At 43.7% G+C, this 66,826-nt stretch overlaps 2 protein-coding genes across 2 annotated transcripts; both read left to right on the top strand.

The window, feature by feature from the left end:
• Positions 1 to 6,327: 6,327 nt before the first annotated feature.
• LOC128401979 (vomeronasal type-2 receptor 26-like) lies at positions 6,328 to 14,086 on the top strand. The gene is made up of 5 exons (XM_053365661.1): positions 6,328 to 6,545; positions 7,014 to 7,305; positions 10,517 to 10,744; positions 11,342 to 11,468; positions 13,188 to 14,086. The coding sequence occupies exons 1-5, from the start codon at positions 6,328 to 6,330 to the stop codon at positions 14,084 to 14,086; spliced, it is 1,764 nt and encodes a 587-aa protein (XP_053221636.1).
• A 13,289-nt stretch (positions 14,087 to 27,375) lies between these two features.
• Positions 27,376 to 35,252, top strand: LOC128401978 (vomeronasal type-2 receptor 26-like). The gene is made up of 6 exons (XM_053365660.1): positions 27,376 to 27,518; positions 28,660 to 28,951; positions 30,636 to 31,502; positions 32,507 to 32,734; positions 33,631 to 33,757; positions 34,351 to 35,252. The coding sequence occupies exons 1-6, from the start codon at positions 27,376 to 27,378 to the stop codon at positions 35,250 to 35,252; spliced, it is 2,559 nt and encodes an 852-aa protein (XP_053221635.1).
• Positions 35,253 to 66,826: the final 31,574 nt, after the last annotated feature.

The raw sequence follows: 66,826 nt of genomic DNA, 5'->3' as shown, positions 1-66,826 counted from the left end.
TTGGAGGAGGAAAATTGAGTCTTATAGAGCAAAAAATACGGTATATCCCGCCCTCCCCAGCCGAAGCCGGGCTCAGGGCGGCTAACAACACTCAAGTAGTGCAACATTATAAAAACATTATAAAAACATTATAAAAATTAATTAAAATCAAAATTGATGGCAACCATAAACTAAAGTTTTGTAAAGATTGCCAAAGGAGGGAGTCAGGCTGCGCCCTGACCAAAGGCCTGGTGGAACAGCTCTGTCTTGCAGGCCCTGCGGAAAGATGTCAAGTCCTGCAGGGCCCTAGTCTCTTGTGACAGAGTGTTCCACCAGGTTGGAGCCGCAGCCAAAAAAGCCCTGGCTCTAGTTGAGGCCAGCCTAACCTCTCTGTGGCCTGGGACCTTCAAGATGTTTTTATTTGAAGACCGTAAGTTCCTCTGTGGGGCATACCAGGAGAGGCGGTCCTGTAGGTACAAGGGTCCTAGGCCGTATAGGGCTTTGAAGGTTAAAACCAGCACCTTAAACCTGATCCTGTACTCCACCGGAAGCCAGTGCAGCTGGTATAGCACCGGATGAATGTGATCTCGCAGCGAAGACCCCGTAAGGAGTCTCACTGCGGCATTCTGCACCCGCTGGAGTTTCTGGGTCAGTCTCAAGGGCAGCCCCACGTACAGCGAGTTACAATAATCCAGTCTGGAGGTGACCGTCGCGTGGATCACAGTGGCTAGGTCAGGGCGAGAGAGGTAAGGAGCCAACTGCTTAGCTTGGCGGAGATGAAAAAATGCCGCCTTTGTTATAGCTGCAATCTGCGCCTCCATGGAGAGGGAGGTATCAAAGATTACACCCAAACTCTTAACGGACGGTGCTGGCACTAATTGCACCCCCGCGAGAGATGGGAGTTGCCCCCTCAATCCCCTATCGTCCCGTCCCAGCCAAAGGACATCTGTCTTCGAAGGATTTAACTTCAACTGCCTCCCACGTAACCATCCAGCCACAGCTTCCAAGCATCTGATCAGTGTGTCTGGGGCCGAGTCAGGATGGCCATCCATCAACAGATAGAGTTGGGTGTCATCAGCATACTGATGGCAGCCCATCCCAAAACTCCGGACAAGCTGGGCGAGGGGGCGCATAAAGATGTTTAAAAGCATCGGGGAGAGAATCGCACCCTGAGGCACTCCACACACCAAGGAGTGGCGCGATGACAATTCCCCCCCAAGCACCACCCTCTGGAGAGAAACAAGCACAGCCATTGAAGGACTGTGCCCTGGATCCCCACGTCGGCAAGGCGGTGGTCCACGAGTTCGTGATCGACCATGTCGAAAGCTGCTGACAGATCTAGAAGAATCAGCAGCCCGACCCGCCTCAATCCAGCTGTCTACGAAGATCATCTGTTAGGGCAACCAGAGCCGTCTCGGTCCCATGACCCGCGCGGAAGCCGGACTGGAATGGATCCAGAGCCGATGTTTCCTCCAGAAACCTACAAAGCTGTTCAGCAACCGCTCTCTCAATCACCTTACCCAGGAATGGAAGATTCGAAACCGGGCGGTAATTGGATAGATCTAAGGGATCTAATGATGTTTTCTTTAAGAGTGGGCGCACCACTGCCTCCTTCAGTTCCCCTGGGAATGTCCCGGTGCCAAGGGACAAATTGATGATATCCCCCAGGGGGGCCCGCACCTCGTCTGGACACGCTCTAATCAGCCAGGACGGGCACGGGTCGAGAGGACAAGTGGTGGGCTTTCCAGCTCAGAGGAGTCTGTCCACATCGGCTGGGGATATCCGGTCAAAGTGGTCCAATACTGGACCCGAGGACAGTCGAGGGGCCTCCAGTTCCTTTATTGTATCCAAATTGGCAGGGAGGTCGTGGCGGAACAACAGGACCTTCTCCGCAAAAAAGTTCGCAAATGCTTCACAGCTGTGTGTCAAATTGTTATTTAAATTTGGCTGTCCTTCGAGGGACGTTAAAGACCAAATTATACTAAATAATTGCGCCGGGCGAGAGCTAGCGGATGCAATGGAGGCCGAGAAGTAGGACTTCTTAGCGGCCTTCACTGCCATCTCGTAGGTTTTCATAAAAACCCTATAAGATGTTCTTGAAGCTCCGTCACGGGCACCCCGCCATACTTGCTCTAGCCATCTGAGGTCCCGCTTCATTTTCCGGAGCTCCTCGGTAAACCAGGGAGCCCGGTTTCTGTGGGGTCGCAGCAGGCGCTTAGGTGCGATCTCATTGATGGCTGCCAGGAGATGGGTATTCCATCCCTCAACAAGCTCAGTCAATGAGTCACCAGGGGGAGCAAGGTCCCGCAAGGCTTGACGGAATCTATCAGGGTCCATCACCTCTGTGGGTGAGCCCAAATCGGCTCGCCACCTAAGCAGGGTGGGGGTGGAAAGTCAATCCTGGCTTTCAGGGCGTAGTGATCAGACCATGGCACCTTCATCGAAGGAGACATGATCACATCTATACCTACACCAAAGATCAAATCCAGCGTGTGGCCTGTTTGATGTGTGTGGCCCGAAACAAACTGGGAGAGCCCTAGTGTCGCCATGGAAGACACCAGGTCCAGAGCCTGTGAGGAGGGAGTGGCATCAGCATGGATGTTGAAGTCCCCCAATACCAATAGGTTAGGGAGCTCCAAGGCCCAGCCGGCCACCGCCTCCAGCAGGCCTGACAGGGTGGCTGCTGTTGCGCTAGGTGGCCGGTACACCAGCCAGACAGCCAAGCTCACCTCAGAGCCCCACACTAGGCCAACACATTCAATGCTGGGGATCGATGGCGATGGTAGAACCCTGAAAGAACAATCTTCCCGGATTAGAGACTAGGGCCCTGCGGGACCTGACATCTTTCTGCAGGGCCTGCAAGACAGAGTTGTTCCACCAGGCCTTTGGTCAGGGCGCAGCCTGACTCCCTCCTCCAGCAACCTGCACAGAATTTTGCTTAATCGGTTGCCATCAACTTGATTTTAATTAATTTTTATAATGAAATATTTTTAGAATGTTTGATTATTTGACTGTTTGATTATTTGATTGTTGTTAGCCGCCCTGAGCCCAGCTTCGGCTGGGGAGGGCGGGATATAAATAAATTTTATTATTATTATTATTATTATTATTATTATTATTATTATTATTATTAAAAATGCCACTCCTCCCCCCCGGCCCACAGTCCGCGACTGGTGGAGGACGGAGAAACCCAGGGGTGCCATCTCTCGTAAGGTAACAGTATCCCCTTCGGGCACCCAGGTCTCTGTCACACAAGCCAGGTCAACCCCCTGCGAGATGAAGAAATCTCGCAGGGTGGCGGTTTTGTTGCCTATAGACCTGGCATTGCACATCACCAGTGGCGGAGGTGAGTAATCCTCTCGGGATGGGGCGCAGATTGGAAGGGGTACGAGCATATCCATATCTCAATCCCCTTCGCCTATGACATCTGCCCCCACCGCCATACCTCCCTCGCCCCTCCACAGTAGGAATCCCAAGCCTCATACTCGCCTCCATTTACAAAATATAAAAGCAAACAAACAAACAAACAAAAAACAATTACACCAAAACAAAACCAATCCCCACATAAGTATTTGCTTATGCAGTATTATCAACATGAATGTCATGACATAAGAACATAAAACTGTCAAATGGTTAGAATTATGTGTTGAGGAGAGTATGCAAGGGCCAGTTGGGTCCATGGGCATTTGTCACACCCGAGTCACTTGTTCCATGTTTCCTCCACATATTCTGGGTTGGATACCTGTAAGAGGGAGCCTTCTCTACTTCTGTCACATTTTAGTACAGCTTAGAGCACTTCATTCAGACCCTAAAATCTGGAGGGAGACACAGGTGGCCCAGAAGATCGAAATGCAGAGGATGGAGCCACCAGCTCCCCCCGTCAGATCACTCCAGTTGTGTGAGGAATGAGCACCTGAAATAAGCTAGCCTAGTCGTAAGCATGAAAAAGGTGTAGAACTTGGGGATTCTAGCCTAGTTCAGAAGGAAGCCTTGAAGAAAATGTTCATGGTTTGAAGAAATATTTCTGGAAGCCAATCCTTTGCTGAAGTCATCTCCTTCTCTGCCTCCTCTTCCCAAGGTTGCAGCTCAGCTGCTACTTCTGCACTGAACTGATCAAGGAACAAGAAAGGAAGGTGACATTCCCTCTTGCTCTCAAAATGAAACATGAGGGGCTGAGATCTCCAACTTTTCCATCTCCAGTATGCTTCCCTGCAATCTCTTAACCTCTGCAGGCCGAGGAGCCACTGAGATATAAATGAGTGACACTGTTCTATAATATGACCCACTTTGGTCAAAGTGTAAATAGTTGATAAATGTCCTGCTTGCAATAAATTCAAATTAAGAGAACAAATATGGATTGTGTTTGCCTTTGCTGCTCTCGCCAGGCATATTAGTTTCTCAGCCAATGCTATTGACCATACTCTGTTATACCAAGAATCACTGTTTGGCCCATCACTGGTTTTCCAACATGTGGCTATCTCCATACAAGCAGCAGTCAATAGAAAGGCTAAGAGGTCATCTTTAGGGAAATCATCAGCAGACAGGATCCGAAGCCCAAGTAGTGCTAGTGCAGGGGATATTTCAATTGTTTTGTTGTATATCAAGCTTATTTCTTTGACAACAGCATTCCAGAAGCGTTTGATGATGCCACAACACCACCACATATGGAAATATGAACCTTTGACTACGCTTCCCCTCCAATAATTGGGATTGACATCCTTACATATTCAGGATAGCCTCACCGGTGTATAATGCTATCTATGCAGAAGTTTTAATGAGGCTTCCCTTATTTTTACAAATCTAGGTCCATTTCCATGGCATTTTTGTGTACAACATTCTAGTGTTCCTAGAGCTTTATAAATTGAGGAAGCTATGCCCTTAGAGAGTGGAGAGAAGTTAACAAAGATGTGCTCTATTGCAGTTAGTTTCCTGTTTGCTTGAGTAGTATGGCAGTTATGAATTCTGCTTTTTGTAGGGGGATACGGTTTGCATGAAGACAGGAGTGCCTGGCGTGCTCTGGTCCATAGGGTAACGAAGAGTCGGACATGACTAAACGACTAAACAACAACACTGTTTGCATAGAAATCTTTTAATCTATAAAGACACACTTGTTCCCAACCATTCCAATCTAAGTATTGCCCTGCTTCTTTAATAGATGGGTGAAAGCGAAGAGGGATAAGGGGAGATACTGGGGGAACTGGTTTTTAAAACTTTGATTTCCACACATTTAGAGTAGTGAGGGAAAATGGTTCACTTTTTTTGTATGGGTTTTAGTGAGTGAGGAGGGTAGAAAGGGATATGCTCTATATACAGGATCTGAAAAACGTGTTTTATGCATTTCTCTTTTTTATTTCTGCTCCTTTTATCTCCAAATTGTTTCCAGTGGAGATGGCTAGTGGTTCAATTGAGAGGGCAAACAAGAGGGGCGACAGAGGGCATCTCTTTCACACCCCTCTTGCAATAGAGAAAGCTTTAGAATCTATACCATTTACGGCAACCTGAGCATATGAGTTTTGGTATAGTCTCACAATAGAATTCATAAAATATTGTCCCATATTCATTTTTGACAAGAACCCTTTCTTGTCAGTTGATTCTATCAAAGGCTTTACACACATCTTGTGATATGACTGCCAGTGGTAAATTTTGGCTTTTGCTATGATGGATAGTATTACTTTCATCCTGATCCCCTTCAAAAGAGAGGATTATAATTAATAAACATTTGATAAAAGAAAACAATTCCACTCATCATATTCTCATGTGTGATGCCATCTCACAGGCCAAGACACCAGGGAGGTGATTATCTTCCCAACCATTTTTAAATAATATGTTTTCTTCTTGTTATTCAATGGATAGCCTTGCAAGATCAACCATAAGAAAAAACAGATGCTTAAAAACACAAACATGTAGGTCATTGCTGGGGATCTGAGGACAGGCAGGGCATATTTCAGGTTACCTTCAAAGAACACCTATTATAATATAGTCCTCCACTTCCATATTTCAAAGTGTGAAAAACTGGATTCCATAACATGGGCAGAAGGAAATAAATCTGCTTCACTGCAATATCTGTTTGTGAGCTTTCAGGGTAAAGATTTTACAGTGCATGTCCTGTTGTCAATGATTCTGTCTGATTTAGTACCATAGGATTCCCCCCCCCCCCCATATGTGAAATTGTCTATTTACAAACTTTAAGGTTCCATTTATTTTCACCCTCAAGCTGTACTGCTGCCTCTGAGTCTTTTTAAAAGAAAAGCACCTTGAGTTCAACTTCTTCCCTTTCTCCGAAGGAAGAGAAAGTGAGGATTCAGACAGAAGATGCTGTGGAAAGAACAGGCTGAGGTCCACAGGATCATGCTGACAGTCCACCTCTCCCTTCTGCTGCTGCCTTACTCTGTATGCCAAACCCATTCCATTAACTGCAGTATATCTGACGATCTTCTTCCTATACCTCATCAATTTTATCAGCCAGGAGACTTTGTAATTGGAGAGATTGCTTCCCAGGTCTTTGTCTTTCACCGCAGTCCCTCTTTCATGGAACGGCCCACCCAGACATTGATTGGCAAACCAGTGTAAGGAAGACTCTTTCCCTTTCCTTTCAGTATTATGACAAGTTCAGATCATTCAGCAGAGCAACAGCAGAGGAAGGTGGAATTCCAGCAGTCATGGGAGCTTGCTCATAGCTCTGCTCAGGAAAAGCAGGGTTCTCCAGTGAAGGGGGTTGCTAACAGGGAAAGCATTCATGAATACAGATGGTTCTAACTCAAGGTGCAATTGAGGGCATGGAGGGAAGTGGAGCCAACACATTTGCTCCTGCTAGTGCCCTCGTAGGCTCCAAAAGGAGCACATGCACCCGTTTCTTATTCTGTTTTTGCATTAAGTTCTGCCATAATCATCAAAGTAGACAGAAGTGTGACCATGAAAGGAGAAATCCTTTTTTGCTTGTTTGATTAAATAGCCAGTAACTCTCTTTACAATTACCTGAGAAATAAATGCCGGCACTATTTTCTTTGGTTAATAGTCAACCATTCCCATTGCAGTTCCGTGCCAAAGAACTACCAGCATATTCTGGCCTTGGTTTTTGCCATCAAAGAGATTAATGAGAACCCCCAAATCCTTCCAAATATATCCTTGGGATTCCACATTCTCAACAGCTACTATGTAGCAAGAATGACTTATAAGGCCACCTTGAACCTGCTTACCAGGCAGTATAGGCTTGTTCCCAACTTCCAGTGTGATGCCTGGAGCAACCTCATTGCTCTCATTGGGGCGCTGGCTTCTGAAACTTCTGCCAATGTGGCCACCATTTCTGCCATCTACAAGATGCCACAGGTGAGACCCAAGCATGGAGATATGGGCATTTTAGAAGGATGGCTGATATTGTAATGCTCTATAGTCCATGCGATGAATTGTTATATATTTCTTTTCAGCTTACATATGGGTCAATTTCCCCAGTGCAGAATGACAAAGTCCTGTTCTCTTCCTTGTACAAGATGGTTCCACATGAAACCCATCAGTACAAGGGGGTTGTCCGATTACTTCACCATTTCAGATGGACATGGATTGGTCTTGTTGCTGTGGATGATGACAATGCGGATCAGTTTTTGGAAACAATGGAGTCAATGTTATCCCAAAACGGCATCTGTTGTGCCTTCGTATTTAGAACAGCAAAGAGAACTTATATGGAAGAGTTGATAGACATGGTTTTAAAACAGCTGGACAAATATCAAGTTTTAATGGATGGAAAAACCAATGCATGTGTTGTATATGGAGAAAAGCCCTCCCTCCAAGTTTTAAGAACGTTACTGTTTTTTGCAACAATGCATGGATTGCCACCTGTGGGTAAAGTCTGGATTGTTACATCCCAATGGGATTTCCCTTCAATATCAATTCAAAGACTTTGGGATATAGAAAGCTTTCATGGTGCCCTATCCTTCACAGTTCATTCAAAGGAGCCCCCTGGCTTCCAAACATTTGTTGGGAGGATAAAACCCTTTTGGGCAAAAGGAGATGGTTTCATTCAGAATTTCTGGGAGCAGGCATTCAGCTGCTCATTAAGAGATTCCACTGGGAATGTGGAAAGCATGGAGACCTGCACAGGCCAAGAGAAGTTGGAGAGCCTTCTTCATACTTTCTTTGAAATGCGTATGACCGGCCACAGCTACAATATCTACAATGCTGCTTATGCTGTGGCGCATGCTCTGCATGCCACGTATATGTTCACATCAAAATATGATATATTAGTAAAAGGAGAGAGGGCGGCATTTCACAATATACAGCCATGGCAGGTAATTCCACCTCTTTGCTGAGATCTAGCAACTGTGTCATAAAACAAAACATATTGCATTCAGGCTGTACTGAACTGATGAATGCAATTTCTCATGTGTTTTACCCAAATGGAATCTGGGTGTTTCCTTTTGGTGGTTGGAGTGGGGGTGGAGAAATGACTATATTTGCAGAAAATAATTGGAATGAACAACAACTGATTCCCCCCAGTTCCCAGGTACCTGTGGTATTCTGAATCTATGTGCCCATTAAAAAGATGGATTCCTCCTTAGGCCCTGACTGGGGGCCACCATTATATTAGGCAACAGTTGAGTATCCACAGAAAATAATCTGCATTTACAGAGTCAGCAGATCATTCCTTCAGCAGGTTAGGAAGGATGCAATACAATCAAATAATCCTCCTATAAGGGAACAGTGGGCTAAACATCTAAGGTAAAAATAATAATACCTTATAAAAAAACCAAAAAACCAACAACAACCCAAACCCAAATGTGCTTAATTTTAAAGTAGATGCAAAGATTTAAGGGCACCCATCCCAGTGTTTTATTTTGCTTTTTGAGGGGAGTCCTATGTGCATCTCATCAGAAGTTCATGGAATGAGACTTACTGCCATATAAACTTAACCAGGAGCTTGTAAAGAGGAGGGTGAGCCTGTTTCTTTAGGATTCAGGCTGGTTTCTTGTCTGAGCTGTTTGGAGGCTCTGTTGTGAACTGGTTTGTGGCTCTTGGTGTGCTTGGCTGCATGCTCTGCTAAAGCACATGATCTGAGAGGAAGACGGGCTGCATGAAGAAGTGGGCTGGGCAAGGAGTTCTCTGCCGGCAGCAGTTCTCCTTAGCTGCTTGCAGACTCTGGGAGTTCGTGAATTTGTAACCAGGGGCATTTGTGAGGGCATTTAGCAAGAGAGTTTGAGGGGAGGCTTGTCTCACCATGTGCTTAGAACCAAGAGACATGGAGGTTGCAATGACCTGCAGTCCCTGTGCCATGTTTGCCTTCCTGCCTGAAAATGTGCAAAACTACACCTGAAGCAAGTGCAGGCTGCTTTCCTTCCTGTAAGGGAAGGTACTATAGCTTGAGGCTCACATATCCACACTTCAAGTCATCAGGCAAAATGAGGAATTCATTGATAAAACAGAGTGGACTGTCCTGGGACAGTGACACAGGGGGTGCCCCTCGGGAGGAGAAAGATCACCCAGTGCAGGAGGCGAATCCCTGGAAGAATGTGAGATCATGTCAGTGTGACAAAGGTAGCATCCCAGCAGCCATGGGAGGTTCCCAATAGCTCTACTCAGGAAAAGCAGGGGTCTCCAATATCGGGGAAGCAGAAGGTTCCCCACTGCAGGGTGTCCTGCTCCTTGCTTTAGAGTTGGCTCCTATGGTGTACAGAGGAGAAAGAGACATGTGGGGATAGTAGGGGACCCCCTACTGACGGGGACAAAAGCAGCAGTATAGAGAGATAACAGGAAGTCCCATGAAGTGCGCTGTCTCTTAGGTGCAAAGATGCATGACGTGACAGAGAAGTTGTCACACCTTACAAAGACAGACCACACTCCCCTTCCTTCTGATTCACGGGGGTAAAAACCAGGGGTGCAACTTGAATACAATATTAGGGGGCAGGTAAGCCCAGCACCACATAACTGATCACAAGATGTGGCACATGCACATATTTGACATGCAATGCCCATCAACTTTGAGAGGTCTGACCCCCTCAAATATTTTATTGCGGGGACTGAAGGGACCTCGGCCCCTAGGAGTTGGCCCCTATGGTTCAAGCAGTACTGCCAGAGACAGCCTTCAATATATAGCAAGGAACTAGGAGGTTCAGGGTAAGAAGTTGAAGGGCTTAGAGGCACAGGTGGTTTTTTCATCACTCCTTCCTGTTGAAGGTTGTGGCCCAGGAAAAGAGGGGAAAATACTGGAAATAAACCACTGGCTGGACAGGTGGTGTTATTAGGAAAGATTTGGCTTCTTGGACCTGGCCTCCACTTCCTTGAGGAAGGACGGCTGGCAAGAGATTGATTGCACCTCACAGCAGTTGGCCAGAATGTGTTTGCTAAGAGTCTCATGAACTTGATGAGGACAGCTTTAAATTAAATATTGAGGGGAAAGAGACAACATTACAGACTGCGGGGGAATACCTAGTACTGGGGAGAATAGCTTCATCTGATACCATCTGACACAAGTCCGCTCCATCTTTAGAGAAGCATAGAACTCAGTAACTCACATTCTCACCGTGTTTCATTGTCTCTTTCACCAAAGCTCCATGGCTTTCTAAAGAAGACCATGTTCAACAACAGTGTTGGAGAGAGTGTATATTTTGATACAAATCAAGAATTAATTGTAGATTTTGATGTTACCAATTGGGTTACTCTCCCTAATGGATCATTTGACAGAGTCAAAGTTGGAAGACTGGATCCTCAGGCTCCGGTAGGCAAAGAGTTAACGATTAATGATGACCAACTTGTGTGGCATAGAAGCTTTAACCAGGTGAGACAAAACTTCAGCTGCAGGAATGAATAAAATGAATGGAAATACAGTGGTGCCTCGCAAGACGAAAAACTCATAAGATGAAAGAATTTTCCGTTTTTTGAGTCGCTTCGCAAGACGAATTTCGCTATGGGCTTGCTTTGCAAGACGAAAACGTCTTGCGAGTTCTTGCGAGTTTGTTTCCTTTTTCTTAAAGCCGCTAAGTACCATTAATAGTCGTGCTTCGCAAGACGAAAAAGCCGCAAGACGAAGAGACTCGCAGAACGAATTAATTTCGTCTTGCGAGGCACCACTGTAGTTCCTATTTTGCCAGTGCAGAGTTCTGCCTCTTCAATTCTCCTGGGTAGCATTACGTTTGCAGACATTTGATTTCATACATTCATCCTTGAAAAATGCCATCTTTTTTAACTCTTAAGAGATCACTTCTGAAATAAGCTGGATTAAATGCCACAATGTGCCAATTATTTCATGAACTGATTTGGGAAACCAAGTTAGGGACTGCTTCCTGAACCCACTTTGTCCCTAAGAAAATGTTTCCAAGCTCAGGGCATGAGTGAGGGAAATTATGCTTATCTTACTGGTCACATTTCTGGACAGGTTGTGCCTCTTTCTGTGTGCAATGACAACTGCTATCCTGGTTACAGCAGGAAAAAGAAGGAGGGAGAGAAATTTTGCTGCTATGATTGTGCTCCATGTCCAGAAGGGATGATCTCTAACCAGAAAGGTAGGAGCCACAGTCAGTCAACAACTAGCTCTGGTCTAAGCACCTGTCTCTGGGAGTTTTCTGATTGGCAGAATGAGCAGGTGAGAGCTTTTGCACCATCTGGAGGCTGACATCATTGTGTAGACATTTCCTGCAGAGTAAGTAGTTGCTAAAGGGTTTAAAGAGAGAGAGACTGCAAAACTGGGCAAAAAGTAACAAAATGAATTTCAGTAGGAACAAATGTAATCTTCGACTTTAGATACAGTAAGCAATGCTAAGGATCTGACTCGGTATAGCACGGGTTCCTATGTTCCTAGTCCCCATCTAGTATTTTCATAACATACAAAATAAAAATGTTGTTGTTGTTTAGTCGTTTAGTCGTGTCCGACTCTTCGTGACCCCATGGACCAGAGCACGCCAGGCACTCCTGTCTTCCACTGCCTCCCGCAGTTTGGTCAGGCTCATGTTTGTAGCTTTGAGAACACTGTCCAACCACCTCGTCCTCTGCCGTCCCCTTCTCCTTGTGCCCTCCATCTTTCCCAACATCAGGGTCTTTTCCGGGGAGTCTTCTCTTCTCATGAGGTGGCCAAAGTATTGGAGCCTCAACTTCATGATCTGTCCTTCCAGTGAGCACTCAGGGCTGATTTCCTTAAGAATGGATACGTTTGATCTTCTTGCAGTCCATGGGACTCTCAAGAGTCTCCTCCAGCACCATAATTCAAAAACATCAATTATTCGGCGATCAGCCTTCTTGATGGTCCAGCTCTCACTTCCATACATCACTACTGGGAAAACCATAGCTTTTACTATATGGACCTTTGTTGGCAAGGTGATGTCTTTACTTTTTAAGATGCGAAAATAATAAAACAAAATAATAATAAAACAAAATAATAATACCTATCATTTATAGAAAAGCTTTTGGTTTTTCATTGCAGCACACACATTATTCTAGAACTTTAATACAAGTGGCCAGTAGCCTAGGTTCAGGCGGGTGGGTGGAGTCTGAAAGGAGAGAAGACAGGAATAAGTGGAGAGGAGGAAAAGTCAAAGCTGGTGGAGGGGCAGAAATAGGGGGCTGATGGACAAAAACTTTCCACTGAAGAGACTGGTTAGCATGGATATAAAGCTCTAAAGGCTGAATTTTCTAATTTTGCATACCAGGCAATTGTAATGGACAAACACATGGTGCTCTTTCTCCTTTTAATATTATTACCGTATTTCACCACATAATGGTCGTCACTGCATAATAGTCGCACCCCCTTTCTTTGCTCCCTAAAATCAGTTCCAGAGCATTCACCGCATAATAGTGGCAGGACATCCTCAGCGCGCTTTTTCTGTGCCAGCCAAAGGCACAAGGGGAGTGGGCGGGGGGGTGTGTGAAGCTGCCATGAGCAACATAAACAGAAGTCTGTTCATGAATCAAAAATGTTTCCTCGCATAATGGTCGTGCCTCAGGTTCTTCCTCACGCAATTGTCGCACCCCCCCTTTTTTGTAAAGAAAAATCAGCATGAAAAATGTGACCATTATGTGGTGAAATACTGTCTTCCCACAGCACTCTTTTGGGAGGGAGGGAGAATCCTAAAGCTGGGTGAAAATTTTGCCAAAACACACATAGAAAATAAATGAGAGTTGTCAGTTCTGAATCAAATATTTCCTGGCTTATAGGTGCTTCTAATCTGCTCAAATTCAGTTACTCCCTGAATCAGCTGAAACATTTCTATGTGCCATCCTTTTTTCAGACATGGATGTTTGTTTCATATGTCCAGAAGACCAATATCCCAACCAGGATAAAAACCAATGCATTCCCCGGATTCTAAGCTACCTCTCTTACAAAGAACCTTTAGGAATCTTTCTCACCGTGTCGGCGGTTTTGTTCTCTGTGATCACAGTTTTAATACTTGCAGTCTTTAGGAAGCACCAAGACACTCCCATGGTCAAAGCCAACAACCGGACCCTCACCTACGTTCTCCTCATCTCCCTCCTTCTTTGCTTCCTCTGCTCCTTCCTCTTCATTGGGCAGCCTGGAAAGGCAACCTGTCTTCTCCGACAAATGGCTTTTGGCATTGTTTTCTCCTTGTCCGTTTCCACAGTTTTAGCAAAAACCATCACTGTGGTTCTAGCATTCATAGCAACCAAACCAGGATCCAGGATGAGGAAATGGGTGGGGAAAAGACTGGCGTATGGTATTGTTCTTTTTGGCTCATTGATTGAAGTGGCCATTTGCATGGTTTGGCTGGCTCATTCTCCTCCATTCCCCGATGCAGACATGCACTCTCTGAATGGGGAGATCATCATGGAATGCAATGAGGGCTCCACTTCCATGTTCTACTCTGTCCTGGGATACATGGGCTTCCTGGGCATTGCCAGTTTCACCGTGGCTTTCTTTGCCAGGAAGTTACCTGACAGTTTCAATGAAGCCAAATTCATCACCTTCAGCATGTTGGTGTTTTGCAGTGTGTGGCTGTCCTTTGTTCCAGCATACCTGAGCTCGAAAGGAAAATACATGGTAGCTGTGGAGATCTTCTCCATCTTGTCCTCCGGTGCTGGGTTGCTGGGTTCTATTTTCTTCCCCAAATGCTATATCATTATTCTGAGGCCTGAGCTGAACAGCAAAGAACACTTAATAAGGAGATCATAGTTGTTGTTGTTGTTGTTTAAGTGGCATTGTCTCGGTACATAGGAACCTTGGGTTAAGAACTTAATTCGTTCCGGAGGTCCGTTCTTAACCTGAAACTGTTCTTAACCTGAGGTACCATTTTAGCTAATGGGGCGTCCTGCTGCCACCGCGCCGCCAGAACACAATTTCTGTTCTCACCCGGAAGCAAAGTTCTTAACCCGAGGTACTATTTCTGGGTTAGCAGAGTCTGAACCCAAAGTGTCTGTAACCTGAAGCGTCTGTAACCTGAGGTACCACTGTATTCTTCATTAATACATAGTTCACCAGAAATGGCAAATTGGCCATGGAGATCATTACATCTTTGATTGACACCAGTTCTTCAAGCACTTAAAAAATAATAATATTGTTATTATATTAATGTAGAAAAGGTTCAAATTTGTATGAGAGTTTCTTTCATCTGTAAAATAAAGCTTTAACACATTAACCTTTGCAAAATAATATTTCTCAAAAGCACATTCTAGAGTTAAGACATTTGTTCACAGAATCTAAGACAGATTCTGAGCCGATTGCAGACATGGGCAAAATTTGGTCCAATGAGGGACAGGCATCCATATCAGATGAGGACAGAGCTGATATCTCAGACTCAAGAGCTTAACTTGAGTTTCATTTGAACCTGCAATGAGGACTAAATTGTGCATATTGATGCCTATCTGAATGTGCCATTGTATCCCATGAAATTCACAAGTTGAAGGCTCCTTCTCCTTTACTGGCTTGGGAGAGAAATAGCCTTGGCTGAAGAACAAAGAAACAGTGGGGTCACTCAGAGGAGAAGATGGTGAAATGCAAACAGGGGACACAGAAAGGGCTGAACTCCTCAATGCCTTCTTTGCCTCAGTCTTCTCCGATAAAGAAAACAATGCCCGACCTGAAGAATTTGGAGCAAATGATTCAGCAGAGGAAACACAGCCCAGAATAACTAAGGAGATAGTACAAGAATACTTGCCTAGTTTAGATGTATTCAAGTCTCCAGGGCCAGATGAACTGCATCCAAGAGTATTAAAAGAACTGGCAGATGTGATCTCAGAACCACTGGCAGTCATCTTTGAGAATTCCTGGAGAACAGGCGAAGTCCAGGCAGACTGGAGGAGGGCAAATGTTGTCCCTATTTTCAAAAAGCGGAAAAGAGAGGACCCAAATAATTACCGCCCAGTCAGTCTGACATCAATACCAGGGAAGATTCTGGAGCAGATCATTAAGCAAACAGTCTGTGAGCACCTAGAAAGGAATGCTGTGATCACCAATAGTCAGCATGGATTTCTGAAAAATAAGTCATGTCTGACTAACCTGATCTCGTTTTTTGACAGAATTACAAGTCTGGTAGATGAAGGGAACGCAGTGGATGTAGCCTACCTTGATTTCAGCAAGGCATTTGACAAGGTGCCCCATGATATTCTTGTAAAGAAGCTGGTAAAATGCGGTCTTGAATATGCTACTACTCAGTGATTTGTAACTGGCTGACTGACCGAACCCAAAGGGTGCTCATCAATGGTTCCTCTTCATCCTGGAGAAGAGTGACTAGTGGGGTGCCACAGGGTTCTGTCTTGGGTCCGGTCTTATTCAACATCTTTATCAATGACTTGGATGATGGACTCAAGGGCGTCCTGATCAAATTTGCAGATGACACCAAACTGGGGTGGCTAACACCCCAGAGGACAGGATCACACTTCAAAACGACCTTGACAGATTACAAGATGGGTGACACCTGGCTTGAGAGCAGTACATGTGAAAAGGATCTAGGAGTCTTGGTTGACCACAAACTTGACATGAGCCAACAGTGTGATGCGGCAGCTAAAAAAGCCAATGCAATTCTGGGCTGCATCAATAGGAGTATAGCATCTAGATCAAGGGAAGTAATAGTGCCAATGTATTCTGCTCTGGTCAGACCTCACCTGGAGCACTGTGTCCAGTTCTGGGCGCCACAGTTCAAGAAGGACACTGAGAAACTGGAACGTGTCCAGAGGAGGGGTACCAAAATGGTCAAAGGCCTGGAAACGATGCCTTATGAGGAACGGCTAAGGGAGCTGGGCATGTTTAGCCTGGAGAAGAGGAGGTTAAGGGGTGATATGATAGCCATGTTCAAATATATAAAAGGATGTCACATAGAGGAGGGAGAAAGGTTGTTTTCTGCTGCTCCAGAGAAGTGGACACGGAGCAATGGATCCAAACTACAAGAAAGAAGATTCCACCTAAGCATTGGGAAGAACTTCCTGACAGTAAGAGCTGTTCGACAGTGGAATTTGCTGCCAAGGAGTGTGGTGGAGTTTCCTTCTTTGGAGGTCTTTAAGCAGAAGCTTGACAACCATATGTCAGGAGTGTTCTGATGGTGTTTCCTGCTTGGCAGGGGGTTGGACTCGATGGCCCTTGTGGTCTCTTCCAACTCTATGATTCTATGATTCTATGGTTTAAATACTTCATACTGTGCTGAAACCTGTTCCCAAATTTCCTGGTTTTATGAGTCATCTGTGAAAAAGACTCTTGTCTTCTCCCCATTACTGTTTATAGTTTTCCCCTTGTAATTTCCCTTTTTAATTCAGAGCATTCCCACATACTTCATGCGAACAAACGGGTTTGGTTCTGAAAGTATGCCAAAGAGGGGGTCACAAGGTTCTTGGCTCATCACGACCCTTTGCAAATTCTGGTTTGTAGTCCCTTATCATTAATAATAACAGTAATTTATTTCTTGTACCCAGCCCATCTGACTGGGTTCCCCAAGCCACTCTGGGTGGCTTCCAACAGAATATAAGAGAATACACAATACATCAAACATTAAAAGCTTCCTGATTCAGGGTTGCCTTCAGATGTTTATGGAAGGTCATATAAATGTTTATTTCTTTGACTGGGCAGGCACCAGTATGGATTAGGCCTTACGCCGGGTTCCCTAACTTCATTTTTTGCAGTGAGGGAACCGCCAGAAGATCCTCAGAACTGGACTTCAGTGTCCAGGCTGAACGAAGGAGATGCTCCTTCGGGTATACAGGGCTGAGGCTGTTTAGGGCTTTAAAGGTCTGGGAATGTGATATGTGTTGCATGAGGCTGGGTTATAGTCTGGTCTTTTTATCAGCCAGAACTCACAAGAACTCAGTTCTGGCACTGCCCAGGTGGGCCCCATTGCCCTTCAAAGAGAACAGGATGAAATTTACGGCATGTAATGCCTTAAGAGAAAATATTATGAAGATGATCTATAGGTGGTACATAACCCCAGTCAAGCTCGCAAAGATTTACCATTTGCCTGACAATAAATGTTGGAAATGTAAGGAAAAGGAAGGCACATTCTTTCACCTCTGGTGGACGTGCCCGAAGATTAAGGCATTCTGGGAAATGATCTATAATGAACTGAAAAAGGTATTTAAATATACCTTCCCTAAGAAACCAGAGGCCTTTCTCTTGGGTATTGTCGGCCAAGGGGTGTTAAAGACGGATATAACTTTTTTTATGTATGCTACAACAGCAGCAAGAATACTCATTGCAAAGTACTGGAAGACACAAGATCTACCCACCCTGGAAGAATGGCAGATGAAGGTGATTGACTACATGGGCCTGGCAGAGATGACGAGCAGAATCCGAAATCAGGGAAGAGAAGCAGCGGAAGAAGAATGGAAAAAATTTAAGGACTATTTAAAGAAATATTACAAAATTAATGAAAGTTAAAATGATGTTGGATTAGAAAATAAATGGTTACTATTAGTAATGGATAAGATAAGGAGAATAAGTAAGATCAAACTAAATTAAAATAAGGGAAGATTTGCTGAATAAATGATTAGAAATTGGAATACAGAAAAGGGAGGCATGAGGAAGTCGGAGAAGTAAGGTATAAGAAAACAAGATCTGAAATTGTACTTGTTTTTTTTGTTTGTTTGTTGTGTTTATTGTATTGTATTGTTATGTTTTTGTTGTTATAAAAAAAATCCTTTAATAAAAAAAATCAAAAAAAAATCAAAGAGAACAGGGATGGCATTCAAGGTGAGTTCCAGTGCCTCTTTTTCTAGAAAAATAGCACTGGTTGTAGTACCTACTCACTGCCCACAGCTGATTTACCAAGAAGGAGAGAATCTGTAGTTTAAAAATGCAATGCTACTCAGAATAATTCAGCACCTGAAGGCAATAAGAAACCTAGATGCTAAAAATGGAACGATTACTGTTTATTTCATACATTCCAGCATCTGCAGCTTCATCTCACCTGGTTAAAACTTCTATGCCACTCGATTTGCTCATCATTAATTGTTAACTCTTTGCCTGAAGGATCCCGAGGAGCCAATCTTCCAACTTTTACTCTAACGAAAGAGCTGTTGGGGAAAGTGACCCAATTCGTAACATCAAAATCTGCAATCAGTTCTCCATTTTCATCAAAAGCTACACTCTCACCAACGCTGCTATTGAACAAGATGCTCCCTATATATTTATGCAGCTTGAGTGAATGAGAAAAGGAAACACAATGGGAACAAAAGGTTAAAAGCTCTGCAATGAAATGGGCAAATGTCTAGCTTCCCTAACTCTCAATTGTTCCTGATCAAGGTTGTATCTGGAGCCGTCTTCTGAGGCTTCTTCTCCCACCCTGACCCCCTCCACACCCACTGGAACAGTAAGGAACAGGGTATGAAAATCCCCTCCCCGTGTTCCATGGCTGATCATGAGTTTGTACTATATTACCACAGTCATAGTGAGTAACCGCAATGTAGGGCTAGGAAGAAGCAGTGATTCAGCTAAAGAACTGTGAAACTGACGCAGTAATTTGAGGAGAAATGGCCCTGTGAAGTTGTCTTAAAAATAAATAAAATAAAGCTTCATTGCGGTGTTGTTGTTGTTTTTGCAAGACATTATCTGAAGAAAGTTAAGAGATGAAATCCCAGCATAAAACAATGCTTTCATATTACGTCAGATTTAGCAACAGAGTTACATTTAATGGCACACTGTGACTTGATATTATTAGGTATATTGGTTCTTAGTACTGCCATTTCTATGGAGAGATATTTTAACTGTCCTGTCCATTTAGTCCAGTGTCCTGCTTCCCACAATGGCATCTGGGTGCATCACAAAACCCCCGAGCATGTTTTGAGGTCAATAAACTTTTTCTGATTTTTGTCTCTGCACCCTCAGGATATTCAGAAATCCCAAAATGTTTGGTGCCACTCCGTGATGGACCCAGAAGACCATGCTTTGCTCACAGATAGGTATTCCCCATCCATCTCCACTGCTTGTATCCACTCCTCTTGGATTTTCAGGGCAGAAGCTAGAGAAGCTGCCAGGCTCTGGAATGAAGACATGCCAAGCTGCCCAGAGTCAAGCCACAAGGAACTTTGCCACAACAGTCCGGGATTTATATTTTGCCATCCTGATGCAAAATACAGAGTGTTTATAAAGTCATTGTGCAACTTTAAATGTTATTAGAGTGGCAGGGTGTGCCATGTTTCTGAAAGAAGGTGCTACTATGATGTTGGTTGTTTAGTTTCAGTAATTATGTATTTAGAAATATAATATCCCAATGTTCTTCCAAAAATGGAAATAAGCAAAGTCAGATTCAAGATTAAAGTTTTTCTAATGATTAGGCAAGATCAAGAAAGTTTAAGGATATACTCAAGTATATTTTATGCCATGCTTGAAAGTTTTGAAAAATAGACTTTTGCTTTCAATGTGCAATTACCTGCCATGGCTGCAAACTTTGAAATGTCAGCCTCCCTCCTTCCACTAAACGACTAGGCTTGGGACTGGATTCATGTAGGACATGCAAAGCATGTGCCAGAGCATAAGCAGCATTGTAGACATTCCCAGCCACTCTATCCAATGCAAGAGTCTGCAACCCAAAGGGAAAACTCAGCCCTCCACGTACTCAGAATAAGGAGGGATTGAACTCCTTCACATCAGCTGTGGCACGGTGTGTGTGTGTGTGTGTGTGTGTGTGTGTGGCACTTTCTGCAGGATTTGGAAGACCCAGCCAGTTCCCAGGTGGGACTCGCTGGCACACCCAAACCAAGCAGGATTGAAAGTTTCATCTTGCTTTCTGCAGGATTTGGCCATGCCAGCCAGTTCTTAGCAGGAATAGCGGGCATGACATAACCAAGTACAATTGAGCTCCCTGCAAGTCAGTCAATGTTGGGGTGTGAAGGAGAGGTCCCCCCCACCTCTAATCCAGTTTATGACAATTCACCCCCCGTCTGCTCCAACTGAGCCTGCCAGTCCAAGATGAACCCTGACAGTTCTGAAACCGTCCAGCCAGAAACACTCAGGATTGTATCTAATGCTAGTAGGTTTGCTTAGACCCACTGAAAATAATGCTCATTTTTGGGACTGGGTCTACTCTGAGTATAACTAGCACTGGATACAGCCTGTGAATCAGGTTGTGGCCTGGGGAGAGTTTCAAGGACCAGAGAGAGTCCAGTTCAGTCCCTGGGGCTACTTCCCCAGCCTTGGCCTAATGCATCAAAGCAACAGAATCCCACATTTCAGGGCAGATGATTTTGGTCTTTTGCACATACATAAAGCACTTTTGTCACTGTAGGAATGGCCTAGCTGGATTAGAAGAGACCATGATCTAGGTTGGCAATCCTTCATAAAAGGATTTTCTGATCTACATTAAATCAAAGTTCCTTTCTGCCTTGGCAAGTGCCCTAGTGTCAAACTGTCTAACTGAATGCTGCTCTTGCCACCTGGAGCACTCTCTCCTAGGGGCATCTCCCCAGAGCAAAAGCCACGTCAAGACCCTGTAATTAGAGATAATTGATGGAGAGCCCTCATTGTCATCACATATGCCGTGTGCAGTTGCAATTAGGAGCAATTGTCACAGACCCAGCGATCATAATTGTACTTGGCATTCAGTATTGCAACTAGTTAGTTTATTTTAAACTTTGCTGTGCAATTTTCTGTCCTGCATTGTAAACAGTGTTTAGATTTTACATGGTATTAACGGCAACCTGTGTTTATCTGGACACAGTACTTTCCACCTTGTGCCAAATCCCAAAGGGGCAACTCCCCAAAGCACAAGGCAAGGCAAAGCTGTGATTGTCAGGGAGCCAGCAGAAAGCGCAATTAAAGCTGGCAGCCAGCTTTCTAATTATGAAATAAACTTCGGCAAGCAGCTGATAATCAAGTTCCTGCAGAGAAAGAAACCTGCTCTTCTCTATCTGGGACGCATCTGCTGTCTCTGACATGTCATATCAACATCTCACTGGGGCCAGAAGCACCCAGGCAGAGCTGATCAACAACACAAAAAGTTTCTCACTCAGCCAGGCAAATATCCTAGGTGTATCCCATCACACTGAAATGCTTAAAATTTGAACACTAAGTTTGGACTTGTCCATTAATGTGGGACTGTCTCTGAAAAGTATTTGGAAACCGCATCTAGCCTGGGGTGCTGTGGTCGGGCTGTGGACCAGGGCCAGTTTCCTGGAGAAGGGGACTTCACTGCTCGAACGATCTCATTGGCTGCCAGTACATTTGCAGGCACAATTCAAAGTACCCATAATGATACTTAATGTTCTAAGCAGCATAGGACCAGGATTTTGGAAAGACCATCTCCTCCTAAATCAACCTAGTTGCACAATCACCCACCCCCTTTTACTACCATGATTACAAGGTGGTTTTAAAAAGTTAATATTCCGTATTAGTTGATCTTGAGTACACATAAAATCTTGCTCTTTTAGCTATGACATCATCACTGAACATCTGTGTTCCTTGCAAGACAGCTCTTCAGCATAAAGTACAGATTTACACAGCATCACTAAGTAGGATTGCCATCTTTTTACCTGTGCGCCATGTTCTCTGCTTTTCGAGAATCTTCAAATATTGGAGGTGAAAAACATCACCTGCTGATTTATACAGAGCACACAACTCTGAATGTCACAGGAGCATGTTAGTACTCTCCTGAGTTAATTGTGGGATGTATAATCTAGGTCTGTGCATGGATTCTGGTCAAATCTCATATTCCAGACAAAATGGGGCCAATGTGTTGAGCCGGGATTTGGCCTGAGTGTGTTGAGGCAGCCCTGTATTGTGCCCACCCAGAGAGATCGAGGGCTGCCCTGAGGTTGGCAGGTGGGTGGCAAGGAGGGAGTGAAGACACAGGCAGGCAGCCTGACCCTGGTTTCTTTCCCCCTCCCGACTGCAGGTTTAACTAATTAAAGACTGAGCAAGTCCCCTGACTTGGTTTGGGGCCCAGATGCAGGTTGGTCTTGGGTTGGGTAGGGTAGGGGCCACTCTCAAGTGCTGGATTGGGACTTTGATCAGGACAGCGACTAATTCTGAGATATGGCACACAACGTGGACTGTTGTTTTGCTGAACTGCTGCAAGTGATTACTTGCATAGCATAATCCTCTGAGTTCACTCGGAGCCCTGTAATCATCGCAAATTCCTAGGTTTCATGATCAATATTGCCAAATCCCAAGTGGATTTTTTCCCCAGGTCATAAACACAATTAATAATACAGTCAGGGAAAAAATATATATAATGAAACTGTGCCACTCAAAGTTAGTGAAAAACTTCTTTTTTAATAAACAACAACTACTGCTGGTGGTGGTCATGTCAAATATGTCATCAAAATGGAAGCACCTCTGTAGGAATCTGGCTGGAAGCATCCCAAACTTTGTTACTAAACTGGAACTGCAAAAACAAAACTGCCCATAAACCTTATTCCACACCCAGTAAGTGTGGGAGGCCTTTGCCTGGCAGTGTTGCGACCATAGATTGCAGTAAAATGCTGGGCAAGGCTTTGCCCAATATCTTGTCCATGTGATGGGCTGATGGGATAAAAGCTGTCCCATGAACCCTTGGAAAGGGGTGGGGAAAGTGGGATCATGTCTTCATCCTCCACCAGGCAGCAGCGGAGCAGCGCACATAACATGCACCCACGGGCGGGGTGACCCACCCATGGGGCCAATTGTGGTGTGGCAATGATCCGCCAGGGGGGATTTTGTCACACTCCTCTGGGATGACACCCAGGGCGGCCTGCCCCCACTACACCCTCCTTCCTATGCCCCTCCCACCAGATGCTGCTGCTGTGCCATCAGACTCTGGCACTGATGGAAGTTCAAGTTCCTAAGAGGAGGAAGCCATGAAGAAGAATTTGAGCTTTTGGCACACAAAGGCCACTATCCCAAGATTATCAGGGAATGCTTGGCATAGGAGTTTGGAGCTTACCTCGGCCCTGGCATTCATACTGGCCTTTGTTTGGCACCCTGAGGGAGAGTGACTACGCTGCCACTTCAAAACTGATGCTTCCAATGCAGCCTTATGCCTCCGTGATGTCAGCTGTACAGATTCACAGAATCATATAATTAAGAGTTGGAAGGGGCCTCATTGGCCATCTGGTCCAACCCCCTGCAATGCCGGAATATGACGCAGAGTTATCAGGGTTCCTAAATGTTCAAAGACTGATCAATGGGGCAGGGCCACAATCATCTTGCTCTGACTCTGTCCTGTTGTGGCCCATGTCCTCTCTGGGACATGCGTGGGTTTTTGAACTTGCAGCCCACTGTTGAAAGCCAGCTGTTCAATCACCAGAATGGATCAGGGTTAACCAGGTTTCAGGTGGCTGGGGTACTTGGAGTAGCCCTGGGGCCTTGGGGCAGCCCCCTAAGGAGTATGGGACTCACTCTTTTCGAATTGTCACTGCTACTTCTGCTGCTTCCTGGGGGCTTATTGATGAGCAGATAGTGGCCATGGTCCATTGGCAATTGGGCGCATTCCAAAGCTAGGTCCTACCCTCCCTAGGGGCACCATGCTGCCAGTAATTCCACTTCTTTTTCAGGCTGTAAACAGGTGTGGATCATTAGGCACAGTGTAGTGTACTGGGCAGAACAACATGCAGGGTTGAAGCTGTGGTCTCACCAGCTCTGCATCCAGCTCTTTGGGCTAAGCTGCTAGTCACTCAGCTTAGCAAGTTCTATCTGTGTACATGGAAGACTACTGACTTAGAGTTGGCCATTTATAAAGACGTTCGATTGTCTGACAGCCACATGAAAGTGAGCATCACATGGTCATATTGGTTGCAACAATGCCTTTGGAGGGGACCTTGGACCTCGCAGAAGGTGGATATGGGACAATGGGGCCACGGCAGTGGCACGCGTTGGTTGATCTGTCACCCCCTGATCAAGTTGGGCTTGCAGACTTGTTTCACCTGTTAGAAAGTGACATTTGTTGGAAGATTTTTGTTCAGGCCTTTTGGATTGGTTGTGGGGGCAGGTTGGCGAGAGTCAGACCACAGTAGGTCCTCCCTTGTGGCAGAATTGGCAATGGATCAACATAGTATGGGGGGATCAATATAGTATAGGGTGATCTATAAGGGGCTTGGGGGGGTTAACCACAGCACTCCCAAACTTGGGTTGGGGTATCCGCCTGGTTGGAATCTGCACCCTGGTTGCCCAGTGAGACCTTGTTTGCTTCGCTTGAACCGTGGGAAGGTTCAACACTGGCTGACCCCCATGGAACAGGTTTGGGGTGGTCCAAACCCAGCGGATCCATTCCATCAACATGACATTTGTGGAATGAGGGACTGATCCTAGGACTCAATGCCATGCCAACCCTTAACCTGCCTGCTGCTGTCAATCAAGATTTGGCCTGATTCTATCCCATCACAGTTGTACAGTATGGTTATTTTGCTGCTCTCATGGGTCTCATGTATACATCTGTGGTATTTCACTATATGTTTCTATTAGTTTCTCCTCATCTAATGGATCAGATTTATGCATCTGAACAAAATGAATATTTCAATGACATAATATTAATACATTCACCTCATTATGCCCAGGATAATAAATATTCAAAGAAATCTGGAAGTTAATGTATCATTTCATTTTTTCAGACGTTGCTTCAAATGCCCAGATCAATTTTCAAACAAGAATTGAGTTCAATGCATTCCCAAGAACCCAATTTTCTCTCATTCTCAGAACCTATGGGGATCACTTGATATTTTTTGGCTCTGCCTTTTTCTCCGAGTTTGGCTTTGGTGCTGGAGTCTTCCCTAAGCACTGGAATGCTCCCATTGTCAAAGCCAGAATTCAGACCTCACCCACATTCTGCTCTCCCTCCCTGATGCTCTGCTTTCTCTGCTCCTTGCTGTTCCTTGGCTGGCCTTACATAGTAACCTACTAAACAGGACAAACTGCATTTGGAATAACCCTCTTGGTGGTGGTTTCATGGATATGAGCAATAACGATAATGGTGGTTGTGGCTTTCATGGCCACCAAACCAGGATCCAGGATGAGGAAATGGGTGGGGGAAAGACTGACCAACTCTATTTTTCTTGGCTGCTCAGTCATTCTTTGTGCTATATGGCTCTTTATTGCTCCTCCACTTCCAAGCTTTGCCATGCGCACCTGAGCAGAAGAAATAATAGTGGAATGCAATGAATGGTGTCTTATAATGATTTCTTGGGTCTAGGGGGCTTGGGACTTCTGACCATTGCCAGATCTATTGAGGCTTTCCTTACCAGGAATATTTAGCCCCAACATATTATAAAACCACAGTAAAACATTAAACATTAAAAACTAATGATAATAATAATGAGTTGTCAGGCAGTTTCAATGAAGTTCTGCTCTTCACTCTGGTCACAGCCTTGGTCCTTGGCGTCTTCTCTAAGAACGGGGACACTCCCATTGTCAAAGCCAACAACCGGGACCTCACCTACACTCTGCTCCTTGCCCTCTTGCTCTGCTTCCTCTGCTCCTTGCTCTTCATTGGCCAGCCTCACCCAGTGAGCTGCTCTTTACGACAAACGGCCTTTGGCATCATCTTCGCCATTGCGGTGTCTTGGCCAAAACCGTCATGGTGGTTCTGGCGTTCATGGCCACAAAAGCAGGATCCAGGATGAGGAAATGGGTGGGTGTCGGGGACTGGGCAAAAGAGGAGGGGTGGTGGAGACCGCCTGCCCATCCTGACCGTTCCAGGGTGAAAGGAAGAGGAAACAGTATAGATTTACAACAGGGGTTTGTGGGAGGTCACAGCTCAGAGACAGATGAGGGGAAAAGTTGGGAAATAATGGGAGAGCCAGAGCAGCAGCTGGCTGACATGTTGTCACTAGAAAGCATCCCAGACCCTCCATCTCCCAGAACCTGACGATCTTTAAAAGTAGGGGAGCACACAGCTTAAAGACAGAGGGCACGTAGCAGCACCCATAGAGGAGGTGATGATGATGACCAATGAGGAAGTGGGAGAGATGGGGGGGTGGAGATTCACACGGGACAATACCATTATCCAAGAGGATGGGTTCCATAGCCTCTCTCTGTAAAGTTTGAAATAAAAAAGACTGTAAGAAACTTTTCCTTGTCTTTATACTTTCCTGGGCAACCAGCCAGGAGCTGCTGACAGCATCCAGACAGTGGGGAAATACCTCGCAAGCTCTGTTCTTCCTGGTTGCTGCTCAGTTCAAACCAGTATTTGTTCTGCCTGGCTGTGCACCTCACCTCCCAAACATGCTCTCTTTTGGGCAGCGGGGAAGGCGTGACTTGGGTTCAGGTTTGGGCTCAGGGGTCTGGCACAGCTGTGGGTGGTTCGGGTTTGGTGGGGGCGGGGGTGAGTAGGTGACCGCTGAAAAGAAGCTCAACAATTTGGGGGCTCAACAAATGTCCAGATTTTTACTTCTTGAAATGTGGCAACCCTGGGTTATATATATGCCAGTTGCAACCCAACTTCTAATTTAAGAAAAAATGATAATTAAAAGGCTGAATGCCAAACAAAAAGCATGTGGAGGCCCACCTTCCCCTATCGGATTTCCCTGTATGAGTTTACAATGCATTTAACTGAATTGATTCTTTGACACTTCTAGATCCAGCCTGAGATCACTAAGTTGGCGGCAGCATGCTTGCATGCGACACTCACAATTACCAGGTCACCATTCAATAACAAATACATATGACTATTTTGCTGTTACTGTTTTCCCATACAGAGCACAATGCTCTAAGGAGATCACTTTGGAACAAGTAATTATTTCAAAACGCGGGTTTCATCATATTGCCAAATCCCACATACATTCTATCAGGCCATAAACACAAGGTGTATATAAAATAAACCCTGTGTTATTCAGAGCCCCAGTGAGAAATTCTGAACACACAGGTTTTCATGGATCAAATCTTTGGCACATCCCCTTTATCAAAATATTCCAGTGCCATTAAACCTACTGCAATTCATGGTGGATGAGAGAGAACTCTGTCTTTCTGCATAACTGTTGGACAAGATGGCAGGAACATTTCTGCTGCTGATTCTTCTCTTCCTGTGGCTCCAGATGCCTCCAACTGAGTGCAAGGAAGACTCTGAGAGATGCGCCATGACGGATCCATTCCAGCTTCCATACCAGTATTATCAGAGAGGTGACCTAATCATTGGAGGAATTGTTAATACTTTTGGCTATTTTTCTGAAGATATAGATTTCCAGGACCACCCAAAGACAAAGTTTACAGATGAACTTTAGTAAGGAAATCACTCTTGCCTTCATAGTGTACATTTCTCTATGCTACAACTACACTACACAAACCATGGCATGCTCAGAAAATATTTGCATATGACTTTTTCCAAGTATAAAGGTTAAAAATACATTTTCTCCTATTGTGATCATGGCATCTTCTTCTATGTCGCTTTATTCCTCATCTAGAAGTTTCTGTCTTCTGCCTCTTCTGATTTCTCATCACTTGATCTCATGTTTCTCAGCTGATCTCATGCTTGATCCTCATCCTCCCTCTGTGTTTCCTTTCCCACCATCATTTAATCTGACAGTCATAGATGCTCTGATATCATAGATTTTGGATTATATTCCTTGCTATACAATGTAAACAATACTGTGCAATTAAAACAGCAGTGTTGCAATCTTCTTCTTTTTCTTTGCAAAATAAAGGGTTATATCTAACAGAGTTATATGCAGAGTAGGCTCACTGAAATTAATACAACCATCCTCCTGCCCAGCAGCTGCATACAAGAAGCAATTGCTGTTTGCTTTAGTAACCTGTGAGGAGCCATGATTTAGAACTCCAGTGGTACACCTCCACATAAGAGAATAACTTATGTACATGTGTATCTTGCAGGATGTGAATGTTCTGCTCAAAATTAAACACCTGTTAGATGCTCTATTTCTAAAGCTGACTGAATACTATCCATGGGTTTCAATTATCAACTGTTAGGAGGCACAATGCATATGATATACAATTAAATTGGCTTTTTGATCCGAATATATTGCTTGAATCCCTTTCCTAAAATTTTCATCAAAGTTCATTTTCTCTAGAACTTTTTTCGTGAATTTTCATGACACATTATCAAACACTTTCTCAGCATCTAAAAACATCAACGCTGCCTGGTTTTTATTTCTTACTTCCAGGTATTCTATAACATCTATAATATTTCTGATATTGTTCTTCATTTGTCTACTTGTAAGAAACCCTGCCTCACTGTCCATGGGTTTCAATTATCAACTGTTAGGAGACACAGTGCATATGTGTTGTTTGCTTATTTGTTTTATTTAATCTTTTGAAATTTGCCTGAAAAAGCCAGAAAGTAAGCTACATGCTTAAAAAGTAGAGGAGGAAAATATCTCTGACACATAATATAACTCTTTTATTAGTGGAGCACCAAAGTACCACCAGAATACCCTCTCCCTGGTGTTTGCTGTGAAAGAAATCAATGAGAACCCAAACATCGTACGGAATATGAGCTTTGGATTCCACCTCTATGATAGCTATTTAAATGCAAGGATGACTTATCAGAACACCTTGAAACTTCTGTCCACCACAGAAAGTATTGTCCCCAACTTCAAATGTGACAAGAAAAGAAATATGATAGCTGTTATTGGAGCACTTGACTCTGACATCTCCCTTCACATGACTACGGTCTTAGGCATCTACAAGATCCCACAGGTAAGTGAGTGTATGGACAGTGGAGCTTTTCTGCCTCTGGTTCAATAATTCTCTTCTGGGTTCTCCAGACTTTCTTTTACTTTGGTTCCCTTTTCTGAAAAAGAAGAGAAAGAAATATATTACTGATAGAACAGCATCTGATTTGCTCATTCTTTCCCGGTAAAACGTCCTACCTGGAAAGATAAAGAGTTCTCACTGTTACTCATGGTGTCCATATGCAGTTGTGGCTGTAGGGGAAGGGCTTGGATGACTGCCTGACCTCCTGTCACATGTGTCCCTGAAGCTTGTCTGGAAGTAGAGGGGGATTGGGAAGCAGGAGGGAGGTTAGTACAGTGCCAATGCACTAGTAGGAGTTCCCCTTTTCCCAGTAAGCTGCATTTTGGTTCACAAATGCTGCCCATCTGACTGAGTTTCCTCAGCCACTCTGGTCAGCTCCCAACAAAATAAAACAGGTAATTTTGTACAACAATTTGAAGCGAATTTCTCTCCTGTTCCCGGAATTGTCTCATCAGAAATGGCTGTTGCTTCTCCATATGTTGCCCACTAGCCTCAGCCACTATAGCTCAATGGTCAAGGATGAGCACTTGGACTTGAAGTTCAGGAAGTTCTGGGGGACCATAGGTTCCTCACTCATGAAATAAAACATGATGTCCAATTGCAAAATAGATTCTTGACAGACAATCCATCCGCAGTTCCCTTGAGGTGTCCTTCCTTCCAAGGTTGCAGAACCAGGCAAGGTTGCAATGCTGGCTGGTGAATGAGTACGGATTTTAACCTTCAGAATACAGATTAAATCCAAAGGAATGTTACCTAATTTAAATAAATTTATGGGGAATTTTTTTATTACATCAGCTTCTTCATGTGGATGTGGTACATGTTGCTGTTGTTAACTTTGCTGTCTAGTCTTCGACCACAATAAAGATTGATTGATGATTGATTGATTGATGATTGATCGATCGATCTATGGGGGGGTTGCAAAATAATCAACCACTGAAGAATAAAATGAATATTCCTTAAATGTCTGCTGCTTTCCCTGAAATTAGTTGACATTATCTATGAAACCGAATTAGTTAATCAAAAGGATGATTTTGGGAGAAAATTGACATTATTGTTGGCATTAGGGAACAAAAGATTTGAGCATTTCATCCTCATAGATCTAATATAACTTAAGAAATATTTCACTTTCTGCATAATTCCTTGTAAATGATAAAACTGACCAAGATGTCATTGATGCGTAATGGATTCAGTGTTTTATGTTATAACACCTCCAAAACAAGGAACTTGTCCTTACAGCCAGTGTGGTGTAGTGGTTAAGAGCGGTAGACTTGTAAGCTGGTGAACGGGGTTCGCGTCTCCGCTCCTCCACATGCAGCTGCTGGGTGACCTTGGGCTAGTCACACTTCTTTGAAGTCTCTCAGCCCCACTCACCTCACAGAGCGTTTGCTGTGGGGGAGAAAGGGAAAGAAGAATGTTAGCCACTTTGAGACTCCTTTGGGTAGTGATTTGGGATATCAAATCCAAACTCTTCTTACATTCATTCAAATTTCTCCGATATGCAGAAACTAAAGAATATATTTTTACCATCAATGAATTCACTTGGGTTCCACTTCAGGCAGCTGCATGGGATGAATCCTAACCGTTTGCTATAACTCTCCCATAATTGTGAGGTTGATTTCTTCCTTAGATTGCTTATTGTGCATTAGCTCCAGTGAGGAGGACTGAGTTGCAGCTCCAAACCTTCTTCCGGACGGTGCCCAATGAGAAATATCAATATGCAGGGATTGTCAAGCTACTTCTTCATTTCCAATGGACATGGGTTGGACTTGTTGCATCAAATGATGAAAATGGAGAGAAGTTTATGCAAATCTTAGGGCCAATGCTTTCCCAGCATGGAGTCTGCACAGCCTTCAAGGAAAAAATACCAGCCATATCACAAGGGATGGATCATTTCATTTCACTGGATCCCATTCAGGCTAAGTCCTCTTCCCTGGTGGTCTCAGAAGTCAATATATTGCTTGTATGTGCAGAATCTCAGACCATCATAGTTGTGAAGTGGTTGAAATATTTCTTTTCATTAGCTGAAGATATTGCAGAGAATTCAGCAGGCACAGTGTGGATTTTGACAGCCCAATGGGCCTTCTCATCAGATACATTGCAAAGGTATTATGATATTCAAATCTTTGATGGTGCCCTGTCTTTTGCAATTCACACAGAAAAAGTCCAGGGATTTAAAGAATTCCTTCAGACACTAAACCCCAACTCTCCAAATGGAGATGGGTTCCTCCATACTTTTTGGGAACAGGCATTCAACTGCTTATTTTCTGTTTCCAATGACCCCAGTGAAAGCACAGACACATGCACTGGCAAAGAGAGTCTGGAGAGCCTTCCTGGGCACACTTTTGAAATGATCATGACTGGTCAAAGTTACAGTACCTATAATGCGGTTTATGCCACTGCATATACTTTGCACAAGATTCTCTCATCCAGACCAAAACACAGAATGACGTCAGGCAGAGGTGGACTCGATCCTTCAAATCTGAAACTGTGGCAGGTAAGATTTCATATTCGGAATAAATCTTTGCTTCGGGCTAAACTAATGAGTGTCAACACACAGTCCATAGACTGAATACACATGGAAGAAAAACATCTCTTACAGCATTCACCTTTCCCACACAAAACAAATGTTCTTTTCGGTGCTTCCCTGTTTTCCCTTGCCTTCAAGTTGGAGCCAGAATCAATATATTCTCTGTACTTCCCTTTCAAGTTGCAGAGGTGGAAGCATCTCCTCTTGCTCTTCCTCACACAGAAATGTCACCTCCTTGTAGAACTCAACAATATTGTGAAAGGAGCTGCATGTTCTGCTGTCCTATGTGTTTGTGATGCTGATATGTCAGGAGTGGTGAAGAAAGAGGCATGCTAAACTGGGAGTCATGATGCGTTAATATCAGAAAGATGGTATGTTTTTATCCAGGTAGAACCTCTCCAGAACATTCCTTCGGCAGCATCTCATCCCCTTCCCCCTGCCCTCCCAGAAGGTCTTCCTTTCTTACCAGGCTCTCAGAAGGTCCAGGGAGGGTCCTGGGTGTGCAGCCCTCCCCCTTGCTTGCTGGGCTCTGGGAAGGAGGCATGAGGGCGCTTCCCTCCCAAGGCCAGGTGAGCAAGGCAGTGCACTCCATACCAGCCTCGGGGAAGGAGACACAAGGCCAAAGGGTGACTCCAAGGGGCGAGGAAAGAAGGTGCCCCCTTGCTTCCCAGGCAGTGGGGAGGTCATGACAGGGTTCTGGGAGCATCCCAAGACCCTCCTGCAACCTTCCCAGAGCCCAGGAAGCCCCTCTCCACCTTGTGGACGGCAATTGTAGGGGTTGCTGACCTTGCACGATTTTGCCCCTCACATGGATCCTCTGAGCTGAACGTTTAAATACTTAAGTTCCAGGTCAACTGTACTTCCCAGAAATCTGTATGTGCTCCAAAGGTGGACCACCCCATTTTTTACTGCTTTCCATTGTGTGACATATTGATTGATACTTTTCATATACCTTGTTTTATTCTGTCTAGCTTCCCTCTTTCCTGAGGAGCATCTCCTTCAACAACAGTGCTGGGGACTTTGTGTCTTTTGATGAGAATGGGGAATTGGCAGCTGGATTTGACATTATTAACTGGGTTACTTTCCCCAACCAAACCTTCTCACGAGTGAAAGTAGGAAAGATAGAACCACAGAAATCGCACTATGTCGACTTCAGCATGGATGAAGAAGCCATCACATGGCACAAAGCATTCAATCAGGTGGGAGTGGACTCTTGGTTTTCTAAAAAGGGAGCATTTTTATTAATATTAAGAATACAGATTCAAGAATAAGGTCTCATATTAATAACATTCTTAAGTTCAGTTACTGCATGAAGGGATTACTACAAGAGAGTAAGATCTCCTGCCAGGCTTAGCTAGGTCACATTAATGTAAGAGGGAAAGTAAAGGGAAGGTCAAAGACCTCTGGACAGTCACGTGCACTCAACAGCTTTGCAGGTCATGTAGGCAGCATGGCTAAATTGTTTCTGGCACAATGGAATACCATTTACCTCCACGATGCAGTGCTACCTATTTATCTAACGACATTGCATTTCAAAAGTTTTTCCCTCAGTGTATAGCAAGCAGTGAATTTCATATTGGTTTTCCAGAGGTTTTCCCAATCCTTCATTAAGATATTATAGCCAAACTCCTGAGCCCATTTTGTCATTTACCTCCTCCTCCTAGACTTCCCAGTCAATGAGGAGATGTACATTTTGGAAAGTATTTTAGCTTTTGAATTAATCAGATCATTCTCTAATCTAGATGGTTCTATTGCAAATTCTTTTCTTTTATCTACTTTAAATGTCTCATACAATTGATGGTATTGGAGTCAATTGGAGCCTAATGTATATGCTTCCTGCTTTGCCTTCTCTGTCAACTCCCTGGATTTCAGAATCAGTGGTCTTTCCCTGTCCTGTTTACACCCACCATCTTATACAGATGAAATATTCAATTTCCCTTCTGCTTCTACCCCAATATTTATATTACAATTTATTCACACATAAACCACCTTTCTGGAATAACATGAATCTGCCAAATGATCTCATCTCTTTGGTTCAAACTGTGTTCTTTACCATGCAAAAGGGAGTTTCCTCTTCTTCTCTCTTTCTGGCTAGGTGCTACCCCTTGGTTTGTGTAATGATCGGTGCCAGCCAGGCTACAGCCGGAAAAAGAAGGAGGGGCTGCCATTTTGTTGCTATGACTGTGCTTCATGTCCAGATGGGATGATTTCAAATCAAACAGGTAGGAGACATCAGCTGCTCTTTTATAAAATGCTTCCTAGTCTATTTCAACTGTTTCCCCTTAATAACAGTTCAGTACTCACTCCTAAACAGAACAGCAGTTGCGCTCAGATCTGGAAGAAAGAAGACAGACACAGAGAGTTGGGCAAACTAGAGCCACATCTTTAACCTTCACAAAGTAGATCTGTGAAAATAGGTGTAGATCATGTCCAGTGTTCTCTGCCTGCTCCCCACCTGCCACAGCTTGCGGAGTCAGTGAAGACTTGCCTAATCTTCCATCCCCATAGTTTGGCTCTTCCAATGGCCCCATATTAACAGTTGTCAATACTTTGCTTCCTAAATTCCTGGTGATTTGAATGATACCACCTATATGGTTTATGAAGAAAAAATACCCGTTGCATTTTACTGGTTTCCACTTATATCTGATACTTGTTTCCAACTAATTAATGGCTCAGTATTATGTTTTGGGAGCAGAAGCAATAGTTCTTTCAAAGGAAAATTGAAATGCTATTGGAAATGGAGGAATCCATTTCATTACAAAAAAAAGGTTGCCTTGTTTATTCAAACTCATATATCATTCATTTGATTTTTAAGATACAGATTATTGTTTCAAATGCCAAGAAGGTCAATTTCCAAACCACAACAGAGATCAATGCATTCCCAAGAGGCAAAATTTCCTTTCCTACGCAGAGCCTTTGGGATTCACATTAGCTGCCTTAGCTCTGCTCTTCGCTCTGGTCACAGCCTTGGTCCTTGGCGTCTTCTCTAAGAACAGCGACACTCCCATTGTCAAAGCCAACAACCGGGACCTCACCTACACTCTGCTCCTTGCCCTCTTGCTCTGCTTCCTCTGCTCCTTGCTCTTCATTGGCCAGCCTCACCCAGTGAGCTGCTCTTTACGACAAACGGCCTTTGGCATCATCTTCTCCATTGCGGTGTCTTGTGTCTTGGCCAAAACCATCACGGTGGTTCTGGCCTTCATGGCCACCAAACCAGGATCCAGGATGAGGAAATGGGTGGGGAAATCTCTGGCCAACTCTGTTCTTCTGGGTTGCTGCTCACTTCAAGCCAGTATTTGTGCTGTTTGGCTCTGTACGGCTCCTCCCTTCCCAGATGTGGACATGAACTCTCTGGCGGAGGAAATCATTGTGGAATGCAATGAAGGCTCTGCCCCCATGTTTTATTGTGTCCTTGGGTACCTGGGATTCCTGGCCATGGTCAGCTTCACCATGGCTTTCCTGGCCAGGAAGTTGCCAGACAGTTTCAACGAAGCCAAGTTCATCACTTTCAGCATGTTGGTGTTCTGCAGCGTTTGGCTGTCCTTTGTTCCCTCTTATCTGAGCACCAAAGGAAAGCAGATGGTGGCTGTGGAGATCTTCTGCATCTTGGCCTCCAGTGCAGGCTTGCTCGCTTGCATCTTCTTCCCCAAATTGTACATAATCATTCTGAGGCCCGACTTGAACAGCAAAGACCACTTGATTCTGAGGAGCAAATAAGAGTCAACTTGCGTTGATCCCTTTAATTGTTGCATTATTACAAATGCAGACATTTGTTGGAATAAAACCAGCCAAGAAAATCCCTTGTGTGTCCCAATTCTTATCTTTTTCCATGCTATGCTTTAAGGGTAAAGTATATGAAAACCATATATCAATTGTATCTAACACCAAGTAAACTTTCAAAAATGTTTAAAACTATATCAAATAAGTGTTGGAAATGTAAAGAGAAAGTAGTTTCTTTTTGTCATATGTGGTAGTCTTATTGGATAAGGTTAAGGCTTACTGGGAAATGATATATAATGAATTGAAAACTATGTTTAAAATAAGATTTGTAAGAAAAAAACAGAAGCCTTTCTCTTGGTAATTATAGGGACAGAACTACCTGCATTGTATAGAAATTTATTCATGTATTATAATGTAATATGTGAAAACCAGTAAATAAATTAAAATACATTAATAATAATAATAATAATAATAATAATAATAATAATAATAATTTATTTATACCCCACCCATCTGGCTGAGAAAAATAACATTTGTAAGAAAAAACCAGAAGCCTTTGTCTTATAGGGATAGAACTACCTAAATTGTATAGAAATTTATTCATGTATGTGACTGCAGTGGCAAGAATGTTACTTGCCCAAAAATGGAAAGAAAAAGTCCCGACAAAAGAAGAATGGATGCAAAGAAGTTATGTACTGTGTAGAAATGGCAAAACTTACCAGAAGAAATCAAGATAACAAACTTTTTATAAAATAAAGGAAATTGTTTAATGAATATTTACAGATAAATTGTAAACAGTTAAAAACACTGGCAGGATTATTGTAATAACCTGCAGTTACATAAGAGAATATGTATATAAAGAAGATAAATAAATAAGTTAAGATAATTTGTATATGCAGAAGATATTAAAAATAAATTAAGAAACAGCAGAAAGAGGGGGAAGTCAAGTTTTAAAAATTTCAAAATGGCTGTAAAATCAGTGAAATGTATATATCTGAAAAAGTATAAATAAAATTATTTTAAAAATCCTATCTTTTTAATACTCAGTGTTTTCACCCCTCTCTTGTGATTGTCTATTTATTTACAGCATTTTTCAAAAACTGTGCTCAAAGTGGTTTACACAAATGGGATCCTCTTTAGGGAGGGTCCTGGTTGTGTACGGGCCTCTGAGACACCCCCACCAGGTTAGGGTTCCTGGGGGTGTTGCAGCCCTTGTACTTTGGCCCCCTCAATCACACCAGGCCTTTGACCCAATCGTAGCAAGTGGTGTGATTGTGCAGTTTTTAGAATTCCGGTTTCCTTTCTCTAATAATCTGGTCAATCAGAAGTTAGTTAAGGAAATGCCTGAGGTGACCAGGAGGAAAGTGGCAAAGGAGTTTTCTTTGGGGTGGATGGCCGACCCCTTTGATGCTCCTCCTATTCCCAATTTGTATTTATCCCCTTTAGGGATTATTCCTAAAAACGTCTCAGGCGAATATGGCCTCATTCACAATTTGTCTTAACCTAGAGGAACGTCACTGAATGATGCCACTCCAGAGGAGCTCCGTTCCATTAAGTATGCAACATTTGATCAGGCAGTTAAACTTATTATGTGTTCCGGCAAGGGAGCATTGTTGGCAAAGTGTGATGTGGAACCTGCCTTTCGCTTGCTCCCAGTTCATCCTTCAGATTTTCACTGGCTGGGATTCAAATTTGAAGGGGCCTACTATGTCGATAATGGGACACGGGTGGCGCTGTGGGTTAAACCACAGAGCCTAGGACTTGCCGATCAGAAGGTCGGCGGTTCAGATCCCTGCGACAGGGTGAGCTCCCATTGCTCGGTCCCAGCTCCTGCCAACCTAGCAGTTCGAAAGCACATCAAAGTGCAAGTAGATAAATAGGTACCGCTCCGGCGGGAAGGTAAACAGCATTTCCGTGCGCTGCTCTGGTTCGCCAAAAGCGGCTTAGTCATGATGGCCACATGACCCGGAAGCTATACGCCAGCTCCCTTGGCCAATAAAGCGAGATGAGCGCCGCAACCCCAGAGTCGGTCATGACTGGACCTAATGGTCAGGGGTCCCTTTACCTTTAACTTACTATATCGATAAATCAATGCCTATAGGATGCTCAGTTGCCTGTGCTGCCTTGGAGGCATTTAGTACATTCGACCCTTCATTTTAGATCTGGTCTAACGGGGGTGACCCATTACTTAGATGGTTTTTTTTATTGGCCAGATCCGCGAGTACTACTGACCGTGCAACTTTACTTGTGGTGTTCACCGCATTGGCACTGGAGTCGGGACTCCCGCTAGCAGACAAAAAGACTGAAGGACCTTCTACCAAATTAATTTATCTAGGAATAGAGCTTGACACGATCCTACAGCCATCTAGGTTGCCGGACGCCAAATTGCTGCCCCCTAAGACCCTTATTACTCAGCTGCTACCCCTTTATTAGGGCATTTGAATTTTGCTTGTCGAGTAGGTGCTCCAGGCCGTCCCTTTTGCTCACATTTAGCTAGGTTATTTGCCGGTTTAAAACTCCCACATCACCATGTCTGCCTATCTAAGGAAGTCAAGTCTGACCTGGGTGTTTGGGCACTGGCAGAGGAACAGGGGTGCAGGGGGAATGCACCGCCCCCAGTTGCACAATCCCAGTGGGGTGCCATCACAGCTGCCCCCCATGTTGTGCACCACACCCCTGCAGGCGGCGCACCACGCCCCCAGGATGCGCGCCACACCCCCGGGACGTGCACCAGCCATCCCCCCGTTTGCTCTCCGCCACCCTGCCTGTGCTTGAAGCTCCGCCACTGTGTTTGGCTCCAATTTATGGATGAATATAATGGTGCTTCTCTTTGGCAGGACACTTTAAACTTCCAAGCCGATTTTCAGGTCCATTCTGATGCTGCAGGATCTTTGGGCGTTGGACTTTATTTCAGAGGTTGTTGGTGTGCTCAGCATTGGTCCAAGGCTTGGTGTGGCAAGTCCATCAGGTGTGATCTAACCTTCCTTGAGTTTTTTCCTATTGTAATAGCCGTCCATATTTGGTCAGCTGAGTTTGGGGACCACAGGGTTTGTTTCTGGACTGACAACCAGTCGGTTGTTAGTGTGTTAGCTAAACAATCAGCACGCTCTCCACAGGTGTCATCCCTTTTGCATGTGTTTGTTTTACAGTGTTTGAGGTATAACATCGTTTTTTCTGCTAAATTTATCCCTGGCATGTCGAATGACATTGCTGATGCATTGTCTCGCTTTCAGATGGACCACTTCAGATCCCTGGCACCGGGGGCACAGACATTGCCAGAACTTTTTCCGGATGCACTTTGGAGACATTAAGCATATAGTGATGCGGAGAGTAGTAGCTGCCTTTGCCCCCTCTACACTTAAAGCCTATTAGAAAGTTTGGCAGGACTTCCTGGTTTTTAGGGTGCGCTCTCTGGCCAGTGCTCCAGATCAGCCCCCCTCTACCTCTCAGGTGCCACAGTACCTGGCACGCCTCTTTCAGCGGGGTCGCGTGCCTAAGACACTCAATCGGCAGCGATTTCATTTTTTAGCAAGTCCCTTTTTGCTTATGTCCCGTGCGCAGATTTTCTACTGCGTAAGGCGTTGGAAGGTTGATGTCGCCTGCAGTCTTCAAAGGGCATTGCCAGGAGGCCAATCACTTTTGATCTTCTGTGCAGAATCCATAAGATCTTCTGTGCTGGTCTCGTTATGAGGTGCAATTATTTTCAGCCGCATACTCAATATCATTTTTTGGTGCACTTAGAGTAGGTGAAGTGGTGTTTGAAATGGTCCCAGGCGAGACTCCTCAGGGTCTCCATTTGGAAGACGTTGCCTTCGGGGAGACAGAATTGTTGGTTTTCATTTGCAGGTCTAAGACGGACCAGAGAGTGTTGGGAGCACAGCTGCAGCTTCCAGCGTCAGTTCATAGGGGCCCTTGCCCTGTTAAGGATACAAGAATTTTTTTGCAAGTGAGACCTCGTGGCATGGGCCTGTTCTTAATTCATGAAGATGGGACCCCTTTGTCCAGAAACCAATTCACAAGAGTCATGTGCAAAGCTATTCAGACCTGTGGGCTCTCATCTGGACAGTACGCAGCACATTCTTTTCGAACTGGTGCTGCCATGACTGTAGCTCATTGGGGTCTGTCGGCCAAAAAGATTAAGAATCTAGGTCGCTGGAAGTCAGATGCATACAAGGGCTAAGTTAGGTAATATCCCTTGGCAATTTATCAGTTTACTTACCTGCTTGTCATTTCTTTTCTTTTAGTGCTGCTGGCGTTGCACATTTGGATCCTTGGCCATAGTATCGTGCATTGGGCCGGCGTGTGAGCAGTAGAGGCCAGCATAGGGAGTGACCTTGCTTTACCTGCTCAAGTTAAAGTCTCATGGTTCACCAGGCGTGGGATGCTGTGGAGAGAACTGTTGCCATTGGTGATGGCTTAAGTAGCCAGTTTGGGGGCGCTGTCCACTATGATCATGCAGCTGGGTGAAAATGACTTGCCATCTGTCAGGGAACTGACATCAGAGATCAACGGAAAGGGAAGACGCTCCGAGGATGCAGGGGAGGGGACCAGCAAGGAGAGAGGGAGAGCTTCCGCTGGGGAAGGAAACCAAGGTGACACCAGGAAGAAAGGGGAGGCTGAGAGTACTTCGGAGGGAAGGCTCCGAGACTCTGCCAGTGAGACCAGTGGGGAGAGCGCAGGACCTCCGCTTGGCACGCCTACTCTGCGCAGAAGGCTTCCGCGCAGAGAAGCTAGGCGGAGACTGGCGGTTAAGGAATTCTTATGTTGGAAGAAGTTCAGGAAACGCCCACTGACGGAATCTAGCAGTGATTAAGACAGTCGCATTTGCAAGGCTCTGTCAAACCAGGGAAAGTTTGAGCTATATAACCTGCTTGGAGGCAGTTTGGAGTTTTACGCATGAGCAACACCTTTTCCCATTACACCATCTTTGAGAGGCATGGACTTACAGTCCTGCATTAAAGGTCCTGCATTAAAAGGGATTTGCAGGAGCTAGCCGCATCTTGCCCCAACACAAAGATTTTCTGGTCACATTTCCTGGTGAGGCGCACATGTCGCAACAGCGTTAACCCACCTGCGACTGATAATACCCAGAAGCGGGTTGACTGCAAGGTGGTGTGGAAAGTGTTGTCCTTGGGTGGCAGGGTGACCCCCCACCTAGGTATTATCTTCTGTATTGCAGCCCTGTTTAGGGCAGATGGAGTGCATTTTTCTGACAAAGGTAATGATGTGTGGTTGGCTAAAGTCCATGATGGCTTGAAGGACTGACTGCGGAGTGAGGGTATTGGGGGCGAGCGCTAGGCTCATGTGGAGGTTAGGCATTGGCTTATTGAAGTGTGTGGGAGGGGAGGTGCAGCCATCACCTGCCCCTCCAGGAATAGGGTATTCCGGTAAAGGAATCTGGGGGTCCTAGATCTCGTCCGAAGTCTGCTTGTGGGGCTAGGGCCATGCCAGGACCACAGGAACCCTGAGGTGAGCTTCAGTTGATCTTCATCGATGTTGCTCCCCCGTTTGGTGTTTACCCTTTCAGACTACCAGCCAGAGAGGCAGGAGTCAATTATAGTCTGTTGCCAATGCCTAAGCCAATAACATTCATTTTGCTGTAATCAATAAAGTTGTGGCCTAAATTTTACCCATTAACTTAAACCAAAATTATGTGTTAGTGTGTAGTTATTTTCTGGGGAAGGGCTTAGGGGCCTCAGGGCACAAAGATCTAAGTCTAAACACAGTAAAACATAAGAACATAGAGAGGGCCTTCCCCAGGGAAGGTGCCACAGGGACTGGGCAGAGGAGGAATGGTGAAGACTGCCTCCCCAGCCTTACCCCTCCAGGGAGGAGGAAGAGGAAGACTGTTTAGATTTACAACAGGGGTTTGAGATAGGTCACAGCTCAGAGGCAGATGAGGGGGAAAGTTGGGAAATAATGAGTTTGGAAATAATGGGAGAGGAGGGGGAGAAAGCAACAGGGGGAAACAGCTGACCCCACCAAACCTCACCCCTCCCAGAACCTGGCAAACCTTGAAAGTAGGAAATCAAGGAGCTCAAAGACTGAGGGCACGTAGCAGCAGCCCTAGAGAAGGTGATGATGACCAATGAGGCAGTGGGAGAGACGGGGGGTGGAGATTCACTCGGGACAACGCCATTATCCAAGAGGCTGGGTTCTATAGTCTCTCTCTGTAAAGTTTGAAATAATAATAATAAAAAGACTGTAAGAAACTTTCCCTTGTCTTTATACTTTCCTGCATAACCAGCCTGGAGCTGCTGACAGCATCCTGACAGTGCGGAAATATCTCGCAAGCTCTGTTCTTCCTGGTTGCTGCTCAGTTAAACCAGTATTTGTGCTGTCTGGCTGTGCACCACTCCTCCCAAACATGTTCTCTTTTGGGCAGCAATTTTAAACCAAAAGTTTGGGTTTGGGGGAAGGCGTGACTTGGGTCCAGGTTTGGGCCCCGGGGTCTGGCACAGCTGTGGGTGGTTCGGGTTTGGTGGGGGCGGGGGTGAGTGGGTGACCGCTGAAAAGAAGCTCAACAATTTTGGGGCTCAACAAATGTCCAGATTTTTACTTCTTGAAATGTGGCAACCCTAGGTTATATATCAGCCAGTTGCAACCCAACTTCTGATTTAAGAAAAAATGATAATTAAAAGGCTGAAAGCCAAACAAAAAGCATGTGGAGAACCACCTGTCCCTATCGGATTTCCCTGTATGGTGGTACCTCGGGTTACAGACACTTCAGGTTGCAGACTCTGCTAACCCAGAAATATTACCTCGGGTAAAGAATTTTGCTTCAGGATGAGAACAGAAATCATGCTGCAGCAGCGGGAGACCCCATTAGCTAAAGTGGTACCTCAGGTTAAGAACAGTTTCAGGTTAAGGACGGACCTCCAGAACGAATTAAGTTCTTAACCCGAGGTACCACTGTATGAGTTTCCAGCGCATTTAACTGAATTGCTTCTTTGACGCTTCTAGATCCAGCCTAAGAGCACTCAGCTGGGGACAGCATGCTTGTTGTTTAGTCATTTAGTCGTGTCCGACTCTTCGTGACCCCTGGACCAGAGCACGCCACGCCAGGCACTTCTGTCTTCCACTGCCTCCCACAGTTTGGTCAAACTCATGCTGGTAGCTCACAATTACCAGGTCACCATTCAATAACAAATACATATGATTATTTTGCTCTTACTGTTTTCCCTTACAGAGCACAATACTCTAAGGAAAGCACTTTGGAACAAGTAATTATTTCGAAACGCGGGTTTCGTCATCTTGCCAAATCCCACACCCATTCTATCAGGCCATAAACACAAGGTGTATATAAAATAAACCCTGTGTCAATCAGACTCCCAGTGAGAAATTCTGAACACACAGGTTTTCATGGATCAAATCTTTGGCACATCCCCTTTATCAAAATAATCCAGTGCCATTAAACCTAATGCAATTCATGGTGGATGAGAGAGAAATCTGGCTTTCTGCATAACTGTTGGTCAAGATGGTAGGAACATTTCTTCTGCTGATCCTTTTCTTCCTGTGGCTCCAGATGTCTCCAACTGAGTGCAAGGAAGACTCTGAGAGATGTGCCATGACGTATCCTTTCCAGCTTCCATACCAGTATTATCAGAGAGGGGATCTGATCATTGGAGGAATTGTTAATACTTTTGGCTATTTATCTGAAGAAATAGATTTCCAGGACCACCCAAACACAAAGTTCACAGATGAACTTTAGTAAGGATATCACTCTTTCCTTCCTCGTGTACATTTCTCTATGCTACAGCTACACTACACAAACCATTGCGTGCTCAGAAAACATTTGTCTTTTTTCCATGAATGAAGGTTTAAAAATAGTTTATTTTCTCTGTATTGTGATAATGGCATCATCTTCTGTGTTGCCTTATTCCTCAACTTGAGGTTTCTGTCTTCTGCCTCTTCTGCTTTCTCCTCACCTGATCTCATGCTTTATCCTCATCCTCCCTCTGTGTTTCCTTTCACACCATGCAGAGATAGTTTTATTTTGCAGCAAAGCATGATCACCACATTCACAATCAGCATCATTTAATCTGACAGTCACAAATGCTGTGAGATCATAGATTTTGGATTATATTCCTTGCTATACAATGTTAACAATATTGTGCAATTAAAACAACAGTGTTGCAATCTTCTTCTTCTTTGCAAAGGGTTATATCTAACAGAGTTGTATGCAGAGTAGGCCCACTGAAATTGATACAACCATCCTCCTGCCCAGCAGCAGCATACAAGAAGCAATTGCTGTTTGCTTTAGCAACCTGTGAGGGGCCATGATTTGAAGCTCCAGTGGTACACCTCCACATAAGAGAATAACTTATGTACATGTGTATCTTGTAGGATGTGAATGTTCTGCTCAAAATTAAACACCTGGTAGTTGCTCTATTCCTAAAGCTGACTGAATACTGTCCATGGGTTTCAATAATCAACTGTTAGGAGACACAATGCATATCTGTTGTTTGCTTATTTGTTTTATTTAATTTTTTTGGAAATTGCCTGAAAAAGCCAGAAAGTAAGCTACATGCTTAAAAAGTAGAGGAGGAAAATATCTCTGACACATAGTATACCTCTTTTATTAGTGGAGCACCAAAGTACTACCAGAATACCCTCTCCCTGGTGTTTGCTGTGAAAGAAATCAATGAGAACCCAAACATCGTACCAAATATGAGCTTTGGGTTCCACCTCTATGATAGCTTCATAAACGCAAGGATGACTTATCAGAACACCTTGAAACTTCTGTCCACCACAGAAAAGATTGTCCCTAACTTCAAATGTGACAAGAAAAGAAATATGATAGCTGTCATTGGGGCAATTGACTCTGACGTCTCCCTTCACATGAAGACGATCTTAGGAATCTACAAGATCCCACAGGTAAGTGAGTGTGTGGACAGTGGAGCTTTTCTGCCTCTGGTTCAATAATTCTCTTCTGGGTTCTCCATACTTTCTTTCATTTTGGTTCCCTTTTCTGAAAAAGAAGTAAGAGAGGAAAAATTTATCACTTATAGAAAAGCATCTGACTTAGGTCCTTTTTTTGGTAAAATGACATACCTGGAAAGTTCTCACTGATATTCATGGTGTCCATGTTGGGCAGGGAGCTCTGCAGTCGTGGCTGTAGGGGAAGGGCTTGGATGACTGCCTGACCTCCTGTCACTTGTGTCCCTGCAGCTTGTCTGGAAGTAGAGGGGGACTGGGAAGCGGGAGGGAGGTTAGTACAGTGCCAATGCACCAGTAGGAGTTCTCCTCCTCCCAGTAAGCTGCAGAAATACTGTCAGAAATGTGAACTAGGAATAATAATATTATTATTCCCAACAAAATAAAACAGGAAAATTTGTACAACAATTTGAAGTAAATTTCTCTCCTGTTCCTGGAATTTTCTCATCAGAACTGGCTGTTGCTTGTCCATATGTTGCCCACTAGCCTCAGCCACTATAGCTCAATGGTCAAAGATGAGCACTTGGACTTGGAGTTCAGGAAGTTCTGGGGGACCATAGGTTCCTCATTCATGAAATAAAACATGATGTCCAAGTGCAAAATAGTTTATTGACAGACAATCCATGCATAGTTCCCTTGAGGTGTCCTTCCAAGGTTGCAGAACCTGTAGGAAGATGTCAAGATCTTGTGCTCCTTTAGTGGTGTTCTTCACCTTCCCAAGTAGTTGCAGTCAAGATAAGCAAAATACCCCATGGAGAGGGGAGGATGCAAAATAATCTGGATATCATCAGCCCTGTTGCAAAACTCTGTTTTATGGCAACAAGTATAAGACAGGCTGCGGTGCTGGCTGGCGAACGAGTATGGATTTTAATCTCCAGAATACAGATTTAATCTAAAGGAATGTTACCTAATGTAATAAGTTTATTGGGAATTTTTTATTACATCAGCTTCTTCATGTGGATGTGGCATATGTAGATGTTCTTAACTTTGCTGTCTAGTCTTTGACCACAATAAAGATTGATTGATTGATTGATTGATTGATCTATTGGGAGGGTTGGAAAGTAATCAGCCATTGAAAAAGAAAAACAACAAAACTAATATTCCTCAAATGTCTGATGCTTTCCATGAAATTGTTGACATTATCTATAAAACTGATGAAGTTAATCAAAAGGATTAACATTGCAAAACTGAAGTAGTTAATCAAAAGGGTGATTCTGGGAGGAAAATGACATTATTGTTGGCATTAGGGAACAAAAGATTTGAGCATTTCATCCTCATAGATCTAATATCAGTTAAGAAATATTTCACATTCTACATACCTCATTGTAAATGATAAACCTGGCCAAGATGTTGTCATTGATGAATAATGGATTCAGTGTTTTATGTTATAACACCTCAAAAACAAGGAACTTGTGCTTACGTTCATTCTAATTACTCAAATATACAAAACTAAAGGATCTATTTTTACCTCATGGGTTCCAATTCAGGCAGTTATGTGGGATAGATCCTCACCGGTGGCTATAACTCTCCCATTATTGTGAGATTGATTTCTTCCTTAGATTGCTTATTGTGTATTAGCTCCAGTGAGGAGGGCCGAGTTGCAGCTCCAAACGTTCTTACGGACGGTGCCCAATGAGAAATATCAATATGCAGGAATTGTCAAGCTACTTCTTCATTTCCAATGGACGTGGGTTGGACTTGTTGCTTCAGATGATGAAAATGGAGAGAAGTTTATGGAAATCTTAGTGCCAATGCTTTCCCAGCATGGAGTCTGCATAGCCTCCAAAGAAAAAATACCAGCCATATCTCAAGGGATGAATAATTTCGTGTCACTGGATCCCATTCGGGCCAAGTCCTCTTTCCTGATGGACTCAGAAGTCAATATATTAGTTCTATGTGCAGAATCTCAGACCACTGCAGTTGTGAAATTGATGATTTATTTATTTTCATTATCTGAAGATATTGCAGAGAATTCTAAAGGCAGAGTGTGGGTTTTGACAGCCCAATGGGCCTTCACATCAGATATAATTCAAAGGTATTACAATATTCAAGTCTTTGATGGTTCTCTGTCTTTAGCAATTCACACAGAAAAAGTCCAGGGATTTAAAGAATTCCTTCAGACACTAAATCCCAACTCTCCAAATGGAGATGGGTTCCTCCAGATTTTTTGGGAACAGGCATTCAACTGCTTATTTTCTGTTTCCAATGACCCCAATGAAAGCAGAGACACATGCACTGGCAAAGAGAGTCTGGAGAGCCTTCCTGGGCACATTTTTGAAATGTCCATGACTGGTCAAAGTTACAGTACCTATAATGCGGTTTATGCCATTGCATATACTTTGCACAAGATTCTCTCATCCAGACCAAAACACAGAATGATGGCAGGCAGAGGTGGACTTCATCCTCCCAAACTGCACCCTTGGCAGGTAAGATTTCATATTCAGAATAAATCTTTGCTTGGGGGTAATATAATGGGTGAAGACTCAGAGTCCAAAGAATGCATACACATGGAAGAAAAACGCCTCTTACAGCTTTTACCTCTCCCAGACACAACAAATGTTCTTTTCGGTGCTTCCCTGTTTTCCCTTGCCTTCAAGTTGGAGCCCGAATCAATATATTCCCTGTACTTCCCCTTCAAGTTGCAGCGGGGGAAGTATCTCCTCCTGCACTTCCTCACACAGAAATGCCACCTCTTTGTAGAACTCAACAATGTTGTGGAAGGAGCTGCATGTTCTGCTGTCCTATGTGTTTGTGATGCTGATATGTCCGGAGTGGTGAAGAAGGAGGCATCTTAAACTGGGAGTCATGATGTGTTAATATCAGAAAGATGGTATGTTTTTATCCAGGAAGAACCTCTCCAGAACATTCCTTCGGCAGCATCTCATCCCCTTCCCCCTGCCCTCCCAGAAGGTCTTCCTTTCTTACCAGGCTCTCAGCAGGTCCAGGAGGGTCCTGGGTGTGCAGCCCTCCCCCTTGCTTGCTGGGCTCTGGGAAGGAGGCATGAGGGCGCTTCCCTCCCAAGGCCAGGTGAGCAAGGCAGTGCACTCCATACCAGCTTCGGGGAAGGAGACACAAGGCCACTGGGTGCATCCCAGAGCCCAAGAAAGAAGGTGCCCCCTAGCTTCCCAGGCTGTGGGGAGGTCATGACAGGGCTCTAGGAGCATTCCAGGGTCCTCCTGCAATCTTCCCAGAGCCTAGGAAGCCCCCCTGCCTTGTGGAGGGCAATTCCAGGGACTCCTGACTTTGCACAATTTTGCCTTTGCTCATGGACCCCCAGAGCTGAAACCTCAAATGCTTAAATGTCAGGGCAACTGTACTTCCTTGAAATCTATATGTGCTCCAAAGGTGGACCACACCATTGTTGGCTCCTTTCCATTGTGTGACATGTATTGATTGATACTATTTCCTTTGCCTTGTTTTATTCTGTCTAGCTTCTGTCTTTCCTGAGGAGCATCTCCTTCAACAACAGTGCTGGGGACTTTGTGTCTTTTGATGTGAATGGGGAATTGGCAGCTGGATTTGACGTTATTAACTGGATTACTTTCCCTAACCAAACCTTCTCACGAGTGAAAGTAGGAAAGACAGAACCACAGGACTCACACTATGTTGACTTCAGCATGGATGAAGAAGCCATCACATGGCACAAAGCATTCAATCAGGTGGGAGTGGACTCTTGGTCTTTTCTAAAAAGGGAGCGTTTTTTATTAATATTAAGAATACAAATGCAAGAATAAGGTATGGTGTTAATAACATTCTTAAGTCCAGTTATTGCATGAAGGGGTTTCTACCATAGAGTGTCTCCTGCCAGGCTTAGCTAGGTCTTATTGATGGTGGAGTAAAGGGAAAGGGTCCAGTCAAATGCCATGACAAATATCAGAGCGCATGGAAATGCCATTTCCCTGCCCACTACAGCACTACCTATTTATCGACTTGCAATCCTTTGCTTTCCAACTGCTAGGTTGGCAGGGTCTGGGACAGAGCAAAGGGAGCTCACCCCTTCACAGGGATCCAAACCACCAACCTTCTGATCAACAAGCCCAAGAGGCTCAGGGGTTTAGCCCACAGCACCACCTGAGTTCCTACTGTAGGAGTAAATCCTATGGAACCAAGCAAGACTTATTTCTCAGAAGACAAGGGGAGGATAAGTTATCCACTTGTGTTGAAAGAAGAGTACTTGTCTTGTAGTGTTTCTCTGAACCTAATGTATATGTTTCCTATTTTGCCTTCTCTTTTTTTAAAAAAAAAAGTTTTATTGTACTTAAAATAATAATAATAATACAAATCAAAGTTCTCCATAACAAATAAGCAACAAAAATTCAGTATCTATTACATTTTATCACAGTCTTCTTTTAGTTCATCTAATTTTAAAAACGTATTTATCTAGCACACTGTTTATCTTTTTTTTTTTAATAATTACTTATCCAAGATATTGTGCTTTCTTAAACTTATTCGGTGAGTAACAGAAGCTATTCAAAGGCTGCCACAGACTTCATGTTATTACAATCTTTTATGAAACTATTGAAAAAAACCATTTATTGAAAAACACTTGGTCTGCATGGTCTCTTCTTTTCCCTGATAGCTTAGCCATTTTTTGTTAACCCTCTGATTTTGATGGTACTTTTCTTCCTTTCAAGTTTGAGGCTATTAAAATTCTCGTGGCCACTGTTGCAAATAAAAATAGTTCCATTACACTTTTTGGAACACCAGGACCTAATATTCTGAGAAGGAATATTGATAAACACAACCTTCAGCATTTTTTTGAGTTCCATATATATTTCGTCCCAGAATTCCTAAATTTTCCTGCATGTCCACCACATATGCAGCATCGATCTCACTGCTGCTCCACATCTCCAACATTTATTTGATACGTTTTTATACATTTTCGATAGTTTTAAAGGAGTGATGTACCAACGATACTACATTTTCAAAAAGTTGTCTCTCAGTGTGTAGCAAGCAGGGAATTTCATATTGGTTTTCCAGAGGTTTCCCCAGTCTTCATTAAGATATTATTGCCAAACTCCTGTGCCCATTTTATCATAGCAGATTTTACCACCTCCTCCTTGATTTCCCAGTCAAGGAGGACTCAGTACATTTTGGAAAGTGTTTCAGCTTTTGAAATGATCTGATCATCCTCTAATCTAGATGCTTCTATTGCGAATCTATTTCTTTTATCTACTTTAAATGTCTCATACAATTGATGGTATTGGAGCCAATTGGAGCCTAATGTATATGCTTCCGATTTTGCCTTCTCTGCCAACTTCAGAATTGGTTGTCTTTCCCTGTCCTCTTTCCAGCCACCATCTTATACAGATGAAAATATTCAATACCGGTGAAGATATTCAATTTCCCTTCTGCTTCACTCCCAATATTTATATTACAATTTATTCACACATAAACCACTTTTCTGGAATAACATGACTCATCTCTTTGTGATCTCGTCTCTTTGGTTCAAACTGTGTTCTTTACCATGCAAAAGGGAGCTTCCTTTTCTCCTCTTTTTCTGGCTAGGTGCTGCCCCTTGGTTTGTGCAATGATCAGTGCCAGCCAGGCTACAGCCGGAAAAAGAAGGAGGGGCTGCCATTTTGTTGCTATGACTGTGCTTCATGTCCAGATGGGATGATTTCAAATCAAACGGGTAGGAGACATCAGCTGCTCTTTTATAAAATGCTTCCTAGTTTATTTCAACAGTTTCACCTTATTAACAGTTCAGTGCTCCTGAACAGGACAGCAGTTGCACTCTGATCTGGAAGAAAGAAGACAGACACAGAGAGTTGGGCAAACTAAAGCCACATCTTTAACCTTTCCAAAGTAGATCTGTGAAAATAGGTGTGGATCATGTCCAGTGTTCTCTGCCTGCTCCCCACCTGCCACAGCTTGCAGAGTCAGTGAAGACTTGCCTAACCCTCCATCCCCATATTTTGGCTTTTTCAATGGCCCCATATTAACAGTTGTCAATACTTTGCTTCCTAAATTCCTGGTGACTTGATTGATACCACCTATATGGTTTATGAAGAAATAATACCCGGTGCATTTTATTGGTTTCTACTTGTCTCTGATACTTGTTTCCAACTAATTCGTGGCTCAAAATTGTGTTTTGGAGCAGAAGCAATATTTCTTTCAAAGGAAATTTGAACTGCCATTGGAGATGGAGGAATCCATTTCATTACAAAGAATGAAACATGCTTGAAGAAAAAGGTTGCCTTGTTTGTGCGAACTCATATATCATTCATTTGATTTTTTTAGATACGGATTATTGTTTCAAATGCCAAGAAGGTCAATTTCCAAACCACAACAGAGATCATTGTATTCCCAAGACCCACAATTTTCTTTCCTTCGCAGAACCTTTGGGAATGACATTAGCTGCCTTAGCTCTGCTCTTCGCTCTGGTCACAGCCTTGGTCCTTGGCGTCTTCTCTAAGAACGGGGACACTCCCATTGTCAAAGCCAACAACCGGGACCTCACCTACACTTTGCTCCTTGCCCTCTTGCTCTGCTTCCTCTGCTCCTTGCTCTTCATTGGCCAGCCTCACCCAGTGAGCTGCTCTTTACGACAAACGGCCTTTGGCATCATCTTCTCCATTGCGGTGTCTTGTGTCTTGGCCAAAACCATCACGGTGGTTCTGGCCTTCATGGCCACCAAACCAGGATCCAGGGTGAGGAAATGGGTGGGGAAATCTCTGGCCAACTCTGTTCTTCTGGGTTGCTGCTCACTTCAAGCCAGTATTTGTGCTGTTTGGCTCTGTACGGCTCCTCCCTTTCCAGATGTGGACATGAACTCTCTGGCGGAGGAAATCATCCTGGAATGCAACGAAGGCTCTGCCCCCATGTTTTATTGTGTCCTGGGGTACCTGGGATTCCTGGCCAGTGTCAGCTTCACCATGGCTTTCCTGGCCAGGAAGTTGCCAGACAGTTTCAACGAAGCCAAGTTCATCACTTTCAGCATGTTGGTGTTCTGCAGCGTTTGGCTGTCCTTTGTTCCCTCTTATCTGAGCACCAAAGGAAAGCAGATGGTGGCTGTGGAGATCTTCTGCATCTTGGCCTCCAGTGCAGGCCTGCTCGCTTGCATCTTCTTCCCCAAATTGTACATAATCATTCTGAGGCCCGACTTGAACAGCAAAGACCACTTGATTCTGAGGAGCAAATAAGAGCCAACTTGTGTTGATGCCTTTAATTTAATTATTAGAACAAGCAGACATTTATGTGGTGGCCACCAGAGAGGTACTAGGCTGACAGAGGGCTTGAGAGATCCCTAAAGGGACAGCACTGATTGGGCAGCTTGTGTCCTAATTGGGGGAGGTCATAGCATCAAAGAATTGGAAGGTACCCCAATGTAATGATCCCATGGTATGCAACCAGTCCAGTAAGCAATAATGAGACTCCATCAGTTTTATGTAGGTTCATTTTCCTGCTCCTGCTCAGTAACGTTATTTGCTTAATCTGAATCATTCCAACAGGAATGACGCTGGAACCCTGCATTTCTTCTCCTTCCCTTCCACAGTCCTCAGATCTTCTCCCAAACTCCTGCTATGGGGACTGAAAGATTGACGAGTCTCTTCCCCAGAAGACACTGTCTCAGACTCCGGCTTATCTGATGGTTCCCTGGCCACGCTTTGGCCGGCTTCCAACACTTCCTCTCCTTGGGAGCTAACAGCTTCTCCCCTGGGAAGGAGGAGCTGCGGGCTGCCTTGCCTGGACTCTAACTGTTCTCTCTCATCTGCAGAGTCTGCCTCTTGTTCACTTTCCAAGGCTGACCCTTCTGCTGCTCCCTGGGGGGCCACGTTCCTGACACCCAACATCATCTACTCAAACCCCCTGCAGTGCAGGAGTCACTGACAATCCCTGACAAATGTGAGGAGAGAGAGACTTTCTGTTCCTCATCAGGCAATGGTGTTTCCATCTGCACCACCCAGCCTTTCCCAGACTGTGACTTTGAGAACAGCAGCAGCAGCAGCTGGAAAGAGGGGAATTCAGGGATATGTTATAAGAATAGTTTTATAAGTTGTGTGTCTTTGTTTCCGAATTTGATCCTTTTACATGGTTTTGTTTGTTTTGTGGTATTCTGTGGATTGTGATTTGCTGTTATTTTTATTGATTATAGATTGGTAATTCCTTAATATGATACATGTGAACTGCTTAATTATTATTTGCTGATGTTTAATCTATTAGATTCTGATGTATTGTTGAATGTTGCTTTGTTCGATATAAGTTGCTCATTTCAAAGTTGTTGTGATTTTTTATATTGCATCAGATTATTACTATTAATGTTTGATATTTTGTGTTGGAAGCCGCAACCCAGCCAAATTTTATTATATATTATCATTATATTTATTGAAAGTAAACAGGCCAAGGATATCCCTTGTGTATTCTTATCTTTTTCATACTCAGTGTTTTCACTCCTCTCTTGTCACTGTGCATTTCTTTACAACATTGTTCACAATCTGTTTTCAAAGTGGTTCACACAAAAATCTAAGCCTAAACACACTAATACTTAAGAAGATTGGGAGAACTCGCTGGATCCAACCCATGGTGCATTTAGTCCAGCATCCTGTTCTCACAGGGACCAACCAGATTATCATTATTATTATTATTATTATTATTATTATTATTATTATTATTTTCAATTTGTATACCACCCTTCATTTAGTAGTAGTAGTATTATTCCCTGCCCATCTGATTGGGTTGCCCCAGCTACTCTTGGTGGCTTCCAGTATATATAAAAACATAATAAAACATCACATACTAGAAGGCTTCCCAATACTGGGCTGCCTTCAGATGTCTTCTAAAGGTTATATAGTTATTCATCTCCTTGACATCTGAAGGGAGGGCGTTCCACAGTGAAGGAGCCACTATCGAGAAGGCCCTCTGCCTGCTTCCCTGTAACCTCACTTCTTGCAGTGTTAGGGACTGGCCAGAGGAGCCTGACCCTTCCAGGGAGGGGGAAGAGGATGACAGTTTAGAGTTACAACAGGGGTTTGAGGGAGGCCACAGAGGGTGGTAAAAAGAGGACGGTAAGAAACATTCCCTTGTCTTTGTACATTCTTGGGCAACCAGCCCAGAGTTGCTTGACATGCAGTGAGGGAACTGCCAGGAGGCTCTCAGAGCTAGACCTCAGTGTCCAGGCTGAACGATGGAGGCCCCTTCAAGTATACACCCATAGATCTCAGGGTTCTTCACCACGTGGACTTCCAATGTTAAAACCGCAATCTACACAATAACATTAAGAACAACAACAAACCAATAATCTTCCCATTTAAAAGGGCGCTGGAGGTCAACCAGCCAAAGGCCTGGTTGAAGTGGAAAGTTTTTGCCTTCTAGTCTAACCTCGAGATTACCAGAGCAAAGGCAACATTACTTTGGCTTTGCCTGGCCATGAGCTGAAGCTGATGGAAGACGCTCTGCACCATGGAGGCCATCTGAGCCTCAAGCAGAAGCTGTGAACCTGATCCTTCAGAGGGGATAAAGCCCCATCAAGAGCAGACAACCTCCCATCCATCAGTTCTAATGAACCACCCACAAACTGTGCCTCACTCTAGTCTGGATTGAGCTTCAGATTTATTGACTCTCACCCTGTCCATTACCAAGACAACAATCCAGCGCACAAACTGCCACACTTGCAGGTGAAAAGGAGAAGTAGAGATGTGTGTGATCAGCATATTTCTGACAAGATGCTCCAAAACTCTAGATAACCCTCCTCAGAAGTCGCATGTAGATGTTAAACAACATTGGGGATAAAATTGAACTCTGCAGAGCCCCACATGGAAGGCTCCCTGGGCCAAGTGACACTCCCCAAGCATCACCCTCTGAAAACGACCATGCAAGGAGGACTTGGAACTTCTAGGAAGCATGCTGCTCACCCCCAACTCAGTCTGCACAAGGACCCCATAGTTAATAGCACTGAAAAGATCAAGGAGACACAGGGACACATTCACCCCATCTCTCTCCTAACAGAAGTTATCATAGAAGGCCATAAAAGCATTTTTCATGCCCAAACTGGGCCTAAACCTAGACTTAAAGGGCTCTAGAAAATTTTTTCATGCAAGAGAGTCTGGCTCTGCCCAAGAGGAGGAGATTAGTGACTGGCCAGTCATTCCTAAGTGTTTCTTAGGAAGTGGTCTTATCACTGCCTCATCTAAGCAAGCAGAGGCCATCCCCTTGCACAAGGAGGCCTTAATTGTTGCACAGCAGCAATATTGAGCGGCTTGTGTTGCAGGCAAAGCCTGCCCTTTCTCATGGATAAACCAAAAACCACATGAGACAGTGAGTGGAAAAGGAGTCCTTCTGTATTTTATTTCTGAGCAGAAAGGTCCAACAGGGATAACACCCAAAGTAACTGGACTTAGGACAAAGAATTCCATACCATTTTATACATAGATAATATACATTCTATACATTCCATTAAGTTTAAATTTCATATCCAATCGAAAATTAGTTCCCCTCACCCCATTTCCTTATAAGGCACTTAACTCTAAAGTTCCTACACTGGAGAGCATGCATACTAACTATCAACTTAAATAAAGAGGGCATCGTGTGACTGGTCAACAGCTTAGATAAAGGGAACATCGTGTGATTGGTCAGAGCATTTGGTAATTCTACTTTTCTTGGAAGCTTAATCCCACAACTTCTTGCTTTAAACCCAACCGTGTGTCTCTCCCTCTTCCAGATATGCTCTCGGCCTGTACTTTAGGATAGAGGCCATGCAGCTATTTGAAGAAATCTGATTTCAATTTCTGTCCTTCTCTCTGCTTCACTTCAGAGTCTTCATTCACCGCTGCTCTGCTCTCTCTCTATTCATCTTGAGAAGGAACATCAAGAGTGTTTCTTCTCAATAGTGTCCAGAGAAGATCCTAAGACTTCTCTCCCAGCTGTGTTCATCGCATAGCCATCTTCCTGCGCTGTGACATCACAGTGAAGTCACTGTGACTTGGTGCTTCTTATGTGACAAGTTAACCAATCACACAAGAGCCACTAGAGAACCTACTAGAATTGGCTGTTTAACCAATCAAAACTAAAAGTGCTTTTTGTAACCACACAGCAATATATATTTGAACATTCCTATCTTAGCATATGAAACCTCCCAAGGGAGTCTGTTGCACTGCTGAAGGGCTCTTGCTGTCAGAAAAGTTATTCCTGGTGTTTCGTCAGAATCGCCTTTCATGTAACTTGAAGCCATTGTCCTCCAGAGCAGGAGAAAACAAGTTTGTTCCATCTTCCATGTGACAGCCCTTCAAACATCTGAAGATGGCTGTCATATCCCCCTCAGACCCCACATTTCCAAGCTATGCTTACGCAGCTCCTTCAAGCACTCCTCATAAGGCTTGGTTTCCAGGCCCTTGATCATCTTGGCTGCCCTCCTCTGCACACGTTCCAGCTTGCCAATGTCCTTCTTAAATTGTGGCACCAAGAACTGGACACAGTATTCCATGTGTGGTCTGAACAAGGCAGAGTAGAGTGGGACTTGATCTAGGGACTAGACTTCTGTTGATTCAGCCTAGAATAGCATCAGCTTTTTTTGCTGCAGCATCACGTTGTTGACTCATATTCTGGTCTACTAAGCAGCGATCATTTTTGATAAGGGCTGGCAGAGGCTATTAAGGAGTTTTCATTGTCAGCTTTCTTGCTGGTTCCTTGAATTAATAAAGGGTTCCATTCAAACTAAACATTGTGTTTGTTCATTTCGGATCTTGAGCTTTTAGGGAGCTTTTAAAAATAAAAAATAAAATAAAATAATTTCTGCCTTGTTACTGCGCTGGATTGCTCAATTTATTAGATTGCTTGCTGGCATAATGGCAAAGGAATCTATGTAACTAGCCTGCCCCTGTTTTCTTTTCCTGAGGAGAGATAAGTGTGGTATCAGCTCCCTTAAAAAACGTCGACAACTCTGGGCAACCTTGGGGGGGGGGCGCCAGGTGGATCTTTGCACCTGCCGCCACATATGCTTAAGACTGCCCTCCCTGCCTATACCGAACATTATTCCCCCCTCCCGGCCCAGCTGGCTGTCCTCTCCTTGGTCAGTTTCATCAGCCAGTAGGGGCAAGGGGCAAATACAAACGGAACACAAAACTCACTGTTATAGTTAAACGTAACTGTTATTGGAAAACACAACTGTGTAAAGTGTAAGTGTATAAAGCATGAAACTACTGAAAGGGCAACTGCAATAACTAGACTGGAAAATGTAAAAACAGTAATAACCAGAATGTATCCTTTCTGCAATATGATTGCAATTTGTCAGCTTTGACAAATTTGACAGATACGCAGTGCCACCTACTGGGTCCATGGCAAAAGCCACCAATTCAACTGCTTTATTGAATAGTTCATTCAGAAAACAGTGCAGGCCATTCATAAAGAATTGGCAGTTCATTCATAAATATGTCTGCTGTATTATCACATCTACAGGAACGAACTGCTTCAAATTGCTTTCATGCATAAATGCTGTGACAGTTGGATACTGCTGTTTGCTGTGTCCTAATCAAACAAAAAGTAACTACATCAAAACTTTTGGATCTGGTTCTCTTAAGCCCTGTGCTCAAATCAACATAGCTCCTTAATTATAATTCTTCCATCTCCAGAAAGCTTGGAAATTGGGAGTTCTGTGATGTGGGTGTGTGGCCGCGAGTGATTACCAACAGGGAATTCTCTGAATGTCTCTGAGCTATAGCACCCAGACCTATGCAGATGATTGGGGGCAGCCCCAGACCTCGGAGGGCTAAGCTGGCCAGGGGCCTGCTGGACTTACACTGTTATGCCAATCCCTGTGCCTCCCAGCCATCCTAGGCCTCAGACAAACTCTGAATGGTACTGATAGCACCTGGGACTCTTAGGAGGGGTCCCAGACCTGCTGGGAGCTGGAAGGTCCCTGCCCTGCCCCTCTCCACCTGCCTTGGGGCAGGGCCTGACGGGCTCCATAAAGGACTGTGGCTGCTGCTGCTCGACAGAGAAGGCTCCTTTTCAAATTGTTTTTATTTATTTTTTACCTCTGTCATTTTAAATTGTTATTGATATTAATGACGTATTTTTAGTTTTAGATTCTAGATTTATGTGGAAATTGATTTCCATTTGGTTGTTTACCTTTTGATGTGTTTCATTTATTGTTTATGACTTTTGTTATGTTGGTAATTATGTAAATCTTGACATGTTGTAAGCTGCCTTGAGCATTGTTTTAACTATGGAAAGGCAGAATATAAATAAAATGATGATGATGATAACAGGAATGCCCAGCTCCTTTGTTTTTCTTTCTTCTCTGAAGGAATCGTCACATGCATGTCCATCAGTCTGTCCCTGCAACCACAACACAGCACAAAACTCTCCATTCCTCTTGGAATTGGCTTTCTGTTCTTCATGGAGCTGGGAAGGTTCATAAGAACCCAGGTTAGGGTTCTTTTTTTAAAAAAAAAAGATATTTATTGAAATTTTCCACTTTAATACATTTAAAAAATCAAAAAAGAAAAACAAAAAAGTTTAAAAACACATAGAGTTCACAATCCTTATTTTTCTATAACATATTTCCCTGACTTCTCCACACCTCCCCTTCTTATATTCCAATTCAAATTGTTAGTTCAGCAAGTTCTTATCCCTAATTTTTTACCTTTTTCTATTTAGTTCATTTTAAAAAAGCCAATTTTACCTTATAAACATCAATATTTATACATCAGTACTCATTCTTAAAACCTTTTTCTAAAGTCAACCCAAATTCCCTTCCACGACTTCCCCAATCTTCATACAAATAACAAAACAGAATAAAAACAAAAACAGATTATAATTATGCACCCTTTGGATTCCCAAACTCCCCCCCCCTTTCCCGGTTTCAATCCCCAACAAATGTCCATCAGTCTTAATCTACTATCAGCCTGGAGATCTCACGTCCGAGGCTCTTAATTCTCTCTCAATTCCTCTCTGCCGGTTTTTTTGATGGTCCTTAATATTAAACACCAGATCTCGGAGAAGCTCTAGCCCAATGGGATCCATGTTTCTTCCAGCCAGACCTCCATACTTAAAAGTGGAGCCTGAATCTTGTTTCTTACTCCTTTCAAGTCCAAATGTCCCCAAAGCTCCAACTTCCACCTTAATCAGATTTGTAATCCTTGGATCTTCAGATCTCCACATAAGGAGATCTCTCCATTCTTCAATCTCCAATTCAAACCAGATTTTCGACATCAAGTTCTTATTTTCCTTTGTAGCCATCATGTCAGGCCTCTGGCTCTCCTTTGTCATCTGCAGCATTACAGCTCCTCCTTCCTTTTCCTCAGGAACAACATATATCTCTTTCTCCACACTCTCAAAGCTCTCAAGTTTCTCTTCTTGTCCAGCTGCATGGACTTCCTGAGTCAAGTCCTTATCAAATTCAATGAGTTTATTTACTGTTAAATCCAGAGTTGCAACATTTGTAGCCAAAACATCAATTTGGCCTTGTAACTTTCCCAAGAGAACAAAAACTCTGTCCAATTTAGCTTGTATTTTCCCTCCTTCAGCCATTCTTGTGATGTCCCAAAACCCCCTCTAGAGGGATTTTGGTTACTTAATATTCCTTCCAGTTCAAATCCAAAAGTCAAGTTAGTTTGTATCAGTTCTTCCTTGTTTTCAACAAATTATAACCAAATTGTAACAAATATAACCAGCAGAGACAACAGAAACAAAGCTCTCTTTTTCAGTCTTGACAGCTAATTTGACAGCTGTCAAACTCTTCAATGCCTCTTCAACAGGCTCTCTCGCGGATCACTCCCGGGTCCAGGGGGGTGGCACTTCAGCTCCCAAAATTAGCTCTTATCCTCCAGTAAGATTTCTTATACTGCCAAATCGTGAAATTAATGTCTTTTACCCAATAAAAAAGAAAAGATTCTCTCGACCTTAGTTAGCAGGTCCTTGCTTTAGATTATTTACAAGACGGGGAGACAGACTTCCTGTTTGCGCCTTCCCCGATCGTGCCTAATTAAAAAAAAAAATTCTTTGCAAATCCAATTTCCGTACTACTCACGGGTTGTTGCTTTAAAGTCCAATTACTCACAAGAAGAAGTCAGCGCTCTCCGGCCATGGCAATGCGGCTTCACTCCGCAGGAGAAGCAGTCGACTCTCAGCACCGCGCCGCTCACCCCGTCCCCCGTTCCGAAGCCTTTAAAAAGGCTCCTTCGCAGGTCGGGGGGCGCAAATGGTGCCCGCCGAGTCGCCAGGTTCACAGGCTTCACCGCCTGTGATTTTTAAGGGTCCCCGCGTCGCCGCAGCGGGAAGACCCAAATCCTGCGGAGCCGATTCCCTCTGGAGCTCGGAGGGAATCCGCCATTCGCCGATGGCGCTAACCCGGAAGTCCCCAGGTTAGGGTTCTGCTCCAAGAATGCTCACATTGAACCCGAACCTCACACTGCTGGGTAACAGTGAAAGCCCAAGAAAGATCTAGTATATTATGTCCCCTTGCCCCATAAACAGGTAATAATCAGAACTTAAACCTTCAGGTTGTTGCTCACCTTCTAAATTGCAGGATCTCACTGGCTTTTCCATTCTCACCTGCCACAACCACATGTTTTTCATGTTTCAAGTTGCACCCCTGCATTTAGGCCTTCATTGTCACCTACTGGGTCCCTCACGTTGCTCTCCTACTTTAGATGACAAAATACATTTCTCCATATGCATTTCTCTACATCTTTACATATAACTAGTCAGATTAAGCTGTTGGTTCATGCAAGAAGGGTTTCCTGAAGTGTTTAGAAACACAAATGTCTGGCAAACAATAATCATTTCTCTATTTTGTAAGGAAATGTAATACCCTGTATTGCACCTGCAACTGAACTTTGCATTATTCTAACTGTTTCCTCCCTCCCCTGAACTGGTGTACAATGATACACCAGTTGATGCTGCTGTTGATGTTGCTGCTCCTCTTGTTGTTACACCCCTGAGGTCCAAATTTCTAAAAATCTGGTATATGTTGGTGAAACTAGGGAGCTCCCTTCAGATTACCAGTTTGCAGGTGGGCTGCTTGCTTTCCTGAGACTCGCCATTCCCAGTGCACTACTCAACGAGAAATGTATGATTATTTTGCTCTTATTATTTTGTCTCACAGAGCACAATGCTCTACAGAGATAACTGTGGAATCAGTAATTATCTCAAACTGCTGGGTTTCATCATCCATCTTGCCAAATCCCATGTCAGACCATGAACACAGTCAGTATCAGAGTGTAAAAGTGTATATAAAGTAAACCCTGTATCATTCAGAGCTTTGGTGGGAAATTCTAAACAAAGAGAATCTCATGGGTCAGATATTTGGCATTTTATTTGGCATTATATTTGGCATTTAATTATTCCAGATCCATTAAACCTAATGCAATTCATGGTGGATGAGAGAGAAATCTGGCTTTCTGCATAACTGTTGGTCAAGATGAGAGGAGCATTTCTGCTGCTGCTCCTTCTCTTCCTGTGGCTCCAGATGCCTCCAGCTGAGTGCAAGGAAGACTCTGAGAGATGCACCATGACAGATCCTTTCCAGCTTCCATTCCAGTATTATCAGAGAGGGGATCTGATCATTGGAGGAATTGTTAATACATTTGGCTGTGTATCTGAAGAAATAGATTTTCAGGACCACCCAAACAAAAAGTTTACAGGTGATCTTTTGTAAGGAAATAACTCTATCTATCTAAGAGTACACTTCTATATGCTGCTATACGTAAAGGGACCCCTGACTGTTAGGTCCAGTTATGGACAATCTCGCTTTACTGGCTGAGGGAGCCGGCATACAGCTTCCGGGTCAGGTGGCCAGCATGACTAAGCCGCTTCTGGCGAACCAGTGCACCGCATGGAAACGCCATTTACCTTCCTTTTTATCTACTTGCACTTTGATGCGCTTTTGAACTGCTAGGTAGGCAAGAGCAGGGACCGAGCAATGGGAGCTCACCCCGTCGCAGGGATTCGAACCACCGACCTTCTGATCGGCAAGCCCTAGACTCTGTGGTTTAGACCACAGCGCCACCCGCGTCCCTCATATGATACTATAGGCTACAACTACACCATACAAACCATGGCATACTCAGAAAACATTTCCATATGACTTTTTCCCAGTGTGAAGGTTAAAAATACACTTTCTTCTCTTTATATTGTTATCTTAGCATCTTCTTCTGTGTTGCTTTATTCCTCATTTGGAGGTTTCTGTCTTCTGCCTCTTCTGCTTTCTCCTCACCTGATCTCATGCTTGATCCTCATCCTCACTCTGTGATTCCTTTCACACCAAGGATGGATGGTTTTACTTTGCAACAAAGCTTGATCCCCACATTCACAATCACCATCATTCAATTTGACAGACACAGATGCTGTGAGACAGGAATATCATAGATTCTGGATTATATTCAGAGGTGTAACAATTAAACAATATTGGGTAAAAATCACTGAAGTGCTGCAAACTTTTTCTCCCTGAAACAAAGTATCTAACTGAGGTATAGGCAGAGTAGATCAACTGAAATTAATACCTCTAATTTTGTCTGATCTGTTAATTGTAAGTGATAAGAGAATAACTTTTATATGTGTTTGTGTTGCAGGATGTGAATGTTCTGCACAAAATTAAGTGCTTTTTAGATGCTGTTTTCCAAAAGCTGACTGAATACAAACCATAGATTTTGACTAAAAAGTATTAGGTATTACAATGCATATGGGTTTGTTTGTTTGTTTGTTTGTTTGCTTATTTGTGTTATTTTATCTTTCGGAATTTGCTGGGGAAAGAGCCAGAAAAGATGAATGCCTCTGACACATTGTACAACTCTTTTATTAGTTCAGTGCTGAAGTACTACCAGAATACCCTCTCCCTGGTGTTTGCTGTGAAAGAAATCAATGAGAATCCTAACATCGTTCCGTATATAAGCTTTGGGTTCCACCTCTATAATAGCTTCTTAAATGCAAGGATGACTTATCAGAACACCCTGAAACTTCTGTCCACCACAGAAAGGATTGTCCCCAACTTCAAATGTGACAAGAAAAGAAATATGATAGCTGTTATTGGAGCATTTGAGTCTGACATCTCCCTTCACATGACCACAATCTTAGGCATCTACAAGATTCCACAGGTATAATAATAATAATAATAATAATAATAATAATAATAATATGCAAGGAATGTAGTCTGATAAACTGAATTGCTTCTTTGACGCTTCTAGATCCAGCCTAAGGGCACTCAGTTGGGGGCAGCATGCTTGCCTGTGACACTCACAATTACCAGGGCACAGTTCAATAACAAATGCATATGATTATTTTGCTCTTACTGTTTTCTCTCACAGAGCACAATGCTCTAAGGAGATCACTTTGGAACAAGTAATTATTTCAAATTGCTGGGTTTCACCATCCATCTTGACGAAGCCCACATACATTCTATCAGGCCTTAAACACAAAGTGCTTAAAAAATAAACCCTGTGTGAATCAGACTCCCAGTGAGAAATTCTGAACATGCAGGTTTTCTTGGATCACATCTTTAGCACTTCCCTTTATCAAAATAATCCAGAGCCATTTAACCTAATGCAATTCATGGTGGATGACAGAGAAATCTGGCTTTCTGCATAACTGTTGGCCAAGATGAGAGGAACATTTCTGCTACTACTCCTTCTCTTCCTGTGGCTCCAGATGCCTCCAGCTGAGTGCAAGGAAGACTCTGAAAGATGCATCATGACGGATCCTTTCCAGTTTCCATACCAGTATTATCAGAGATGGGACCTAACCATTGAAGGAATTGGAAAATATTTTTTTCTTTTCTTTATATTGTGATCTTGGCATCTTCTTCTGTGTTTCCTTATTCCTCAATTGGACGGTTCTGTCTTCTGCCTCTTCTGCTTTCTCATCACATGATCCCATGTTTTTCACCTGATCTCATGCTTTATCCCCATCCTTCCATTGTGTTTCTTTTCACATCAGGGATGTATGGTTTTACTTTGCAGCAAAGCTTGATTCCCACATTCACAATCAGCATCATTTAATCTGACAGTCACAGATGCTGTGAGATCATAGATTTTGGATAATATTCCCTGCTATAAAATGTAAACAATATTGTGCAATAAAAATAGCAGTGTTGCAACCCTTTCCCCATCCCACAACAAAGGGTTATATCTAAGCCATATCGCAAGTAGGCTCACTGAAATTAATACAATCATCCTCCTGTCCAGTAGCACACAAGGAAGCAATTGCTGTTTCCTTTAGCAACCTGTGAGGGGCCATGATTTAAAGCTCCAGTGGTCCACCTCCAGATAAGAGAGTAACTTATGTGCATGAGTATCTTGCAGGATGTGCATGTTCTGCAAAATTAACACCTGTTAGATGCTCTGTTCCTAAAGCTGACGTAATACTTTCCATGTGTTTCAATTATCAGCTGTTAGGAGACATAATGCATATGATATACAATTAAATTGGCTTTTTGAACAGAATATATTGCTTGAATCCCTTTCCTAAAATTTTCACCAAAGTTCATTTTCTCTAGAACATTTTTCATGAATTTCCATGAGACATTATCAAACGCTTTCTCAGCATCTAAAAACATCAACGCTGCCTGTTTTTCATTTCTTACTTCCAGGTATTCTATAACATCTATAATATTTCTGATATTGTCCTTCATTTGTCAGCTTGGAAGAAACCCTGCCTCACTGTCCATGGGTTTCAAATATAAACTGTTAGGAGACACAATGCATATGTGTTGTTTGCTTATTTGTTTTATTTAATCTTTTGGAATTTGCCTGAAAAAGCCAGAAAATAACCTGTGTACTTAAAAAGTAGAGGAGAATATCTCTGCCACATAGCACGGCTCTTTTATTAGTGACGCACCAAAGTACTACCAGAATATTCCCTCCCTGGTATTTGCTGTGAAAGAAATCAACAAGAACCCTAATATCATACCGAATATGAGCTTTGGATTCCACCTCTATGAAAGCTACTTAAATACAAGGATGACTTATCAGAACACCCTGAAACTTCTGTCCACCACAGAAAGGACTGTCCCCAACTTCAAATGTGACAAGAAAAGAAATATGATAGCTGTTATTGGGGCAGTTAACTCTGACGTCTCCCTTCACATGACCACGATCTTAGGCATCTACAAGATCCCACAGATATAGTGAGTGTGCGGGCAGTGGAGCATTTCTGCCTCTGGTACAATAATTCTCTTCTGGGTTCTCCATACTTTCTTTTACTTTGGTTCCCTTTTCTGAAAAAGAAGAAAGAGAGAAAAATATGTAACTGATAGAAAAGTGTCTGGCTTTGCAATTTTTTTTCAGTAAAACGTCCTACCTGCAAAGATAAAGAATTCTCACTGATATTCATGGTGTCCATGTTGGGCAGGGAGCCTTGAAGTCGTGGCTGTAGGGGAAGGGCTTGGATGACTGCCTGACCTCCTGTCACTTGTGTCCCTGCAGCTTGTCTGGAAGTAGAGGGAAATTAGGCAGCGGGAGGGAAGTTAGTACAGTGCCAATGCACCAGTAGGAGTTCTCCTCCCAGTAAGCTGCATTTTGGTTCACAAATTGTTTCAGGAATTGTGAACTAGGAATAATTATTATTATTATTATTATTATTATTATTATTATTATTATTATTTTATATGCTGCCCATCTGACTGGGTGCCATCAGCAGCTCTGGTTGGCTACCAACAAAAAAAAATTATTATCATGAGTTCCACTTCAGGTAAATCTAATATCTCTTAAGAAATATTTCACTTTCTACATACTTCATGGTAAATGATAAAGCTGACCAAGATGTTGTCATTGACGGGTAATGGATTCCGTGTTTTATGTTATAACACCTCTAAAATAGGGAACTTGTGCTTACATTCATTTGTCCAATATACAAAACCTAAGAATATATTTTTACTTTCGATAAATCCTCCTGGGTTCCAATTCAGGCAGTTATGTGGGATGAATTCTAATCGTCTGCTATAACTCTCCCATTATTGTGAGATTGACTTCTTCCTTAGATTGCTTATTGTGTATTAGCTCCAGTGAGGAGGAGCGAGTTGCAGCTCCAAACCTTCTTCCGGACGGTGCCCAATGAGAAATATCAATATGCAGGGATTGTCAAGCTACTTCTTCATTTCCAATGGACGTGGGTCGGACTTGTTGCTTCGGATGATGAGAATGGAGAGAAGTTTATGCAAATCTTGGAGCCAATGCTTTCCCAGCATGGAGTCTGCACAGCCTTCAAGGAAAAACTACCATCCTTATCTCAAGGGATAGAATATTTCATCTCACTGGATCTCATTCAGACTAAGTTCTCTTTTCTGATGGACTCGGACGTCAATATATTAGTGCTATGTGCAGAACCTCAAACTACTGCAGCTGTGAAATGGATGATTTATTTTTCTTCATTAGCTGAAAATATTGCAGAGAATTCTAAAGGCAGAGTGTGGATTTTGACAGCCCAATGGGCCTTCTCCTCAGAAACAATGCAAAGGTATTATGACATTCAAGTCTTTGATGGTGCCCTCTCTTTTGCAATCCACACAGAAAAAGTCCAGGGATTTACAGAATTCCTTCAGACACTAAATCCCAACTCTCCAAATGGAGATGGGTTCATCCAGACTTTCTGGGAAAAGGCATTCAACTGCTTATTTTCTGTTTCCAATGACCCCAATGAAAGCAGAGACACATGCACTGGCAAAGAGATTCTGGAGAGCCTTCCTGGGCATATTTTTGAAATGACCATGACTGGTCAAAGTTACAGCACCTATAATGCAGTTTATGCCATTGCACATACTTTGCACAATATTCTCTCATCCAGACCAAAACCCAGAAGGATGGCAGGCAGAGGTGGACTTGATCCTTCAAATCTGCAACCTTCGCAGGTAAGATATCATATTCAGAATAAATCTTTGCTTGGGCTAATCTAATGGATGATGACACAACGTCCATAGACTGAATACACACAGAAGGAAAACACCTCTTACAGCATTTCCCTCTCCCCACACAAAACAAATGTTCTTTTCAGTGCACACCTGTTTTCTCTTGCCTTCAAGTTGGAGCCAGAATCAATATATTCCCTGTACTTCCTCTTCAAGTTGCAGAGATGGAAGTATCTCCTCCTGCTCTTCCTCACACAGAAATGCCACCTCTTTGTAGAACTGAACAATATTGTGAAAGGAGCTGCATGTTCTGCTGTCCTATGTGTTTGTGATGCTGATATGTCAGGAGTGGTGAAGAAAGAGGCATGCTAAACTGGGAGTCATGATGTGTTAATATGAGAAAGATGGTATGTTTTTATCCAGGAAGAACCTCTCCAGAACATTCCTTCGGCAGCATCTCATCCCCTTCCCCTTGCCCTCCCAGAAGGTCTTCCTTTCTTACCAGGCTCTCAGAAGGTCCAGGGGGGGCCCTGGGTGTGCAGCCCTCCCCCTTGCTTGCTGGGCTCTGGGAAGTTGCATGAAGGTCCTTCCCTCCCAAGGCCAGGTGAGCAAGGCAGTGCACTCCATACCAGCCTCAGGGAAGGAGACACAAGGCCACTGGCTGTGTCCCAGAGGCCAGGAAAGAAGGTGCCCCCTAGCTTCCCATGCTGTGGGGAGGTCATTACAAGGCTCCAGGAGCATCCCAGGGTCCTCTGAAGGTGGACCACACAATTCTGGACTCCTTTCCATTGTGTGACATTGTATTGATTGATACTTTTCCTTTGCCTTGTTTTCTTCTGCCTAGCTTCCCTCTTTCCTG

The sequence above is a fragment of the Podarcis raffonei genome, chromosome 14 (genome assembly GCF_027172205.1).
Source record: "Podarcis raffonei isolate rPodRaf1 chromosome 14, rPodRaf1.pri, whole genome shotgun sequence".
Lineage (NCBI taxonomy): Eukaryota > Metazoa > Chordata > Lepidosauria > Squamata > Lacertidae > Podarcis > Podarcis raffonei.
The sequence above is the reverse complement of the archived record's forward strand: the minus strand, read 5'-3'. Positions and strand labels throughout refer to the sequence as shown.

Coding starts and splice junctions, on each gene's coding strand:
- LOC128401979 (XM_053365661.1), top strand. CDS start 6,328: ATGCTGACAGTCCACCTCTCCCTTCTGCTGCTGCCTTACTCTGTATGC. Junction 7,306..10,516: donor CCATCTACAAGATGCCACAG/GTGAGACCCAAG, acceptor CTTTCACCAAAG/CTCCATGGCTTTCTAAAGAA. Junction 10,745..11,341: donor GGCATAGAAGCTTTAACCAG/GTGAGACAAAAC, acceptor ATTTCTGGACAG/GTTGTGCCTCTTTCTGTGTG.
- LOC128401978 (XM_053365660.1), top strand. CDS start 27,376: ATGACGGATCCATTCCAGCTTCCATACCAGTATTATCAGAGAGGTGAC. Junction 27,519..28,659: donor AAGTTTACAGATGAACTTTA/GTAAGGAAATCA, acceptor CTCTTTTATTAG/TGGAGCACCAAAGTACCACC. Junction 33,758..34,350: donor GATGATTTCAAATCAAACAG/GTAGGAGACATC, acceptor TTGATTTTTAAG/ATACAGATTATTGTTTCAAA.